Raw genomic sequence first — 72,089 nt, 5'->3', positions numbered from 1 at the left:
GGCATTCGACCGAAATCTAGAAAATTCTCAAATTCTAGCAATATTTATAATCTCCATTGGTGTTTTCTGGTGCCGAATCTTTGGCGCTGATGACACCTCATGTCCTTCGAAATTCTTTCCTCTCTTCTCCCCGAGCAGTAGTCTTAGGGATTCTCGTTTTTACCAATCTTTCTTCGGGCCAAGGCGTTAACAGCTTGGTTTGTTGTTTAGATGTTTGAGGAGCTCCACCAACTACACAAACAAAGGTTCTATGCCTTCGAGGCCGCGATTTTACAGATGGCTTGAGAAGCTAGGCAACACCCTAAGAAGGGGAAGCGAGTGGCTAGCAGTAGTCAAACCCTCGTGGTACGAGAGGACCCTGCCCCGGCAATGACAAGACCCATTCGAGTTGGCTTCTCGGAGGAAGCAGTCAATGAGGGTCTAATGCCAGCAGACAAACCCTGCATCGCAGCGGGATTCGTGACCGAGGCGATCCCCAGCAAGCTCCGATACCAGGGGGCCTTTGAGAAGATTCTTACCCACTACGAGGTGGACACCCGTGAGATGTTGGTGTGCTTGTCTCAAGAGGACGAGAGGGCGCATGAGAGCATTCATGGGCTTGGGTCCTGGAGTGCCTCTCATCTCTAGGCTGGTGCAACCCTGCATCTGCACAAGTACAATGTCGACTTCCTCAAGTTCATCGAGATAGCTCCTTTCCAGCTATCCTCGAATGGATATCAGGTGCTAGCCGGGCTCTACGTTCTATACAGGAGACAGAATTGGCATGCACCTTCTCCAACTGAGATATTGTACGTCTATAGCTTTCGACAGTGTCTGAGGAAGGGGGACAGGATGGGTACTACACCTTGATAAAGCACATGTTCCTAAGGGTGAGATACAAAGCTCCAGACGACAACGAGAACCATGCTTGGGACTACAAGGACCACTTCTTCTGGGCAAGTGGTTTCTTGACGAGGACCAATCCCACCTTGTTCCTGAACTTTGCTAGGGTTGGTAAATGCTTCCGTCCTCAAGGCGTTTCATCTAATAGTGTCCCGCCCGCAATTAATCCTTAGTCTTGAAACGTCTCATTTCAAGTCTCTTCCGTCGTACACCTTTCATTGATTCCTTCAATGAAAGGTTTAAGATAATGAACACCCTCTGCGACGAGGAGTTGAATCTTACCTTCCTCATCACTGATGCCCACCTCCAGCAATACGGGCTACTGTGGGAGGGGTGGATTATAAGCTTGGTGGTCCTCACCAACTTTTGGGAGTTGAAGCAATCACGCAACGAGGCTCGGATCCACATGGAATATGTGGTGGCTAAGGCATAATTTGAATATATGCAACGCCTTTGCGAGGAGTATGCAGAGAGCGTCCTCGCCATCAAGGCTGCCACGGAGGCAAAGTAAGATGAAGAGCTTGAGGTAGAGCTCCAGGCGGGGATCGATTCGTCCTCCATGCCTCACCCCAATCATTCTTCGCAATGCCGAGCACGTAGGGGAAGGAACTAGTTCTGACCATTTTTTATTTTTGCCCTCACTTCTCGAGTGTGGGAAAATCTCAAGACGTCGCTGGTTTGAAAAGGAGTACCAAGACTACCAAGACCTCATTGACGTATTCCTTCATAACACAAGGAGGAAGAGACATCCCCAAGATCTCATTCCTCTGGAAGAGGAGACATCTATGCACGTCATCTGGTTTAGGCAGTACGAGACCAATCTGACACAGGTGATGGGTCGAATCATCTGTGAATTCGCCCATTCTGTCCTTCATCTAGAGGAACCTAATCTTGGTGTGGCTCCTGAGGAGAATTTTTTTTTTTAGTCTTGCATGCATTTTTTGCTTGTTTTTATTGCTTTCCTTTCCTTCTGAAGACTTAACCAGTTTGTTTTTTTTGTGCAAAAAGCATGGGCCTACCCGAATTGGTTAGTTCGAAACATTAGAGGGTGTTAGGACCCTCTTAGATAGACCTCTCAACGACGTCAACAACGACGTCCATGCCCCCAGTTGCTACGCCTCCAAGCCCGGTGGCCCTAGCAACTCTTGCAACTGCTCCACTGGTCCTCACCCCAAGGATAGTGGCTCCTGGTGAGGTCATTGACCTCAAGGTCCCCCCCCCCCCCCTCAAGATGGGGGGTCCTCTATGAAGGGCAAGGAAACCCTTAAAAGGTGCCCGACTTTCCTCCGGCCAGGGCACCTCGATTGGTAGTCTTCCCATAGTACTATGACGAGAAAGACTTCGAGAAGCACAAATAGGTTTTTGAGTACTACAACGCCCATATTGACGAGGGCAGTGAGGACTTCAGACTCCATGCTGAGTTCAGGACCAGCTGCAGGATCCTGTTGCTTCTCCCATTTATGGGGAGCTGGAGCCTCTCCTAGTGGGGAGAGTAGGAGGGAAGACTGCTCTGGTCATTGCGGAGCTCCTCCAAGGGATAGCGGGGACCCTGTGCGAGATGCCTTCTCGCAGCTTCGCTCGTTATGGCAGCGACAATGAGGTTTCACTGATAGCTTCCAACCACCACTCCTCCATAAGGGTAAGCCTTCAAGTGCTTATCTCAGTCCATTATTTATTTCATCAGCTTCTTTTTACTATTATGATACTCTAACTTAGAACAGACTGCGACTTTCAACCAATGACTCGGGGACATCATACTGATGCAGTCCTTTGAGCTGAAGGAAACTCAGGAAGCACTAGCATGGTTCCAGGAATCCACACTCCCGCTGGAGGAGCACTCACGACTCTAGAAGGAGGTGGAGGACACGAGGGTCTGACAGTCAGAATTCCATGATCCGCAAGGGGAAAGACTGGGTAAAAATTGTGCAATCCCATATCGCCTAGGGAAGTTCAAGTGTGATGATTCTAAGACTGTGTAGGTATGGGACTATACAGTTGAAGAGAGCTTAAATGGATTGATGGGTACTACCTATGCCAACAAGATGCATCTTCTATTCAGTAGCCCATCACTTAAGAACTCCAAAGTTAAGTGTGCTTGACCTGGAGTAGTCTTATGATGGGTGACCTCTTGGGAATTTTTCCCAAGAAGCGTGCGAGTGAGGACAAAGCATGCTGGAAAGACTCATGTTGGTTTGTAGGGCCACTCGTCATTCCAAGAAGCAACGATAGTGACGTGGGTCATTACAAATGGTATCAGAGCCTTGACCCAGTTGAAAGTGTGGCCGACGGGGATGTCAGATCCCTAAGGGAAGGTGATTATGACAGTCAGAATCCTGTGATCCATAGGGGGAAAGACTGGGTAAAAACTATGCAATCCCACATCGTCTGGGGAAGGTCAAGTGTGATGATTCTAAGACTGTGTAGGTATGGGACTACATAGTTGAACTGGGTAAACACAAAGAGAAAATTCTAGAACACTTTAGAGAAGCCATCGGTCAGAAAATTCCCGACCAGGAAATCAGCAGTCAGGTAGTAAGCAAGCCCCACCTGGGAGCAACCAGACCAAGGCTCCTCAAGATAAGAAAACTCTCTGGTACAAATACGGACATGGTCGGGATGAGGCTGAAAGTCATCAGACCGTCTGATCAAAAGATCGATAGGGAAATGACCAACAGAAAGGAGGAGAAGACCGCCCAGTTCGCCCTGAAAAACAACCGCCACATCCCGGCCAGCAACGTAGTGGAAAAGAGCCGGTCCCACGCAATAAACCGTCTAATAAGTAAAAGTCGAAAAGTACAGTGTTCGACTGCCTAGAAGGACATGATGCCTAGAGATATTTGCAAGATGTCATCAGCAACAAAAAGAAGACCCCCTGGTCAAAGGGCAAGGCCCTGTCCGCCCTGACGATCAAGTAGAATTACTTGATGAAAGTACGTCAGTCAAGAATGCCCAATTAGGAGGTCAAGATGCTGGAACATCATAAGTGTCATCAGTTATTCAAGCTCATCTTGACACACTAGTGGATGCGGTGCAGATCTTGACAAATTGACCTACCAGGTTGGATGACATCGACCATAGGAATGTTAGCCCTTTTGATATACTCGAACAGTGTCCAATTGATCGGCAAAATTGGGCAGTGTTCAATTGGTCAGTAAAATCGAGCAGTTTTCAACTGGTCATTAAAATCGGGTAGTGTTCAACTGCTTGGTAAAATCGAACAGTGTTCAACTGGTCGGTAAAATTAGACAGTGTTCAACTGTTTGGTAATATAGGGCAGGGTTCAATTGGTCGGTAAAATCGAGTAGTGCTCAACTATTTCATATACTCGAACAATTTTGAACTGGTCGATAAAATCGGGCAGTGTTCAACTGGTCGGTAAAATCGGGCAGTGTTTAGCTGGTCGGTAAAATCAAGCAGTGTAACGCCCTGCTAATTAGGGACCATTACCAAGTGTGTTTAAAACCAGTGCTGGACATGCTAAACAAGTCATTTGGACTAAACATTTGATAAAGCCACTAAGGGTTTAGATATTAAAAATTTTGATCAACTCATAAACATTTCCATTAAGTTAAAAACATGTTCTTTACTTGGGATCCCAAAAACGTTAGTTTAAAAGCTTAGTACAAAACTCGGATTACACAATAAGCCGACCTAAGCGGCAAAAGCTGGGTTTAACCCTAGTCCCTCTGAGCATCTCGGTCGTGGTGGTCGAGCGGACTGCATATGTACATGCCACTGCTAATGCCCTCCGACTCATGGCTGGTTGAGCTTCTCTTTACCTTTACCTGCACCACAAAGCACCTGTGAGCCAAAAGACTCAGCAAGAAAACATAATCAACAGTTCATTGAATAACACAACCATTAAACAGTAATAAATGACGTCAGTACATTCGTCAAACCCAATTGGAGACCATAGAGTCTCACAAGTGCATGTTGCACTTCTTTTCAAGTTGTTGGCATCCGAGCCAGTCAAGTGCATGTCGCACTCCCAGGGTGGCCCAGCCATGGTGGCCTGCACTCCACGTGCATTATGCCAATCTTAGCTTATAAACTAAGTTCCTTAAGCCCTTGACTTATAAGTCAAGCCACCACGTGCCTCCAACTTATAAGTTGAAGCCTTGGGATCCTCAACTAATAAGGATCTCCTAGAGCACATCATATTCTCAACTAATAAGTTGATCCTCACTTAACATCCTAATAATACCCTAGTTTATAAACTAAGCTTCACAATCATAACAGAGAGTCACATGTTTCATATAGCATACTTATCAAATAGTCACACAATGCATTATAATACATTCACTCAACAGTCATAAGCATAATCATAATTATGCACGTTACAGCGTACCTAATCAGACATTCGCAACATAATTATAATCATGTTCATCACCTTAACTAAGCTCTAATAATGCATTCACATAACAGGTGCAGTTTTCTTACCTTTGGTCCATATGCGGGTTATTAGTGACGACCCTCTGAGTACGACCCCCGATTCAAGCCCTTAGCGAAAACCTAGTCACAATCGCGATAAGGAAGTTCCCATCAATAACAGGTAAATAACAACTTCCAGACCAACTCTTAGCCTCCGGGACATCGAATTCCACTTAACAAGGAAGTAGAACCGATCCCGAGCCCAAATGGTTAGGTTCCCAATCTAAAAATCTCATTTAAGCCAAAATTCCCCTTAAGAGTCGTGGCCCCTCACACCCGAGCCGCGACCCGCCTCTAATTCCAGAGGCTCAGCCTCCCTGGAAACCAACGCACGTCGCGGCGCACCCTTGAGGCACCGCGGCCCACCCCTGCCTCCGAGCCCTGCTGGCTCAAAAATCCCTTCGCAGGCCGCGGCTCACCACCACAAACACAGAAATTTCTGGGTTTTTCTTCAACCGAACCCAACCAAAACCCATCCAATTCCACCCTAACCTTCCAATTCAGTTCCCATAATTATCACAACCCTTTCCAAAAACAAAACCAGCCATATATCATAATAAAACTTATCAAAATCTACAAACCCAACCTTCCAACTATCTAACATGCATCAACACCATAATTCTAAATTATTCAGCACAATTAACCATAACAAATTTCAATTTAGAGCTCTTACCTCAGCTGAGTTGAACCACTTGAGCTAAACCTCTGCTTTCCCAAAGCCTAACACCTTGATTCCTAGACTTTACTCTTAAACTTCCCAAGAAAAATCCTCAAACCTCCATAGCACATAGAGAAAACGAGAGAGAGAAAGGGAGCTGCTAAGTTTTTTTTTTTTTCCTTTAGTTTCCCAAACCTTCTGATAATTTCCCAGCCTTCTAGGTCCTAAACTGAAGTGGAAATGACTGAATTTCCCCCTTGCCCTTAGCTTATTCCTCAAATGCTCACAAGGGCAATTTTTTCCTTTGCCTTAAATCCCGCTATCCACAATTTGCATCCTATAATTCCTGCTACTTCCAGTATTCTCACACGGTTACCAATACATTCCCATTACCCACTAATTCCCGGTAATGTACTAAATTACTAGAATACCCCTAAGCTCACTCCGAATCGGGTATTAAGACCCTATTGTGACTTTTCCGCTAACTTGCTCATCGGGACCGTCTCTCGTCGAGTAACCCAAATATATCCACATTATAATGTGGTCTCAATCACACAAGCACATATTCGCATTTATACCCCAAACGGGTGAAATTACTAATATACCCTTCTTATAAGAAACGGGCCCACATACACATATTTAATGTCTTTAACATACAAGCATAATTATATTATAATATAATTCACATATTAACTCAATTATTGCCTCCCGGCCCCCTAATCCAGGCACTAAGCCATATTAGGAAATTTGGGATGTTACAACTTTCCCTTCCTTATAGGAATTTCGTCCTCGAAATTTTACCTGAACAGCTCGGGATACTGATCCCGCATAGTTGACTCTAACTCCCAGGTCGCCTCCTCGACCTTGTTGTTCCTCCATAATACCTTCACCAAAGGTATAACTTTATTACTCAGGACCTTGTCCTTTCTGTCTAATATCTGGACTGGCTGCTCCTCAAAGGACAAATCTGACTGCAGCTCCAGATCATCATAACTCAACACATGAGTCTCATCAGAAACATACTTCCGTAGCATCAAGATATGAAACACATTGTGCACAGCTGACAACGCCGGAGGTAATGCCAACCTATAGGCTACCCGACCGATCCTTTCCAGGATCTCAAATGGTCCTACGAACCTAGGGCTCAACTTGCCCTTCTTTCCAAATCTTCTCACCCCTTTGAACGGTGAGACTCTAAGGAAGACCTAGTCTCCCACCTGGAACTCCACGTTCCTACGCTTTGGATTCGCATAACTCCTCTGCCTACTCTGCGATGTGAGCATCCGAGCTTTGATCTTCTCTATAGCTTCATTGGTTCTTTGAACTGCCTCAGGACCCAAGTATCTGCGCTCACCCAACTCATCCCAATGAATAGCTGATCTGCACTTCCTACCAAACAACATCTCATAAGGAGCCACTCCTATGGTCGCCTGATAGCTGTTGTTGTAGGAAAACTCTATCAGGGGTAAATACTTACTCTAAGACCCCTAAAAATCCAGTACACATGCCCTCAGCATGTCCTCCAGTATCTGGATAGTCCTCTCATCGGTCTGAGGATGATACGATGTACTGAACTTTAGTTGCGTGCCCATTGCCTTCTGGAAACTTCCCCAGAACTTGGAAGTAAAAGTAGGATCTCGATCTGACACGATCAACCTCGGAGCTCCATGAAGACGTACTATCTCTTTAACATAGAGATCTGCATACTGGTCAACGGTAAAAGTTGTCCTCACTGGTAGAAAGTGAGCTGATTTAGTGTATTTGTCCACTATCACCCATACTCAATCATGCTGACCCACTGTCTTAGGCAATCCCACCACAAAATCCATTGCGATGTCTTCCCACTTCCACTTTGGAATGTCTAAGGGTTGTAATAATCCTGCAGGTCTCTGATGTTCAGCTTTGATTTGCTGACACGTTAGACACTTAGCTACATATTCAGTTACATCACCCTTCATCCCCGGCCACCAGTACAAAGTTCTTAAGTCCTGATACATCTTGGTGGTATCGGGATGCAAGGAATACGGGGTGGTATGAGATTCATCCAAAATCTCTCGTCTAATAATGGAATCCATCGGAACACAAATCCGATCCTTGTATCTTAGCAGGCCCATATCATATATAGAATAATCCCTAGCTGCTCCAGCTAGAACATCCTCTCTAACCTTCACCAACTGTGGCTCTTGCAACTGACTCTCCTTTATCCTGTCTAGGAGAGTAGACTGGAGGGTAATGTTGGCTAACTGGCCCACTACTAATTCAATCCCTGCTCTGGTCATATCCTCAGCTAACTCCCTGGATATCTATCTCACACTATACAACTGCCATGGACCTCTCCGACTTAGGGCATCAGCCACCACATTGGCTTTACTTGGATGATAGAGAATATCGCAGTCATAGTCTTTCACCAGTTCCAACCACCGCCTCTGCCTCATATTCAAATCCTTTTGTGTAAAGAAGTACTTGAGGCTCTTGTGGTCTGTATATATCTCACACTTCTCCCCATAAAGGTAATGCCTCCATACCTTCAATGCAAAGACCACTGCTGCCAACTCCAAATCATGAGTTGGATACCTCTACTCATAATCCTTTAACTGTCGTGATGCATAGGCAATCACCTTCTCTGCCTGCATAAGGACACATCCTAGCCCTTGCCTTGAGGCATCACAGTAGACCATAAATTTCTCCTGACCAGTTGGAAGACTCAAGACTGGAGTGGTAATCAAGCGCCGCTTCAACTCCTGGAAGTTATTCTCACATTTATCTGACCATGCAAACTTCTGGTTCTTACGTGTTAATTCTGTCAATGGAGATGATATTCTGGATAATCCTTCCACAAATTTCCTGTAATAGCCTGCCAACCCAAGGAAGCTTCTAATCTCTGAGGCATTCCTTGGCCTTGGCCAATTCTTAACAGCTTCAATCTTAGATGGATCTACCTTGATCCCCTCTCTACTAACAATATGACCCAAGAATGTCACCTGCGGTAACCAGAACTCACACTTCTTAAACTTCGCAAATAACTTGTGTTCTCTCAGTCTCTACAAGACTAACCTGAGATGTTGCTCATGCTCCTCCTCTGACTGTGAATAAATCAGGATATCATCAATAAAGATGATCACAAACTGGTCCAGATAGTCCTTGAACACTCTGTTCATTAGGTCCATAAAAGCTGTTGGAGCGTTAGTCAAACCAAATGACATAACGAGAAACTCATAGTGCCCATATCTAGTACGGAAAGCTGTCTTGGGTATGTCTTCATCCTCAATTCTCAACTGGTGATAACCAGATCGAAGATCTATCTTTGAGAATACCATTTTACCTTGCAGTTGATCAAATAAATCATCTATCCTTGGTAGGGGATACTTGTTCTTGATGGTCAACTTATTCAGTTCCCTGTAGTCTATACACATCCTTAGTGAACCATCCTTCTTCTGCAAAAATAACACTGGCGCACCCCATGGTGAGAAACTGGGTCTAATAAAACCCAGATCCAACAACTCCTGTAACTGTACCTTGAGTTCCCTTAACTCAGCTGGGGGCATTCTGTAAGGTGACCTAGACACTGGCTCTGTCCTTGGTGCCAGCTCAATAACAAAATCAATCTCTTGGTACGGCGGCAATCCCGGTAGATCCTCTGGAAACACGTCCAGAAATTCACAGACCAACCTAGTTTTTGATGGTCCCACTGGCATGACATGTGTGGTATCCACCACACTGGTTAGGAATCCTATGCAGCCTTCCTGTAGTAGGTCCCTAGCCCTCAGTATCGAAATCATAGGCATTCGGGGTCCATGCACAGTGCCAACGAATACAAAAGGTTCCTCACCCTCAGGTTCAAAAGTTACCATCTTCTTTTTACAATCAATGGTTGCTCCATATCTAGTTAACCAGTCTATCCCCAAAATCATGTCAAAATCAGTCATGGCTAACTCTATCAAGTCAACTGATAGCTCCCTACCATCTACCATCACTGGTAAAGACCTAACCCACCTCCTGGAAACCACCAACTCCCCAGTGGGTAACAGTGTCCCGAATCCCACAGCATAAAACTCACAGGGCCTACACAAACTATCAACAATCCTACTAGATACATATGATTGTGTAGCACCAGAATCAATCAACACAGAATAAGATATGCCAGCACTAGAAAGCTGACATGTGACCACTGAAGGCCTAGCCTCAGCCTCAGCTTGTGTCAATGCAAATACTCGAGCCGGAGTCGCGCTATCTGGCTTCTTAAGTTCTTCTTTCTTCAGTCTTGGGCAATCCTTCTTAAGATGCTCCACAAGTCCACATACAAAACAGGCCTTCGCCCGACACTCACCCAGATGACGTTTCCTGCATCTGGCACACTCTGGATATGTCTTCTAGTTCTCATTGCCGCCCTGGCGGCCAATCTGCGCACCTTGTGGCCTCCTATCAGGCCTAGGAGCCACACTAGTATCCGGGCTCTTTCTTTTCTGGTCACTGGGGCCTCCACCCCTACTTACTCCTGAGAAGGGAGGTCCCGTCCTCCTTATATCTCTCCTGGTTGCATTATCACGCCAGATCTTATTCTCAGCACCCTCTGCAGTAAGGGCTCTCTCCACTACCTGAGCATAAGTTGTCACTCCAGGTATAGTGGTAATTCTGACATCCCAGGCTATCATAGGTTGTAGCCCCTGAAGGAATCTTTCCTTCCTTGTCCCATCAGTGGGCACCAAGTCTGGAGAAAACTTGGCTAATCTGTCGAATTTCAGGGCATACTCAGTCACTGACATATTCCCTTGCAAAAGTTTACTAAATCCCTCGGCCTTTGCAGCTTTGATGGCATCATTGTAATACTTTTCATTGAAGAGGGTTTTAAACTCTTCCCAACCCATTATGGTTACATTTCTATTTTGGGACACCACCTCCCACCAGATTCGGGCATCCTCCCGAAACATGTATGTGCCACAGGCCACCCTTTCATTGCCCACAACTCTCATGAAGTCCAAGATGGACGTAATCATAGCCATCCACTGCTCTGCCTTAAGTGGATCTGCGCCACCCTCGAATACCGGAGGGTGTTGCTTCCTGAACCGCTCATATACCAATTCCCAACTGTTCTCCAACTCTGTCTGCTGCTGTACGACCAGTATTGAAACAGCAGATGGGGCCCCTGAAGCAACGTTGCCAGCCGGAACCTGTTGTTGCCTCAATCGTAGTATCTCTTCATTCTGCCTCTATAGTTGAGCTTGCAAGTCTGCTAGCACCTGTTTCCAGTTCTCAGGGGCTGGCAGAGGGTTCTGACCCTGATCATTACTTTCGGCCTGATTTCCAGCGCTGGCTGGCTCATTGGATTGCCCTAGAAGCATACTTCCAAGTCTATCTATAATCAATGACTCGGCTTATCAGGCAGTAATAACGATACCTCACATCAACCCACGGTTCAAAACTGATCGAATAGGCATCCACATGCATCGACAATGCTAATAAGCATCCCAATAATTCACACTCAATAATCATGCTAATAAGCAGAGAAATTCATGGCATCATCTAAACAAAATGCTAATAAGCATATTCTTTGGCATGCATAACCACTTAGCAATGTTAATAAACATTTTCCTTAAGCATACTACGGTGCTAATAAGCATACTCTATCCAGGGTACACATACAACAGCGCTAATAAGCGTTTCTGACATTCATCAAGTTCAATGACGCTGATAAGCAGTCCTATAACATTTACAATTTTATATCGTGCTAATAAACACGTTCTCAACCTACATACAGTAGTCAAGGGCCAGACCCTATCAGAATAGCTCATGCTTCTTATTCAAACTAGCAGATAAAGCACATATGACTCATTTAAGCAAATATACACATAACTATATTAATAGTAACCCAACCCTGAGTCGAGCTTGTCTTTAGCAGTGAATGTACATGCCTAGTCCAACATCAGCAACCCTTAAACCTTGGCTGCTCTGATACCAAGTTGTAACGCCCTGCTAATTAGGGACCATTACCAAGTGTGTTTAAAACCAGTGCTGGACATGCTAAACAAGTCATTTGGACTAAACATGTGATAAAGCCACTAAGGGTTTAGATATTAAAAATTTTGATCAACTCATAAACATTTCCATTAAGTTAAAAACATGTTCTTTACTTGGGATCCCAAAAACGTTAGTTTAAAAGCTTATTACAAAACTCGGATTACACAACAAGCCGACCTAAGCGACAAACGCTGGGTTTAACCCTAGTCCCTCTGAGCATCTCTGCCGTGGTGGTCGAGCAGACTGCATATGTACATACCACTGCTAATGCCCTCTGACTCATGGCTGGTTGAGCTTCTCTTTACCTTTACCTGCACCACAAAGCATCTGTGAGCCAAAAGACTCAGCAAGAAAACATAATCAACAGTTCACTGAATAACACAACCATTAAACAGTAATAAATGATGCCAGTACATTCGTCAAACCCAATTGGAGACCATAGAGTCTCACAAGTGCATGTTGCACTTCTTTTCAAGTTGTTGGCATCCGAGCCAGTCAAGTGCATGTCGCACTACCAGGGTGGCCCAGCCATGGTGGCCTGCACTCCACATGCATTATGCTAATCTTAGCTTATAAACTAAGTTCCTTAAGCCCTTGACTTATAAGTCAAGCCACCACGTGCCTCCAACTTATAAGTTGAAGCCTTGGGATCCTCAACTAATAAGGATCTCCTAGAGCCCATCATATTCTCAACTAATAAGTTGATCCTCACTTAACATCCTAATAATACCCTAGTTTATAAACTAAGCTTCACAATCATAACAGACAGTCACATGTTTCATATAGCATACTTATCAAATAGTCACACAATGCATTATAATACATTCACTCAACAGTCATAAGCATAATCATAATTATGCACGTTACAGTGTACCTAATCAGACATTCGCAACATAATTATAATCATGTTCATCACCTTAACTAAGCTCTAATCTTGCATTCACATAATAGGTACAGTTTTCTTACCTTTGGTCCATATGCGGGTTATTAGCGACGACCCTCTGAGTACGACCCCCGATTCTAGCCCTTAGCGAAAACCTAGTGACAACCGCGATAAGGAAGTCCCCATCAATAACAGGTAAATAACAACTTCCAGACCAACTCTTAGCCCCCGGGACATCGAATTCCACTTAACAAGGAAGTATAACTGATCCCGAGCCCAAATGGTTAGGTTCCCAATCTAAAAATCTCATTTAAGCCAAAATTCCCCTTAAGAGTCGCGACCCCTCACACCCGAGCTGCGGCCCGCCTCTAATTCCAGAGGCTCGGCCTTCCTGGAAACCAACGCGCGCCGCAGCGCGCCCCTGAGGAGCTGCGGCCCGCCCCTGCCTCTGAGCCCTGCTGGCTCAAAAATCCCTTCGCAGGCCGCAGCTCACCACCACGAACCCAGAAATTTCTGGGTTTTTCTTCAACCGAACCCAACCAAAACCCATCCAATTCCACCCTAACCTTCCAATTCAGTTCCCATAATTATCACAACCCTTTCCAAAAACAAAACCCAGCCATATATCATAATAAAACTTATCAAAATCTACAAACTCAACCTTCCAACTATCTAACATGCATCAACACCATAATTCTAAATTATTCAGCATAATTAACCATAACAACTTTCAGTTTAGAGCTCTTACCTCAGCTGAGTTGAACCACTTGAGCTAAACCTCTGCTTTCCCAAAGCCTAACACCTTGATTCCTAGACTTTACTCTTCAACTTCCCAAGAAAAATCCTCAAACCTCCATAGCACATAGAGAAAACGAGAGAGAGAGAAAGGGAGCTGCTGAGTTCTTTTTTTTCCTTTAGTTTCCCAAACCTTCTGATAATTTCCCAGCCTTCTAGGTCCTAGACTAAAGTAGAAATGACTAAATTTCCCCCTTGCCCTTAGCTTATTCCTCAAATGCTCACAAGGGCAATTTTTTCCTTTGCCTTAAATCCCGCTATCCACAATTTGCATCCTATAATTTTTGCTACTTCCAATATTCTTACACGATTACCAATACATTCCCATTACCCACTAATTCCTGGTAATGTACTAAATTACTAGAATACCCCTAAGCTCACTCCGAACCGGGTATTAAGACCCTATTGTGACTTTTCCGCTAACTTGCTCATCGGGACCGTCTCTCGTCGAGTAACCCAAATATATCCATATAATAAGGTGGTCTCAATCACACAAGCACATATTCGCATTTATACCCTAAATGGGTCAAATTACTAATATACCCTTCTTATAAGAAACGGGCCTACATACACATTTAATATCTTTAACATACACGCATAATTATATTATAATATAATTCACATATTAACTCAATTATTGTCACTTTTATATTACGAGTAATACAAGAGACTATGCGCAGAGTGGTCGATTCTTGCTACAAATATGCATGTGTGTTAATTATTTGAACAATGTTCAACTAGTTGGTACATTCAAGCAGTGTTCAACTACTCGGATATTTTCCATATATTCTATGTTTCATGAGTAATTAACTACTCGAACAGATTCGGTCAAGTAGCAAGTGACCAAGGATCTTTCAACCCTCGATCACTTGGGGGGCACATGGGGTATACTGGTATATAATTTAACACAGGCAATAAGAGCACGAGTTAAGGTGTTTATTTTTAGGCTGACTTGTAAATTTTTGAAGATGAAAATGGCCATTAAGCTAACTTGTGTAACGAAGCTTAAGTAACTTTGAATTTTTCTATTTTTAGAAATATTGAAGTTAAAAACAAACATTCGTGTGAATATAATTATTCTACTCACAAATAGTTAGAGCAATAAGAGTGTGAGGAAGTATACTTAGTAAGAACTTGTGAAATGTATATAATTTCTAAGTTAAATAAAACTAAGTACTCATGGGAAAATATATAAGACACAAATCAGAGTGACTTTACTATTCACAAAAAACTTATAATGTTTAAAGTCTAAAAAGACTTACTATTCATGCTGCTACCTTCACCATTTTTCCTCTTCTGGGCAAAGGGAGTGTTGAATTTCCTGAACATATCTGGATCTACAAAAAAGTAAAGCAAAAACTCGGTCAGTGAAAACGAGAAATAAGTAAGTGAAAAGTGTTATTGTGATCACATGACTCTACAAAATCCTATCACATTCATTCTAAAAGTTATCTAGAACAAGATAAACTATGGTTACTGTTAGTAGAAAAACCTGAGTTTAGAATTTCATCGAAAATGTCATCCTTGTCCTCTGACGACTCATCCTCGTCCTTCGACGACAAGCTGTATTTTCTTAGGAGTTCAATGCTTTTTCCTTTCCCAGGCTTGGCAGGGAAAGCGGTTCGACGAAGGTCCTCGGAAAGATGTTCTCTAATGATAAGATCACCCAGCCGTCGTGGCTAGGGAGATGGTTTATGAGAGAACTGGTCAGTCACTACTTCGGTATCTGCATTTGACTGGTCACTCGTGTTTTCTTCATCAGTAGTATTGCCCACAGAAATGTCTTGGTTGTTCTGTAACAACCCCGCCAATCAAAGGTTATCCAAGTTGACCAGCTACTCAACATTCTTCTCTTCAATGGGCATGTTTGCAAGAAACTTTGCATGGGTGTGCATCTCACTGTTCGGTAGAGGTCGGTGAAAGGGTCCTGCATGCATAAAAGCCAAGTTTTTGGCATTAATATCTTATGTAAGAAAGTACTCCGTATAATACTTTCCAGGATTTGATTTATGGGCAATGCCATGAATGTACTTATTCCGTGGTTGCCTATGAAAGAGGTGGAAAAAACATGTGTTCTCATGACTAGGATTAGTCCTAAAGTCGAACAAGTAGTGTACCTCATAAGGAGTGGGTGGACCCCATTCGTGGAGATAATAGAGAATATAGAAAGCAGACAAGGCTTGTATCCCGTTCGGAGCTATCTGAAATGGAGAAACATTGAAATAATCTGCCATCGACTGAATGAAAGGATGCAGAGGGATTGTAGCTCCTACATAGATGTGGTATCTTGACCAGGCACAATAAATTCCTCCGGGGTTGTTGGCTCTCTGGTCAGGGCGAGGACATATCAAGCACACTCCTTCAAGGCCCAAAGTCTGGGAGTATCTCTTGAGAACTTTAGGATTCAATTTAGAGGCTTTGGCTACAAACAAAGAGGGCACCTGATCTTCTTCTTTCCTTGGTTTGAGTATAGCAGCACTTTGAATCTCTTTAGCAAAGGTCTGGGCATTCTTTTCCTTTTGTCTGTTGACTTTTCACACTGGGCGTAGAGGCCTTGAAGAAGCTTCTGTAACATCCTGAATTTTCAAGACTCGATAATGCGGAAATATAAACGTCTTCATTTAACAAAATGTCTCAAAAACCCGTATTAAAAAAAACTTTTTAAAAGTCGTATGGCCATACTTAACATTTAATACAAACATAGTTGATGAAGAGTAAAGTGAGCCTAGTTTATGAAAATAACACAACATTTCTAAAAAAAACAAAACGGCTTCCCAAAAGGTCGGTCCACATGTACATTCACAAGGTAGACTCCAGCGCTCACTGCTCTGCCTTGCCCTTGTTCTTACCTACAACAGGAAACAACTAGGTAAGACAAAACGCTTAGTAAGTTCAACTATAAAACAAAAGCATGCAGAGAAGACAGGTGGTCACTGACCAAGTTACTGTCCACAGATAACAATAGCTCACAAAAATTAGGGTTTCGGATCCATCCGAACCCTACGGAATCAATTTCAAGAACAATCAAGCATCCTGGCAAACTTATGGTTATGCCTGATAACCAATGGAAAACTATTTCATATAAACAGATAAATCCATGAACTCAGAAATTCCTAGAGCAAGCTGATGTAATATATCACAATATAATTCGAGACCAACGCTCGACAATTTCCAAAAATTCGGGCGTATCACGCCCTCCAGCATAATTGCTAATCTGTAAGAGAGAACCGAGTCTCAACACTACGATCTAGCCAATAAATATCCCCATCAAGGGTAACCATCGAGTTACCTAGGGCATCACTACTTATCCAAGAGTAAATCCCTCACAAGGGTAACCATCAAGTTACCTAGGGCATTGCTACTAATCTAAGAGTAAATCCCTCACAAGCGTAACCATCAAGTTACCTAGGGCATTGCTACTATTCAAGAGTGTAATCGAAGTTACACAGGTTTACAGAGACTTCTATGTTAATCAGTAGTGTTGGTGAGCAGTTGCCCCTAGGGTGTTTAGCCTCACTCAAACTTAGCAACCCCTAGTTTCTCTAGGCACTCTCATTGAATGGCCAATATTCACGGCTACTATCCAGGAATAACTTATCAGAGCACTTGCTCGGGTTCTAACTGTTCAATGATTAAGTAATCATGAGGCCCCTAGGTCCCATTCATTTTGGCGCCCTTAGGTTTGAGCCAGCAATCCTCACCTCTTGGCCACTCATCGCGGTAATGAACCAGACATAATAAAATCAAGCAGTGTGACGAGGATCAACCGTCTAGAATATGACGAATATCTACAGGTCATATTTTCTGAATCAGCACCTACTAGACTAACGTCTCTATGCAAACTTTCTACGACAGCGTATATATGTGTCTCTATACTAACATACAATACAATAGTCGTTTCATGTTGTAGCCACACAATAGAAGTTGACTTACTTGGAGTCCTTAGCTCTCAGCAGGATTTCACCCTCCAACATACAGTCCAGTTACGCTTAGCCAATACTGTAGTTATCTATATAGTATACTCAGATTAATTATGGCATCATAATTCATTATTATTATTTTAGGCAGTTTGGTCATTTTCAAAATCATTTGTAAGGATTAAATATCCTTATTTGGTTTTAAACCCATTCAAGAAATTCATACAAAAATATTTGAGACTAAACCCTAAGTCTCGGGGAGACCTATCCTATGGTCTCGATACCTACGCTCAGGTATCGCAATAGTATTTTCCCACAATCCGCTAAAAATCTTATTCTTTAAAAGTTCCGCTATTAACCCATACTTTTAACAGGCAGTTAAATATATAAAATATTTTAGCCGGTATTATATCCAGTAAATACTAATTAAATTCCTTAATTATTTTATAAAAAAGTAATCTCTTAATCTTCCTTTTATGTTTCTTAATGTTTTAATCTCTAAAAATCGTTTTAAGAAAATAGTCTAATTTTAACTTAATTAGGAAAACCACTAATAATTTATTATCTTGACTAGTTAATTTTGTGAAGTCAATTAATCAAGTTTACTTACTAGAAAAATAATTTACTTAATTATTTTATCAAAATATAGGGTTTTTAAACCCTCTTTTAATTTATCAAATTATAAATAAATTAAATCTTTTATTTTTAAAAAGAATAAAAATTCTTTAATAAAATAATTCTCACTTAAACTCAAAGTGGTATTTTAGGTCAAAATGTTTTTAAGACTTACCAAGTTTTTATCTTGCAATAAGCACAAATGTACTTTTTATCTTAAGTTCCAAAATCTCATTTTTATACTGTGTGAAAACCTCATTTTTCACATTTTTTAACTACATACTTTGTTAGGTTATAACTTGAAATTTACTTACCCAATTGCTACCAAAATTTCTCAATTCCATATTTTGTATTCCATTAAGGTTTTTGTGAAATCTTAGGTTAAAAGGAGCATTTTTTATTGGTGAAAATATTTTTCAAACATTGAGGTAAAAATGACCTTATTTTCAAGTCATTATTTTTTCCAAAATTTGAGACTTAATAACTCTCAAACTGTTCATTATTTTATTACAAAATTTTACAGTAGAATACTAGGTTATGCAAATAATATGTCCACTAAAATTTAGAAAAAACTGGATTCATTTGACCTATACAATGTCTGTCCAAACTTGGTCCTGAATTTAAGAATGCGAAAAAAACAGTTTTTACCTAAACTTTGAAATAGCATAACTCACTCATTTCTAAACGTTTTTGAGTGTTTCAAAAGCTCAATTTTATGCACTCCATCTCAAAAACATCATGGTAAAATTTAATTTACAAAATAAATATACAGTGGATGCTTGACCCCTTAGAAGTCACAGCTCAAAACTTGTATTTTTGTTTTAGGGTTTTCAACAAAACCCTTGGGGATTTCGGTCCCTATTTTCAAAAATCAACACACAAGCATCATAGAAATTATAAAGAAACTACCACAGCCTTATTACATCACTAATAAGAAACTTTAAGCATTAAATATACAAAATAATGCTTAAAAATAAAAATCATACAATAACAACCATAAAAAGTAAACTTTTTACCTCTTGTTGCTCTTGCTTTAGGTTTTGATGTTTCTACTAGCTTTGAATCCTTAAAAACTCTTTCAAAACCTTAACCAACTCCCCGAACAACATATATAGTTAGCTATTGAAAGATTTATGGTTAAAAACTTTACAAAATTCAAGTTTTTTTTAAACTTTACCTTAGGGAAACTCTTCCTAGACCAAAGCTTAAGCTTCCAAGCTTTCTTAGTGTTCTTGATGGTTGAAAATGGAGAAAAAACTTGAGAGAGAATTTTTTAACACGATGAGAGTGAAGAGGGGGTCGGTTATGGGAGGTTGGAAAAGCTTAGACAACTCTAAAATATCTAAAGCACTTGAGTATTTTTACTTTGACCACTTGATGTCATTAACCCTGATTTAAGTGGTGATTAAAACTAAAACAATTTGGTCCACCCAATTAATTTCCTTCACATGGCTAGCCACTATTTCTTTTATTTATGTTATTATTTTTTTTTTGTAAAGGTTAATAAATATTTCCTAAGAAGAAAAATCCAAAATGACTTTTTATAACATTTTTCACTCACATAAAGTTTTTTTTTTTAAAAATAAAACTTAACACATAATAATTAATTAAATGTCTCTTACATTTAATTTAATTAATCACATAATAAAATTTAACCTAAGGTCCATTCATGGAATAAAATTTCTCAATTCGGTAAAATTAAGCATTTTAACACAAAATGCCCTAAAATTTCCATTTCCTCTTCCGTTTATTATTTTTGACCAAACTTTAATTTTTATGAATGTGTTTTATGTCCAAAATATATTTGCCATAGTTTTTTATTTTATTTTCCGAGATTTTTACCCAATTAGGGTTTTTGTGTCGGTTCAAGACCGAAAGTCTTATCTTGACTTTTAATCACAAAATTCATAATTTGGCCAACAATAGCTCATGGAAATAAATTCCAAACAAATATAATATTATTTAAAAAAATATTCTTAACTCAGGAAAAAAAATCCCGACCTGAGTCATTTAAAGGTACCCGAAACACAAAGCGTTACAGCTTCAGTCTCGACTTCTTCTCCTAGGTGTTCTCCCACAAAAGGCTCTCACTCTACTACCTTTTGTAATGCCCGATGAGCTATTTGGGGGTCCTGTGCTTGGGGAAGTCGACTGGTCTTTTTCACCCTCATTGGATGGTGTTGATGTTATTGCTTCAGGAATTGCTCTTTGTGAAGGAAGTATAAAGCTAATCAGGGAAGGATTTTCTTGCGACGGCGAAGATGGTCTTCAGGAGTTCATTTGATCGGAGATTTGGAGGAAGAATCACTGCTCAGAGGGGTGTCACTTGGCTCAGGAGATGAAGTACTGGAGTCTATTTGGTTGTTACCTCCCCTGTAGTCGAAATTTTTCATCTACAAAAAATATGGGGGAGGTGAGTAAACCAAATAGAAAATGGGTGCAAAGTAAAAAAAAAAATACTGCCCAGTGAAAAACGTTTCCGAGCAGTGACACCCGTGATAAAAAAAAATTAGTTTTTCTGAGTGAGATATTTTTTAGATGACATGGGGACCATAGATCCATGAACTCAAGCTCCAATAAGTTACCGTGAGTTTATTTATAACAAATAATCTCACTACCATATTAATTCCTCGTGACTCCACTAGAGACTCAGAATTGCACTCTTTAATTTATAGAACGCTTTACACCAAATGTAAATACGCTATCCATTGTTATAACCATAACCGTCATTCAATCCTCTATAGATGATCTACTAATGAGACTGGTGCAAATTACCATTTTACCCCTCATTGGTATTTTATCATTAACTCCCACTAAGTTCTTTGTAAATGATATTTCTGTAAACTTAATTACTTAAATGAATACTCTATCATTTAACACTTGAACCAAGCTATAAGAAAATCATTGTTTCACTTCTTAAACAAAAGCTATAGATTTCATGTCTATGATAAATACTCTCACTCAATTATACTACAAAATCTTCAATATGTAAGTATGAGCTAGTCCATAGGGTAAACTGGTAACGAACAAATCAAAAGACTTGAATAATACAATTAGCAAAATATTAATCACTCATAATTAAGATTGAATTGACCTATGGTCAACATTGTGATATTATTAGATTAGATAATAATGATACTTACTTATCTTATCAAAATCAATATCGGTCCAGTCCAATGTAACAAAATACATCCGATCTTATCTACTTGGTAAATGTCTTGGATAAGACATCACACCCCGAATGTGTAAATAGATCATATCATAGATTACCATATCAGTGAAAATCCAATGCACTGACTTAATCTTAGGACTTGTTGTTTTGAACATATAATTGTAATTATTTTTATGTTTCGAGATTTTATAAATGTTTGTATTATTCCAATAATTATGTAATAAAACAAGCAAACAACATGATTGTCAAACTAAATGATTTCTACTTATTTTATTAACAATATAAAATCGCGTTACATGTCCGACATAATTTTATAAAGGCATAAAACCCAACATTATGTTTATCTTTAAGATTTGTTTATAGATTGTTAGCTAATATATGTTATTACATTGAATTTTCTAATAAGCCGGTTTAACCGAAGGGGCTTCTGTCCCTTAGGTTCTATTAGCCAATATAGTTTATAAACAGTATATATATACCATATATAGATGGATTATTTTTAAGTTCTCTCTATAAATGTGTCTAATAAACTTTCCTTATAATTATTTTTCCTAATGTTAGTTTGTTTCTTTGATATTTTTTTGTTCCGTAGGATGTTTCTCAGTTAACCAAGTTGGATGTGTGGTTTTGATGGTGACACTGGATTGACTACTCTCGCTGGGACTTTCAGTGAATATTGTTGAGACAGATTGTCTAGTAGTTGTATCTGCATTTAACAAGAGACATACCTTCTACAATGACATTGGATCTTTGTAAGAAGATATAGCAAGTATGTTATCCAGATTTCCAACCCTAATTAATGTTTGTCGTACGGCCAATGTAGCTCCTCATGAATTAGCTTTGTATGCTCTTAGAATGGAACAACAACTTGTTTGGTTAGATGACATCCGTAATTTCCTTCCGGATGTTTAGTCTATTAGTTGTATGACATTATATTATTTTTATCAATGGAGTTCATTATTTAAAAATAATTTGCGTGTTTGAATAAAATAAACTAATTCCATAAAAAATGAAAGAAGAAGAAAAAAAACCATATTTGTGTAAAGGTATAATTTCCACAATAATTAATAATAATTTTTAGGTCTACCTTGTCTCCTAGTCTCTTTTGTCATAAAGTATTTGCTTTAATTCTTCAAGTCTTATTTTGAAAAAGGTAGAGAGAATTCAATATTCATAGCTTTGTTTATTCTTTCAATAAGATATGATGTTAGTTAACATAATCCCACTCGTGGCCTCAGCTACCTTGGAAGACACTGCAGTAACATCATCAATTATTTTTTTAGTAAAAGTTGGAGCATTTGTCAAAGCCTCAATACCAAACCAAGATTCCCAACTGCACCAAAGAATTTTCGCTAAGAAGACCTTTATAAAAACAAAACAAAAACAAACAAAAGAGACCGAGTTGGATCAGTTCGAGTATCGTTAGACTTTATATGGTTAAAAATGTTAAAGACGTCTTTATTAATGAGTTGAAAAGGGATAAGAAGACTAAGCTTATTTAGATTTTTTTTTCATCTAAACAATCGATTGTGGAAATGAGTTGTGTTTTGAATTTCAACTACAATTTCTCTATTAAAACATTAGAAATTAACTAAGTTTAATCTTAGATTTCTAAAAAAAAAAGTTTTTTAAGCATATTTTTAGTCAAAGTTTTCTCGTGAAATACAAAAATACACCTATTTTAAAATACATTATTATATATATTTACAAATAATCTATAAAATAAATAAAATCCAAAATTAGAACAAATAACTATATTTTTTAGTTATAAAATTTGTTTATTTAATTTTAGGTTTTATTGATCAATTTTATAATTATTTGCAAAAAATTTAAAATATATTAATTCTCAAAAATGAAAAATATAGTTTTTTTTTATTAATTTTGTTTTTAATTTATTTTAAATTTTAGATATTGTTAATCAATTTTATAAATTATATTTATTAAAAAAAATCAATATAATATTTTAAATGAATATATTTTTGTCTTTTCATATAAAACTTTGACTTAAAACATAGAGGTTAATTTTATTATTAAAATAATATAAGATTATTTTTAACCTATTGGAGATTTGAAATTGAAGTTGAAAATTAATTTACTCAAAAAAAAAATATTTGATAATTTCCATTAAAAGTGAACATTAATGTTAGTAAACTAAAGTTATGTTCCGAAAGATTATAAAGCGGTGGGTATGTAACTTTGTAGGTTGGACTCATTTTTGCAAAATAGTCAAGAGATAGCAACCCCATTACTAATGCAATCACACTTGTTAAAATTATATTGTTTCCATTTCCAAGAAATATAAGTAAGATATTTTATCTGCTCAAATCAATTCAAACCTCATCTCGTTTAACTAAATTTAAGCTGGGAACCAACCCATATCTCAAATTCTGGCTTTTGTGCACTCTTAAAATATGATAATGACTCTCTCTCTCTCTCTCTCTCACAACTAATAAAACAAACACGAAAAGAGCTCCTCCAATCAATAGAATAATACTTGAAGTTAAAGAATCACTTTCTACTTAGCTTGAGTTCTCTTTCTAACATAACATGTATATAAATATTTTCGTTCACTGGATTCCTGGAAACGTGTGCATCTTCTTTTGTGCTTTTTTGATTTCACCCTCTTTTTTTAACTGTCGTATCCTTGTATTTTTTTTTCATTGTTTTTTAGTTTCTATACCAAAAAAAAATGACATATAAAATAAAATTCTTGGTAGAAAAAAAGAGAGAATTGTTGACAATTAACAAGAGAATATCCGACATTGCGAGGTGGGGGAGGGAAATTCCGGATAGATGCCTGCATAGCTCGAGGCCCTCTGTTTGTCTTGTCTTCACCTTTTATCACAATCCCTACGTTTTCAATTTCTCCCTCCTTCCTTTCTTTCTTTTTTTTTTTCTTCTTCTCTTTTTTAACCTGTAACCACTAACAAAAAAGCCATGGAATTTCCATTTTTTTTATAAATTACCAACAGTTTGTGTGGCTTTTCTGTTTTTAAGGCCAAACCTATTAAAAATACAGTTCCTATTAGGCTATCATTTTCTGGTAGCCTCTTGATGATGGAAATGACAAGCATCAATCACTACATGCAAAACTTCTAACCCATTATTACACTCATGATTCAAACTAAATATCTCCACGTACAATATAAAATAAACAATTATGGAAAAATGATTTTTTTTTTTTTTTTCCAGGTTCACATGTTTTCTTCAAATCCAAAATAACAGATAAACCACCCAATTATCTTAGGATGAAAATTGGAGCATCATTTTAAGCTTGATTTTTTTCTACTATTCACATCTCTCATCCACCATATGATTGGTATGTGACGCATAGATATGGAACACAATACCCCCAAACTTTTGTTTACTCTTATCTCACATTACCACATAAGCCACTGAAGATATTGGATTAACATAATGATGGGACAAAAAACTCTTCCTCAAAGCCAGAAAAGGAAGCACAAGCAAATCATAGCCAGAATTTTGATCCACCCATATGACCCACATCCCAGAAAATCAGGAATTATCTATTTTCTTTAAGCATTTACAGGTCTACATGTTGAAATTGGAAAGTGGAGTGCTACCTTTGCTGGCTATCCTACCGGCACCAGCCAAAATGTGCGTTGCAAAGCAGCTGAACAGTTCAAGGCAACAATCCTCTGTAGTCGTTTTAAAAAAAATGGCCTCTGAAGAGATTTTGGGTGGAAGAGTACCCACCCACTAGCTTATGTGCCCTTTATGCTAATATAGGAGGCCCTGCATAATGATGATGTTGTTCTAAAGAAGAGACAAAATTGAACTTCCATGTATGGAATAACTTTGTATGACATAAAACATAAAGAGAAACATCAAACCCCACATCCTCCCCAAGGTTCCCTCATTTCCTAGTGTGTGTTAGAATCAAGGGTCCTTTCAAATGGCACCAGGTGGGCCCCCATTAACAGTAAGGGAAGCAATTGAGACCACATTCTAACCCACATGTGCACTATCAGCTAATTGGCGTGTTTCAAAGATTTAAGTGGTCCAAGAAACTGTGTTCAACATTTGCAATCAGACAGTACTTTACATATATTTGTCTTGGATATCTTACTTTACAACATTCATATTTGAGAGAATTTACAGAAGAATGAACAAATTGATGATCCAAATCGTTACAAGTTTACACAAAAGCTTGTGACATTCGGCTTTAGGGAGGTAAGATAGAGTTTAACATTATCATAAAATATATCTTGTTTCGTTTATTGAATGTGAACAAGGGTTTACATATTTGAACCATGCTTAATCTCCAGATCTTAATTCCCGTTCAAGTTCATCAAACTCCCAGCCACCAATCTCCTCAGTCGTGTAGTCTTGATCCACCTTTCCAAACTCTGACTCGAGCTTTGCTAATTCTGCCTCAGGGTCTAACATCTGCTCTGCCTTTGCTGAAGGTGATTTGATATGCTCATCCTGCTCAGTTTTATGTGCCCCTGCATCCTTTTTTGGAGATTGAGGTTTACTACTTTTAATAATTTCAGAAGTAGATAAAGTTTCTACTTTCTGAGTAGGATTTTCCATTTCAAGACTTGGTCTCTCAATAGATTCAAACTCCCCTCTTAACTTCTCAATTTCATCAAAGAGCTTCTTAATGTTTGGGTCGTCTTTCCTAGAATATGGCAAACCATGTATTTGTCTTCAGGAATTGCTAATAAAATAGCATAAAACAATATATGACATGAAAATAAGTGTCCAATATTTGTCTCCATGTCATTACCTGGAAATTTTAGCTTGTTGAGCATAAAATTGCTCTCTCATGTTATCCACAACACTAAAAGTGGTAATAATCTGAAAAAAGGAGAATTAATGTGCTGTGAGTGAGAATAATAAAACCTTTCTTCATTTCAGGCTATTCACATAATTATAAAATCTAAGTTGTTGCCAAATTTGGAGTTCGAGCAGCATCAGGACCAGCAAAGATGTACTTGTATGTAATGCAAGTTATAACTCACAAACAAGCATCAACTCATAATTAATCTTAAAACTCTCTTCTTCAAAACAAACCGAACTACACTAAAGAAGGATCATTTTTAGAGGGAAAAAGGATACTTTTAAGAAATAACTTTGAATTCCTAAATCAGTAAAAATGATGCAGCTTTGTGGTGAGAAATATTTAACTTTCCAGATGGCATAATAAAACAATAATTAAAGTGACAAGAACTGTGATTAGTGATTGCATTTGAGCCCAAGTTGCAACACAAACTAGTGTACCTTGGCTTCATAGTCCAAATATTCCTCCTCGAGATTTTTCCTTGGGTTTAATACTATGGAGTCCTCATCAGCAGTAGATGCAGTCTGTGAGCTATATTATCATGTCCAAAAATGCTTAAAAACAAAGTCAAAGAAGATCAAGAATACAAAGCAAAGCCAAAGAAGATCAAGAAAACCATCCCAACATCACAAAAGAACATTACCCATCACTCAATTTATTTAGGTTCTCCACAAATTTTGAAATACGGCTGATAGAAGGCTCCAACTCTTTCTGCATAGAAAGTAAAAGATATGTCCCAAGAACCAGTACAGCACCAATCCATAACATTAGTGCAAAGTTTGCAATTTCTTTCATTTAAAGGAAAAAGATAATCAAATACCTTGTATGCAGAGAGAAGATGGATGACCAAGTTCACAAAATAGACCTCGTGTTTCTCTAATTCATCACTTGAAAATACAAACAAGCAAGACATAAATGTGTTGATGAGAAAAAATAGTAACTAATTAGGAACCATAACAAAGACTAACAAAAAAATTAAAGGAAATATTATCACAAACATCTATGCCAAGTACATACTTGACCTCCTTCTCCTTCATTTCTGCATATGAGCGATGGAGAACCCAGGTATCTTCCAAAAAATTAAGCCATGTACTTAGAACATCAGCTTCTATTCTACATGAGGCAACAGATTTCGATAGCTCATCCTCCTGTCAACAAATTCCAAAAAATGTTTAGAAATGAGCTCTAAGTACTCAACACATCATCAATTTCCTAACTAGATTCAGATATTAACTGTCCATTTCTAAGCCACATTCAGATATTAAATCTTGAATTACTCTACCACTTGAGGCAGCACACGAATACAGACCTTTGTTTTCAAATGTGCAACAATCTGATCATTTGCTTCCTCAAACTGATCTCTCTCTTCCCTAGCATTTCGAAGTCGGGCATTAGCTGCTGCTAACGAGATATTAACCTACACACCAGTTCATATTTGAACATGTACAATCAATAAGGGTAAAATGCTTAATAAAATTAAGAGGTAGACATGATCTTGTAAGACTGAAAAGAAAGAGGAATAATCATAAATTGGTGTACGACTTGTCATAAAAATCGTCATTAAAAAAGTTGGTTCTCCTTCTCAACGTTTTATTTTTTTATTTATTTAACTGGGAGGTTGGGGGTTGTTATATAGAGCATTTTAAGTCAACGACACTAATACTTATAATGACAAAAATATAGAGTGAAAAACCTTCTTCAATTGAGCCTCAAGATCATCTCTTTGCCTTTCAAGCTCTGAAATCTCAGATGCTAGTTCCTGAAAATAAGCCAGTAAGACAAAGACCTTAGATCTCTGCACAAAATAAATGGCACAGAATATGAAGGCACCAGACACAAACATAGTGAGCATGCCCTTCTACCCTCAGCTATTGCTTCAGTTATTAAATAATAATAAAAAAATTAATAAAATAAGGATCTGATCAGCCCCCAATTATATCTACCTATGCTAGGTGCAGAAATAAAGGGTAAAAATAGAATTAGATATGCTTGGCTAAAGTGGCAGTCAAAACTAGAGCGCACGAACAAGCGCCACATGAGTCAAGGACTGAAGAAGGCAGCAGAGGCTGAGAAGGCAGGTTCGGTCCTCTTTTAACTGGACTTGTTTACTCTCATTTACTTTATTGTTTACCTAGTATTTTGAAATAAGGAATCTTAAATGGTTTTGTTTAAAAATATAAAATAGTGACATGAAAAAGCAGCTGCAGCAGCAACGGATGATACTGGCTGCTAACAAACATCGCAAAAATATCAAATTTGCTGAAAGAGACTTTGTGCATCTGAAGTTGCAACCATACAGGCAGAAGTCTAGCTACAAATGTAACAAAAAACTAGCACTTGTTTCTACGAACCCTATAAAGTTCAAAAGAGAGTGGGCACAGTTGCATACAAACCAGAGCTTCTTGCCACAACAAGAATACACCCTGTGATTCATATATTGTAGTTAAAAAGGTTTATTGTTGCTGATGCTACTGCAACTGACATTCCTGCTGGTCTGACCAAGGAGCTTGAGCTTTTGGTGGAACCAGTGCAAGTGATTGGCGAACAGTTATCTACCAACCAGTCACACAATGGACTAGAAAATTCAAAAAGATGGAAAGACCTTCCAGCTCACAAGGACACATGGGAAAACTTTGATGTAATTAAACACCAATTTCCTCATTTAAACATTGAGGACAACGTTGGCGGGTAATGATAGACCCCCAATTATATTCACATATGCTACGTGAAGAAAAAAAGGGTAAAAATAGTATTGGATAGGCTAGGCTAATGTGGCAGTCCAAAGGAGACAGCTAGGAAAGAAAGGGGTTGGGGAGTAGAGTATATAAATAAGACAGATTGCAAGGGAAGTTATCTTTTGGCCGGGAAATCGGGTTGTGAAGAGACTAGTTGGGGAGAACCAGGGGTCTCTTAAATAACCTTCCAAATTGTATTTGTTCATCATTTTTAATAAGAATAATTTCAGTTAGTTTTTGCTCTTGTTTTCTTCTCAAGTGTTTGGGATCTTAGAGAATACCCACTAGGATCACAATTTCACCAGTAAAAATCTCCAAGCACAACAATCTCTTCATGAAAGACAATGCAGGCATAATATATCATTGGCAATTATTAAAGCTATCTTCCAATTATAGTTCATTGTACCCAAATTCCCATTGCATTGCTAATGCCTTATCTACTGCCGTAGAAACTAAGAACTGCTTATCTGCTGCAGTATCTAATGCGTTGCAAACAAAAATGCACTTGCTAGGAAAACAAGCGCTCACCTTCTCTCTTTCACTTGCCTCACTTGCTTTGGTAACGCGAACTTTTAGTGCCTCTTCCTTTTGAGATCTACCAAATTTTACAGAAACAAACATTTTTTTACACATCCACATTAGATGCTAGTTCTGACAATAATAATGATAATAGCAATTAAAAACTTTTAAATTTGGTTTTATACCTGTGCTCCGAAATACGCTTTTCAGATTTCACAGAGGAGCTAGTGAGAGATTCTGATAAGACCTTCAACTTATCAACCTACTTATACAACAAAAATAATATTAATATAGCAATTTCAGGGTCCTAAAGTAGCTTAACACTTTCTATAATTAAACTGAAAATTCTAAAAACACCACTCATTCAGACAAATAAACCAGCACTTAATGTGTGCACTTCCATATAGAAACACAAAGACCTCCATCATGAAACAGGAAGCCAGAAAGAACAAACCTTTTGTGCATGAATCTCGGGAGAATCTCCATTGTTGAGAGATTTCTTCTTTAGTAGAAGCGCTTCCAATTTGGAACAAGCTCGAATTTGTGCAAGTGCTTCTTTCAATGACTGACACAAAAGTAGAACATTAAACTTCACATTATAAAAAAGTTATAACCGCAAAATTCTGAATGTTAAATGCATTCACAAAAACTTGTGAACCTAAGTTTTTATAATTCTATTTTGCATCAAGAAAAATATAGCAAGTTTAAAACCTCTACATGACTAAATTCTACCGCTTGTATATTGGTAAAGCATTAACGTATGTCTCTTGTATGGAATACTTCACTTTCTGGACTCTATTAGGGAGTTACTTTGCAAGCAATTTCACTCTTTTTGGAATAATTAAAGTGAACAAATTTTCTAAGCAATAATGTATGATAAAAATACATATATATCAATATAATGTGTGTATTAAGTATCAGTTACATTACAAGCATTTGGTGTTCTTACAGTCATGCAAAACATATAAGAAACATTTGCGCTTTCGTCAAGACGTCAAGGCACCCAATTAATCATATAGAACCATGTGATGATATTGAACACAAGGATCATCAGAAGTAAACAGCCCACCTCTATTGTTTCTGACGTTGTTCCTTCACGAACTTCAGACAACTTTTGGGAAGCAGCCATCTCATCAAGCTTTCCCTTTAGCCTAGATGCTTCTGTGTCTATTCTGTAACCAGAAATCAATATAAGTTAAAAATACATAAAATATACTGGAACATAATTTGTCTCCAGCCTTCCTGTTTTCTTGTGTGTGTCCTCTACAACCTAGCACAAAAATCTCATTAAATTTTGAACAATGCAGACCACAAGAGAGGGGGGACTGCCACTAGTCACCAGAGACCAGAAAAACACAGGAACAGCTTGGTTTGTTATTACTAGACTGTGCAAAGTAGCCTCATTCTATGGGGTGAAGGAGTGAGGCATCACTAAGTCATCGCAGGCGATGCAAGTAATTATAAGAAGTTTTTTTAAGTGTTTGGATAATTAATAAAAAAGATCTTTTATGAGTAAATTAGAAAATATAAAAATTATTATAATTTACTAGCTTCTCCAAAAAGATTTTTTAAATTAAAAAATGACTTTTTGTCTTACACACAAACACTTTCAAAAGTACTTTTTTAATTCTAAATGCTAAAAGCGGCATAAAAAAGCTTAGCCAAACAGCACCATACACAACATGCCAAATCAATAGCAAGTGACAACCTGTATAGAAAACTTATGTTGATGCCTGGCTCAAACCATTAGAGTATTAACAACAAATTAATGATAAAAAGCTATTGTTTTCCCACCTTCCAATATCAGCATTAATCTTGAGCCCTGAAATGGCCCCTTGAGCAAATTGAAGCAGTTCCTCTCGTTTCACCTAGATACAGAATTCGGAAATGAATAAACAAACACAATTTGACTGTAAGCACAAAAAGAATGAACAAGTCCCTACATTCATATAGAAACATAAATGAGAGGATGCTGTACTACATATTAATGTGGCCTTAGTGGCAGTTTTAGAGTATTAATGGTTTTTCAATAAGGTTTTATTTTGGTTGATTCTAGAAGAAAAGAAGATTGGTTACCTATTTAGCAGAAAAGACATTAGTATATTTAAATATATATATATATATATATATATATAAAATGAATACCCCCAACTTATACAGTTTCTTATGTCACTAGGTTCCTTTTTCAAAAGAGCAATGATATGTGTTCCTGTGATATGTTACACCCAAACATGTATAATGACGTAACACTACTTTTTAAAACAACGAGTCTCAGTTTAAATTGATGTGATTGGTTGACAAAAACTGTCAGGTCACCGTGTGTATATGTTTAGATGCATATCATTATAAATATGCATTCAAACATTACACAGTGACGTGGCCAAATGAAGATTCATTTTCCTAAAGGAAACTAATAGAGAAGAGAAGAGAAGGTATGAAACAAATTAATTACACTAGTATTTAAAATGAAATTACACATGATAAAGATAGTAGATGTTACAAAAGGATCTGCTGCTACACGTCATCCACTGTTAAAATATATAAAGCAAAACACATCACTAAACAAAATTCCTATCACAAGAGGGTAAAAAAATTTATTTTTTTTGTTAAACATATCTTTCTAACAATAATTTTCTCGAAGTTTTATTTATATATAAAAAAAAAGGTATACACGTGAATATATTTGAAAAAAAAACTTTTAATTTTCCCGAAATTCAGAAGTATAACCATGTTCTTCATTTATTTACCAATACTTCATCTTCATAGCTGGATAAAGCTTTTGCCAGATCCTGTATACTGCTAACTACTGCATTGTGAACTTCCTTCCCACCTGTAAGGCAGAGCCTGCAAGCAACGAGTTAGTTAGACTCCATTCCCCTCTATCCTATCTGCCCTATGCACAAGTTATTTGTGTATATTTACCAGTCAGAAGAACAAATATTAGGAAGCCCAAAGAATATGATAAAGAATCTGAGGGTATGAAAATAAGTAGAACCCGCTTTACATTTATTTGAGGGGAAAATATATTAGTCACCCGGTATAACCTAAATGTTGGCACTATACAGATCATACTGAGGCCTAAATCACTAATATGGTTAAAAGCAGACTCACCCAAACATCTCCAGGAGAAGAGAAACTTCTTCCTCAGTTGGTGCTTCAAGAATCTGAGCCCAAAAAAAAGAGTGAGTTGATATGAAGTTAAGCTCAATATTCGTAACTTTTTTTGGTTAACGCTGATATTAGAGGCATTTATTTATCATCAGTATTTTCCAAAAAATCATATAGTCCAGCTGGAACAACCAAGCACAGACAGAAGTACTGTTTTTTGGGATCAAGTCTTGTGTAAACTTACAACAACGTCAAAGAAACCCTAATCAAGTTTTTTTTATTTATTTACTTAAAAAATAAATGACATTGTAGACACTAATACATACTTCACTATGTTTATCAGAAGAATTGTTATTTAATTAGGATTCTTTATCATGTATTATTGTTATACATTCTCGACTGCCTGTGATTGATGAATTCATCTAAATAAAGCTATCTGCAAGTTGGAGTTCAGCAATAAAATACTTTGCTTCACAGAAATTCATGTAGAAACACTATTAAGAATTGCTTAGCATGCTCCCAAAGGCAACTCACAGAGTATCATATTAAAAAATTATAAAGTTGTAAGACCAACTCCTAATACTACTCACAGTAAAGATACACATATTGCTAAAGTGAGTGTAACATACCATAGACAATGTTATGCCCTCTAAAGCTTGGCTTTGAAGGAAGACATCATGAAAATTCATTGGTTCACCACCCAAATCCAAGTCATAATACAAAACCTACATAGAACAGAATGTCAGGACCAAGCAGCACAACAAAATGACAAACTTCAGCAATCATTGGAAGAATGGATTATCAACTGATGACTTCTGCAAATAGTTTCAGAGGTTTAAAAATCATGAAATGGAGCTAGCTACAAAGATATAATAAGTACTGAATTTATGATGAGTTCTGGTCCTTTACCTAAGTTATGAGATAAATCATTTCTACAAAATGGAATAAAATTACAATAACTGCCTGCTTGAAGTTGAAAGCAAGTCAACAAAGTGTTTGAAGTCATAGAAACATATATAATGATTATTTCAATGATAAAAGTGATGTCCACAATTTTTCTCTACTCTATGGATGCTCATTGCCCCACCATTCCCTGAATTGGTTGCCTAAGCCTAAGAACTTTAACTACAAACATTGGCTTTAGGGACGTTTTCAGTTCATGTCAATGTGTTGACAGTTATGGAAATCAAAGGCTGTGACTTTCTAGTTCCCTCATTTATAGGGATTGTTTAGTATTCTGTAATTAAAGTTGTGATTAGAGTATAGCCTATATAATACTAGCCCTAGGTTGTAAATTTGAATCACAAAAGTAAAATTAGAAAGAAAGGTGATCTTTTCCTCACCATTTTTACATGGTATCAGAACTTTAAGGCTCCTTCGGTCCTCTTTGTTTCCTTTTGTTCCCAGCCGCATCTTTCTATGACATCCTGTCATTCTCTCAGCAATCTAAGACATCTCGCCAGTTCCAGTCCGACCAGTCCGACCACCGTCATCCAGTCACATGGCCTCCTACGATTCTCTCTGAATCTCTCGGCCAAACCCCATCACACCACTCCAGCGTCCTCTCCAGTCGTACGGCGCCTAGAAGTTCTCAGCATCCTCTCCAACTCAGGAGCTCTCAGCCACCATCTCCGACATCACTCTCGCCTAAGCTCTTGACTCCAGGTCTCTTGCCGCAGCCATCTCGTCCCCAGTCTCGGTCATGCACAGTCCTTAGACGCTCGGACTTCTCAAAAGCTCAATCCGTCCCTGGGTCGCATAAGTGACCATGTCTACACGTAAAGAAAATTCACCTCAAAAGATTGGACCTTACTTGGCCCAAACACAACCCACTGACACCCCTAATTCTAATCCCAATTCGGCCCATCATAAACCCATCATTCCACCTATAAAGTTCAGGCCCACAATTAGTTTTTCTCATAACAGTGGGCCTACCCAAAATCCAAGCCCAATCTCAGGCCCATAATCAGTTCACCTTTGCTTCTATCAAAACTAGTAATTTTTCTTCAACTTTCCAAACACCATGGATAATAGATTCCAGCGCAACTGATCACATGACAGGTTTCCCTCACTTGTTTGATTTATATTATCCGTACTCCACTAAATCTATTGTCAAAATTGCAGATGGCTCTTATTCTCCTATTGTAGGAATTGGCACTATTACATTGTCTGTTGATTTACATCTTAAATCAGTTCTTTATGTACCTTCTATGAAATGCAATTTAATCTCTATCCATAAGTTAACTGTTGATAATCACTGCCTTACTAAATTTGTGTCAAGTTCTTGTCACACTCAAAATCTATCATCGGGAGGACGATTGGCAGTGCTAGGATTCGTGACGGACTTTATTTCTTTGATGGACAAAGAAGAGAGCAACCTTCTCAACTCCGTTTGGATTCAAGTTCTATTTCTAATTCCTATGTTTCAAAATCTGTTTTTGATTCAATTTCTCAAAAAATTATGTTACGGCACTATCGACTTGGGCATCCAAGTTTTTTATATTTAAAACAATTATTTCCCTCTTTGTTTATTCATAAAAAGGTTGCTGATTTTCAATGTGATATTTGTCAATTTGCCAAACACACACGGGTCTTCTTCCCTCCAAAAATGTATGCACCTACCCGTCCTATCTCTCTTATTCATAGTGACATTTGGGGTCCCTCAAAAGTTACTACTTCTCATGGTAAGCGTTGGTTCATTACATTCATTGATGATCACACACAGATCACTTGGGTTTATCTGCTTAAACATAAGTCTAAAGTTGGTCCTATTTTTCAAAACTTTCATCTTATGATTCAAACGCAGATTCAAACATCCATTCGGACACTTCATACTGACAATGGTATTGAATATTTCAATACTAGTCTTAGTCCCTTTCTCCTTCATCATGAATTATTATTCATCAAAGCTCCTGTGTGGATACACCACAACAAAATGGGGTGGCTAAGTGAAAAAATGGTCACCTATTAGAAATTGCCCGTGCTCTCATGTTTACCATGCATATTCCAAAATATCTTTGGGGTGATGTTGTCCTCACTGCTACTTATCTCATTAATCGCCTTTCCAGTTGACTCCTTCAGTTCAAAACACCATTGTCTGTGTTTCAAACTCGGTATCCTCGTGTGTCCACCAATTCTCTGTCAGTCAAAGCTTTTGGTTGCACTTTGGGAGTAAACTTGATCCTAAATCCATTAAGACAGTGTTTTTGGGTTATTCTCCAACATAGAAAGGTTATCGATGCTATTGTCCTCTCACCAAAAAATCTTATACCTCACGTGATGTCACCTTCGAAAATACTCCTTACTTCACTCCCACCTCACTTCAGGGGGAGAATCATAATCATCTCGAGCGAGAAGCTCAATGGTTGTGGGGATTAGAATTATCTCTATCCCCTCCTCTCTCTTCAGAGCCTAAAATTACTCTCGTTTCTTCTCTAGAGCCTGAAATCACTCATTTATCTTCTTCTGAGCCTAAACATCAACCCTCTCACAAAGATGGATCTTCTTCTCCTCAAGACCAACAGAAAGAACTACAGGTATACTCCAGAAGGAATAAACAAATCACGAATCCTCATCACAGTTAAAAGCCCAATCCAAAGGTATATTCACTGCTTTCAAAAGATCCAGGTACTCTACCCTCTAAACCTCCATTTGATCTAGATATTCCTATTGCATTGAGAAAGGGAACTAGATCTTGCACTCAACACCCTATTTCACAATTTATTTCTTTTTCAAAATTGTCATCACCATTTAAAGCTCTTACCTCTAGTCTGTCGGATATTGTGATTCCCAAGAATATTGATGAAGCACTTGGTACTCCTCAATGGAAATCAGCAGTCCTTGAAGAGATGAGAGCACTCGAACAAAATGAAACTTGGAAATTAGTGGAATTGCCGCCTGGAAAGAAGGTGATAAGGTGCAAATGGGCGTTTACCATCAAATATTATGCTAATGGATCTATTGAGAGGTACAAAGCTCGGTTAGTTGCTAAGGGTTTTTCTCAAACCTACTGAATTGATTACACAGAAACTTTCGCTCAAGTTGCCAAACTCAACACTATTAGAGTATTACTCTCGCTTGTAGTGAACCTGGATTGGGAGTTGCATCAGCTTGATGTGAAGAATGCATTCTTGAATGGTGATTTAGAAGAAGTGTATATGAGTCAGCTCCCGGGTTTCGAAAATCCTCCCAATACAACTAAAGTCTGTAAGTTGAACAAGTCTCTATATGGCTTGAAACAATCCCCTCGAGCACGGTTCAACCGTTTCCTAAAAGTAGTCAAGGGACTTGGATACACGCAAGGTCAAATTGATCCGACTCTGTTTATTAAACGCCTCCGAAAGGGGAAAATGTCAATGTTAATTATGTATGTTGATGACATAATTGTCACTGGTAACAACACTGAAGAAATGAATTCGATCAAAGAAATGTCGGCAAAAGAGTTTGAAGTCAAGAATCTCAGTTCACTCGGGTATTTTCTAGGGATGGAATTTGCTAGAAGCAAGAAGGGTATTTTTGTGCCCCAAAGAAAATATACTCTTGATCTTCCAAAAGAGACAGTCATGCTTGGAAGTAAGCCAAGCAAAACTCCAATTGAGTTCGGAGACAAAAAGAGAATGTTTGAAAGAAATCCAGTTGATAAAAGAATGTATCAACAGCTAGTAGGAAAGCTAATCTACCTCTCACACACCAGACCAGATATTGCCTTCGGAGTAAGTTTTGTCAGTCGATATATGCATGATCCGTGTCAAGGACATCTCAATGCAGTATATAGAATTCTGAAGTATCTTAAGCAAACTCCAGGGAAAGGTCTTTTCTTCCAAAAGACAATTGAAAGGAAAGTTGAAGTGTTCACAGATGCAAACTGGGCTGGCTCAATTGATGATAGAAAGTTGAAATCTCGATATTGCACAATAGTATGGGGGAATGTGGTAACATGGCGAAGTAAGAAGCAAACAGTGGTTGCTAGAAGCAGTGCAGAAGCAGAATAGAGCCATGGCTCATGGAGTGTGTGAAGCAATACGGAGCCCATATTAAGCTTTATTGTGATAACCAATCTACCATTAGTATTGCTCATAACCCTATACATCATGACAGAACTAAACACGTTGAAGTGGATCATTATTTTATTAAAGAGAAGATTAGAGAAATTATCAGCATTAAATATGTCCAAACAAATCATCAGCTGGTTTATATTCTCACAAAAGGGTTATCTGAACGGGTATTTTATTTCCTAGTTGTGGGAAAATCAGACTGTTTTTAGGAACAATCCTAACTTAGAATGATTCTTGTAAGGCTGTCAAATATTCAAAGAATTGACAGCTATTATTATTCTAGGAAACTTATTAATTTGCTAATTTATTTTCTATATATTTGTAATTCATTTCACAACTATCATATACTTGTATAAATATATGTTCACTGAATAGAAATAATATACACAAAAATTTTCCCCAATATTTGTGACTCGGTATCAGAGCCAAACCAACCCTTTCTCTCTCTGCCTTCTTCATTTCCCTCAGCCACCATGTCAGATGTACCCAAGAATCCACTCCATCCATTCCTAACACTATTGAATCCTCTAAAATTACCCCTGAATCTCACCCAGTTCTGATCACCACCATTCAACTTAATGGTGATAATTTTTGAGATGGTCTCAGTCAATCCGGATGTACATGCGAGGACATGGGAAGATGGGCTACCTAACGAGAGAGAAGAAGACTCCCAAGGAGGACGATCCGACGTACGCTGCCTGGGACGCAGAGAACTCTATGGTGATGACTTGGCTTGTCATCTCTATGGAAGAAGACATCAGCTCCAACTACATGTGTTATCCAACTGCTAAGGAACTCTGGGACAATGTAAATCAGATGTATTCTGACTTGGAGAATCAATCTCAGATTTTTTACTTAAATCTCAAACTCGGTGACATAAAGCAAGGTGAGGATACTATTACTAAATATTTTACTTCTCTTAAAAGAATATGGCAGAATCTTAATCTCTTTAATACTTATGAATGGAAATCTACTGAGGATGGACGACATCATAAGAAAACTGGAGAATAATCAGAACTACAAGTTCTCAGCTGGCCTTAATGTTGAGTTTGATGAGGTAAGGGGGAGAATTATTGGTAGACCACCGCTACCTTCTATTAGTGAGGTGTTCGCTGAGGTGAGAAGGAAAGAAAGTCAAAGGAACATTATGTTGGGAAAGAAGGCTGCTGGAACTATTGTTGAGGGATCAGCCTAGGATTCCAATATGGGAGGAAGCTCTAAACGCCTGGAACAAATATGATGTGAAACCACAGATGTGGTGCAACTTCTGTAACAAACCTCGCCATACTCGTGAGACTTGCTTGCAGATTCATGGAATACCAGCAAACTGGAAGAGCAAATCTGGGCATGGACGTGGAGCACCTACAGCAAATGAAGTTGAAACCAGCCCCTTTACTAAAGAGCAAATGGAGCATCTTCAAACACTACTAGGATCCACTCTGCAACCCTATGGTATTTCTGTTGCTTTTGTGGCACATACAAGTAATGAAAAACATGCTCTCCATTCTTTTCTTTCAACATCTACTCCATGGATAATTGATTCCGAAGCCTCTGACCATATGACCAATTCCTCACATATATTTAAATCATATAAACTTTATTCAGGTACTAGTAAAGTTAGGATAGCTAATGGTAGTTTATCACCAATTGCAGGGAAAGGTTTAATTAAAATATGAGAGAATAGATCTTAAATCTGTTCTCCATGTTCCCCCACTTCATAGTAATCTCCTATCTGTTAGTAAATTATCCAGAGATTCTAATTGTTGTGTTATTTTCTATGAATCTCATTGTATTTTTCAGGACCAGAACTCAAGGAAGATGATTGGTAGTGCTAGGATGAGTAATGGTCTCTACTATTTTGAAGATATTCTATCTAATAATAAAATTGCTCAAGGACCTAGTAGTATCAGCTCTTTTTTTGTTTATAATCAAATAATGATTTCGCACTATAGATTGGGCCATCCTAGTTTCTTTTATTTAAAACGTTTGTTTCTTGGTTTATTTAAGAATTAAATTCATTATCCTTTCATTGTGATAGTTGTTTACCGGCCAAAAGTCAACGTAAATCTTATATCCAAAAATCTTATTGTCTTTCTAAACCATTTTACCTTTTTCATAGTGATGTTTGGGAACCTTCTAAGGTCACCACACTTTCTGGTAAAATATAGTTTATGTTTATAGACGACCATACTCGTCTTTGTTGGGTTTATCTAATGAAAGAAAAATCTGAAGTTGCAAAAAATTTTATCGATTTTTATTCTATGATTGAATCCCAATTTCAAACTAAAATCAACATTTTAAGATCTGATAATGGTACAGAATATTTAATAAATTCTAAGCAGTTTTTTAAGTGGAAAATGCATATTACATTAATCTTCATATCCCAACACCCCTGAACAAAATGGCTTAGCCGAACGCAAAAATAAACATTTGTTATAAGTTGCTAGGGCTATGATGTTTTACATGAATATGCCTAAATACTTGTGGGGAGATGTTGTACTTACTGCCTCTTATTTGATTAACAGGATGCCTACTCGTATTTTACTGTACACAACTCCTTTATCTTGTTTCCAAAAAAAATTTCCTAGTTCTTGGATTTATTCTGAATTACCCTTAGAAAATTTTGGTTGTACTGCTTATGTACACATTCCTAAAAGGTCTAGGTCTAAATTTGAACCAAGAGCTGAAAAATGTATTTTTCTTGGGTATCCCTCTAATAAAAAAGGATACTAGTGTTTCTATCCTCTTACAAAAATAATTTATATTTCAATGAATGTTTCTTTCCTGGAAACTACTCCATATTTTTAGAAAAATTTAATTCAAGTGGAGAATTTAGAAGAATCAAATTTTTGGGAACTTGTTCCTTTACCGAATATTATATTGGATGCTTCTCCTTCTCTTAAAGATGTTCAAACTATTGAAATTGAATCTGAAATTGGTCTGTCAGATAAAGAAATACTACTATTGATTAAAAATTGTCAAAATCTTGAGCTGTGGTTTATACTAGAAAGAATGTCATTGAAAAAAATAAAGACCAGCAACTCATCTCAGAACCTGATCAATCTAAAGCCCTGAGTGATGGTCATCTGAATACTCCAGGTAACAATTCTCATTCTATTCATCCTTTGCCTCCAAGTGTTACTAATCCTGAATCCGAGCCTTCTATAGAAATAGCACTAAGAAGCATTAACTCAGATCTGCACCTTCCTATTGCCATTAGAATAAGGACCCGAGCCTGTACTAAATGTCCTATTGTCAAATATATTTCATATAACCAACTGTCTGAAACTCAGAGCATTTAAACTCAGAGCATTTACCACAAAGATTTCAGACCTTATTGTGTCTAGAAACATATAGGAAGCACTAGAGGAATCATCTTGGAAATTAGCAGTGTTTGAAGAAATGAATGTCTTAAAAAAGAATGATACTTGGGAGATGGTTGAGTTACCTGAGAAGAAAAAAGTTGTAGGCTGCAAGTGGGTTTTTACAGTAAAAACCAAAGTTGATGGGAGTATTGAGAGACATAAAGCTAGGCTTGTTGCAAAAGGCTTCACTCAAACCTATGGGATAGATTATCAAGAAATGTTTGCTCCTGTAACAAAAATAAACTCTATCCGAGTGCTTCTTTCCCCGAGTGCTTCTTTCCCTTGCAGTGAACTCTAATTGGCTGTTACATCAATTAGATGTAAAAAATGCATATCTTAATGGAGATCTGGAAGAAGAGGTATTTATGAGTCCTCCTGGCTTTGAGAAGAGTTTTGAAGGGGGAAAAGTGTGCAAACTGAAGAAGTCCTTGTACGGACTTAAACAAAGTCCTTGTACGGTCTTAAATAGTCTCCAAGAGCATGGTTCGAGCGTTTTGGAAAGGTGATAAAACACAATGGATACACTTAAAGTCAAGCTAATCATACTATGTTTTATAAACATTCAAAGGAAGGTAAAGTTGCTATCTTAATTGTTTACGTAGATAATATTGTGCTAACAGGGAGTGATCATTGTGAACTAAAAGCTCTAAGGAAGAAGTTGGCTGAAGGATTTGAAATCTGTGCATTAAAATACTTTCTTGGAATGGAGTTTGCTAGGTCCAAAGAAGGTATCTTTGTATATCGGCGAAAATATGCCCTTGATCTTCTTAATGAGACTGGTTTGTTGGGGTGTAAGCCTGTTGAAACACCAGTTGAACCACACGAAAAATTGCAACCCGCTCAAATAGAGAATGTAAAGGACAGAGAGTGCTATCAAAGGCTGGTTGGAAGACTGATTTATCTATCTCACACGCATCCAGATAGCATTCGCAGTTAGTATGGTGAGTCAGTTCATGCACTCACCTGGACCAAAACACTTCAAAGCCGTTTACAGAATTTTGAGATACTTAAAGGGAATACCTGGGAAAGGACTCATGTTCAAACCACGAGGCCATCTACAAATTGAGACTTATACAAATGCGGATTGGGCTGGTAGTGTAGTGGATAGAAGGTCTACCTTAGGCTATTGTTCCTTTGTTGGAGGTAACTTAGTTACATGGAGAAGTAAAAAGCAGAGTGTGGTTGCCAGAAGTAGTGCTGAAGCAGAATTTAGAGTTCTCAAGGTATTTGTGAGATCTTGTGGATAAGAAGGCTACTTGAAGAATTGAAGGTATCACAGTCATCTCCTATGAAGTTGTACTGTGATAACAAGGCTGCTAGGGGTGTTCGTGGTGCGGGTGGTGCAGTTTTTCTCTAATTTTTTGGACCGCACCACATATGCGGTTTGAACAATTTTCCAAACCGCAACTCGCACCACATAAATCTCAAACCGCACCGAAAAATGCGGTGTGGTGCGGTGCGGTGTAGGCGGTTTATACCTATCGCCAAATAATTTAACAATTAAATATTATAATTAAGAGAGATTCATAATAAATCTCATAACCATAGTGTTTAACAAAATAATTAAATGTACAACAAACTAATAAATTTTAAGCAAAATAATAAAAATATAACAAACTATTAACAAAAAAAAATGTAATATAAAAGTAAATATTATTTTAATTAAGGAGGCATATCTTTAGATTGAAGTAGAATATGTGTTAGCATCCCATGAAACATTATATATTTTTTTCTAGATAGTGTATATTATATTATACTATATATATATATATTTATGCATTAACTTTAAATGTAGTAAAATTAAAAAAATTAATATATATAATGATGTGGTGAGATGTGGTTTGAACCGCATTTATAAAATTTAAAACCGCAAACAGAACCGCGCAGTTTGGCAAAAATACAAACCGCAACCACACCGCGAAGGGTTCTAAATCGCAAATTGCGATGCGGTGTAGGCGATTTGTGCAGTATGGGTGGTTTTATGAACACCTCTAAAGGCTGCTATCTCAATTTCACACAATCAGTTTTGCATGATCGTACAAAACATGTGGAAGTGGGCAAGCAATTTATTAAGGAGAAAATAGAGGATGATTCAGTGTGTATGACTTATATTCTTACTGAACAACAAGTAGCTGATATATTCACAAAAGGATTGTTTAAAAAACAGTTTGATTTTTTCAATAGCAAGCTGACTATGGAGGATATTTTTAAACCGGCTTGAGGAGGAGGTGGGAAAATCAAATTGTTTTTAGGAACATTCCTAACTTGGAATGATTCTTGTAAGGCTGTCAAATATTCAAAGATTTGACAGTTATTCTTATTCTAGGAAACTTATTAATTTGCTAATTTATTTTTTGTATATTTGTGATTCGGTTCATACCTATCATATACTTGTATAAATATATGTTCACTGAATAGAAATAATATACATAAAAATATTCAAAGATTAATGGAGAAATTATCAGCGTTAAATATGTCCAAATAGATTTGATATTCTCACAAAAGGGTTATCTGAACGGGTATTTTATTTCCTAGTAAACATGCTGAGACTCATCAATATCTATAATCCAGCTTAATAAGGGAGAGTGTTGACAGCTATGGAAATCAAAGGTGTGACTTTCTAGTTCCCTCATTTATAGGGGTTGTTTAGTATTCTATAATTAAAGTTGTGATTAGTGTATAGCCTATATAATACTAGCCCTAGGTTGTAAACTTGAATCACAAAAATAAAATATAGAAAGAAATGTGATCTTTTCCTCACCATTTTTACACAATGTAGCTCTCAACCCAACTAATTTCGTACAATGAAAAAAAAAAAACACTTTTCTCACCATGGATGGTTTTCTTGGACTATCCTTCAAGTCATCAGACGCTGTATCTTGCTCAAGAGTGCTTTGCTTATCCTCAGAAGAACCTTCAGACAACTTTTCAATCTCTTTAAGCACAGCTAACCATCTTTTCAGTAAATGAGCTCTTTCATTGCCCCTACAAGAGACAGCCGCTTCTTCCAATCTTTTTATAGTCTGCTTGACACTTCTAAAATTTCGAGCACTCTGGATATGCATGGCATTCAAGGGAAATTAGAAAATAAAATAACGGTAATAATAATTGGAAAATAAATATTGGAATTTGTCCCAGTTAATGTAAGTTGTAAATTATTGAAAAATGATAAAGAGACAACTACAGCTCTAGTTACCTCTATATCAAATAAATCCTTTAGATTGGTGGGTTCCCAGTTTTATAGCAACGAAATAAATTTGATTTCCTAACAAATAATTTATGACCATCTCATATATAAAGTTACAAAAGTGGTTCATAAATAAGGGTTAGATTTGCCCAACTATAAGTCTCCCTTGACAAAAAAGTAGACAGGTTTTCCGATTACACATTCTTTCACTTCCATCTAAGCTGATCCTTTACTAATTGATATATAATATTAAATTATACGTATCAAGTATCAACAACTAACAAGCTCACAATGCAATTGTTCTTTAATTCTTTTATATAATTTTCTGTGAGAGAGAGACAGAGGCCCAACCGTTTGGGGATCTACTAATTTCAATACTAGTATATCCCCAAATTCATAGATAATTTATGTTCTCTCTCTTCTCTTTAAATGCAAAAGGATAAGTTACACTTGATAAATTCATGAGCCACAAATGTGAAATATTTATTGGCAAATTCCATATCCAATGCAGAAATACTGTACAATTTCCAAAAATACACTAATCAAGAAACTTGCCAAATCTGGCACTCTTTACTGGTAACAAAAAACAAAGCTACTCAAACCAAAAAGCACATTCTTGTAAGGTAGTCTTCCTGATGCTATGACCATTGGAACTACAAATTCTTACACTTTAGTCTTCTCACATGAAGGCGTATTTCTGGCATTTTGTGATTACAAGTACGACACAAAAAAATGGTTTTAGAAACGAATTAGTTTCATACAGCCACACCAACAGTGAATTGTCTATCTTGAAAGTAACTGGCAAAATCTGAGTCAGCCCGATAAGGTTAGACTCAAAGAAGGTCAATCGCTATATTTTTTTTCTATAATTGTTTTGCTTTTGGATTCGCTTGTTAAGCAAACACTTCACTGAAACTTTTATCTTTACAAGTAGCATTTAAGAAGTTCTATAACACATTCATATCTCAAGCAAAATCCCTAAACGCAACAGATTAGAAGAAAAATTTCAGCTAAACCTTTGCTCAACATGCTAAACCGAGTGAAACAATGCCAAAAACAGATACAAACCAAAATCTAAAAAAAAAATGGACACCAAAACTCAATAACGCATTTTAAGACAAATAATCAGAGCAATCAGAACTGGGGGAAAATTCGAGAAATTGTGAAAATTACTATGCGCTCTTGAAGGATTTTAGCACCGCCGGCAACAGCTTGGCCGGCCTGATGAACGACGGAGTCGGCGTAGTTCTTGACGGTTCGAGTGAGGTTGTTCTTGTTCCCAACCTCCACGGCTTTGCTCACGGCTGACCTCAGCCACGACATTTTTTAAAATTCAGCTTCGAAGAAACAATCGAAGTTGAGGAAGAAAAAGAAGAAAAATTCAGAGCGAGAGAGGAAGAGATGTTGAATGTGTTTTCGGAGGGTTCAGCAGAAATGGAGCAAGTCTGTTTCGTAGGGTCATTGACAAACAGGAATGACGATGAAGCAGTCAAGCGTGGATCGGCCAACTTTTTGCCTTAAACGACGTCGTACTTTAATTTTCATTCTGGTTTTTTTTTTAAATTGCGCTCACTGTTCATTCAATTAATTTTGCTTAAAATGAAATTACTATACAAGGAAAAAACTGCTGTTACCAATTTTCGATCCCTCTTAATTATTGTAAAACACATTATCTATTTATATATTAATATAATTGAAAAAAGAGAAAATTATAAATAATTTAAATATATATTAAATAAATAAATAAAGTATCTTAAGCTAATTGGTGGGACATGGAAAGGATAGAAAATTAAAGACAGCAGATTTTTTTCTAAGATGTACTTTGTGAAAAAATAAAAGGTTAATTAGGGGTATAAATACTGAATATTTTTTACTTTATATTTATATATTGAATCATTTTTTTTTAAGATAAATCCACCTAACATTATATTTTTCTTACATATGTCACTACAAAAATCACCACAAAGATCGTGAGGTGCTTATTAGATTAACTAAGGTGACCCGTATTATTCTATCAATAGTCTATATCATAATATAAGAAAAAATCTTATTAAATAATTTTAAAATAAAAAATAATAATTAAAATATATTTTAGCTGATGTAAACAATAATAAAATAAATAAATAAAAACAAAATTAATTTTTTCTCTCTCACCGATCTCCCTCTGTTTCTATTCCAATCTCGATCTCTTTCTTTCCCTCACCTTCTTCCCTCTTTTACACGACCAACCTGAGGTGGAGAACTAGCCTCTCCGAAACTAAACAAGCTGATGCAGGGCAAAGCCTTCGATCAAGGTTTTTGGGTTAGTGGAAAAAAGAAGAACAGAATTGGAAGAGAAGATTTTCGGCCTTGGAGTGTTGGAACATCCACCCAGTCTATTTGGTGTCCGGTGTGTAGGAACTGAAATATTTTTGTCTAGATGCATGTTTCCTATTTTCATATACATAATATAAAATAGAAAATACCAAAACATGCTCACATATATGAATAAACATATAAATACATAAATTACTTACAAGGTGCGTAGCAAAACAATGTCTCATTCCTTTAGATGCTCAAAACCACTTTCCCAGGATGAAGAGGCACAGTCCAAGACTGCCTCCTCCATGACTAAGAAGAATAACACTCCATCTAGGAGTAGGAGTATTACCAACCCGAAGGCCCCCTCCCAGGGGGACCGACGAAGCAACGCTGGAGATGAGGGTCAAACATCTGAGAGGCGTGACAGGAATGGAAATGGCCGCTCCAAATCTCAAAGTCATGTAGGAGGAGAGGCTCGAGGGCAGGGTCGCACCGACAAGGGCAAGGTGGACCTACCGCCCCTACACCCTCAGTCTCGCGAGGGAAAGGAACCAATGAATAACACAAGTATTGTGTTCGATAGGCTAGGGAAAGATGCACGACCTCAGGATTTGAGGGAGGTCATCAACAGGAGGACCAGTTCTCAGGAGGAGGTACCAAGGATATCCACCCCACCTGGAGCAGCGATCCCACCAGCAGTGCAGGCTCAAATAGATGCACTCGTTATGGTTGTTCAGGGTCTAACCAAGAAACCTTCAGATATCGAGTTGGCTCATAGAAGTGGGAGCCCTTTCAATGCCAAGATCCAAGCTGCCCAACCACCACCGAAATACAAGACCCCAAAACTTCCTACATACACTGGGAAGGAGGACCCAGTACGACATATTGGGAAGTTCGAGGATAATATGGAATTACTCGGTGTGGAACATGATTATAGGTGCAGGGTATTCCCTACCACTCTCTCTGACTCAGCTTAGGAATGGTATTGGAAGTTCAAACCTGGATCCATCACTTCCTGGGAATAGTTCAGGAAGAGATGAAGGAAAGTTCGTTGCCATCTCGGCTGGAATAATTTATCGTAGTCCTTTGTGGGATAGTATACACAGGAACCCTATCAACACCTTACAAAAGTTCCTAGACCGAGCCAAAAAATACATGAAGCTAGATGATGCTATCATGAAGGAAGAAAAAAGCATAAACCATCCGGCCACTGTCAAGACGGATAAAAATGGCGCAAACCCTCAGGGCGACAGTGGAGGCAACTGTAAGAAGAGGAATACCTCAAGGGTCGAGCAGGGTGGAGAGAAGAAAGCTAAGTTGGCACCCACTGACAAACAAGCTAAGCATCAACCCTACCAGCCCAGGTTCACCAATCATACCATCCTGACAACATCAAGGGCTGAGATTTACTTAGCAACATACTAGGAGGTACTGTATCGAAAGCCACTCCCCTTGCACTCAGAAAGAAAGAAGGACAAGAACAAGTTTTTTCATTTCCACAATGATTATGGGCACGACACAAACGAGTGCAAACAATTGAAGGATGAGATAGAGTTTCTTCTCCGATCAGGAAAACTCTCAAGGTACCGAGGCAAGACCAAGACCCCAAGAAGGAATCCAGAATTCCGAAGGCAGAGGAGTCCACCACTTGAGCCGACATCTGTAGACTTCACACTGGATACCATATGTGGGGGGACCCCACATAGCAGGCAACAGTAGCAATGCTCGTGATCGATATGCAAGGACCCTCAGGCATGAGGTAGGGGAGTCTTCTCGGTGTATGGCAGTCGAGGAGCGGTCTCCAAAGAATCCAAAGTATGAAAGTGAATCTCTCACTTTTACAGAAGATGATGCTAGACACGTGGGTACCCCCACAATGACCCTTTAGTCCTTACAATCAGGTCCGAGTGAAGAGATGCTTGGTGGATACGGGAAGCTCAGTAAATATCATCTACAAATCATCCCTTGAAAAGATGAAGCTCACAGTCAAGGACCTGACACCGTGTTCCCAAGTGATATATGGGTTCATAAGAGAATGCCTAGCACCAACAGGAACTATCAAACTACCGGTCACAGTGGGGGATGCCCCCAGGCATGAGACTATGATGACAGAGTTCCTGGTGGTAGATTGTTCATTGGCTTACAATGTGGTACTCGAGAGACCCCTCCTGATGGCATTACACGCAACAGTATCTATATGGCATCTATCTTTGATGTTCCCCACTAGCGCAGGGCAATGATGCGTGCAGGGTAACCCAAGGGAGGCACGAGAATGCTATAATGCGTCAGTAGCCAAGTCAAACAAAGGACCATGCGTAAACAACATGATAGTAACCTACTGCGAAGAGGGTGAAGGAACCGATGAGGTTGTCAACATGGAAGTTGACATTGACAGAAACATTCTACTAGAGTCGAAGGCTCCTTTTAACAAATATTTGTCGTTATATCAAGTTTCCCAAAGCAAGGGAAACAACATCGATCCTCATTTTGGGGATGACATCATGGGGGTAGGACCAGTCGAAGATCTTGACGAAGTCCTACTAGATGAGGAGGACCCAAATAGAGTAATCAAAGTCGGGAAAAAATTAAAGGTGGAAATTAAAGCACGATTGGTGGAGTTCTTGAAGAAAAACCAGGATGTCTTTGTCTGGTCACATAAGGACATGGTTGGAATTTCTCCATCCGTAATAAGTCATGTCCTCAATATAGACAAGAACTACCCACCAGTGCAACAAAATAGGAGACTGCTTGACAAAGACCGATCTCAAGCCCTGAAGGAGGAGGTCGAGCAACTCAGGGAAAATGGTTTTATAAGGGAGGCCTACTACCCTGATTGGGTATCAAACCCCGTGTTGGTCCCAAAACCAAACGAGAAGTGGAGGACCTGCGTGGACTTCACAGATCTGAACAAGGTCTGCCCCAAAGACTGCTTCCCATTACCCAGAATAGACCAACTGGTCGATGCAATGGCAGGACATGAAATACTCTCATTCATGGATGCGTATTCCGGGTATAATCAAATAAGTATGCACCCTCCCGATGAGGAACATACCAGCTTCCGAACAGACAAGGGATTGCACTGTTATAAGGTGATGCCATTCGGCTTGAAGAACGCAGGAGCCACCTACTAGCGTTTAGTGAATGGCATGTTCTGAGACTTTATCGGAAAAAATATGGAGGTATACATCGATGAAATGTTGGTCAAGTCCAAAGAAGCTGGAGGGCATGTTCAAGACTTGGAAGGATGCTTTGTTATACTTAGAAAGTATCGCATGAAGTTAAATCCTTTCATGTGCTCATTTGGAGTTGGTTCTGGTAAGTTTCTCGGATACATAGTCAATTCACGTGGAATCGAGGCTAACCCCGAGAAGATCAAAGCATTGATCGACATGAAGCCACCTACCATAATCAAAGAAGTGCAAAGCTTAACCAGGAGAGTAGCTACCCTCAGTAGGTTCATATCAAAGTCTACGGACAAGTGTGTCCCTTTCTTTAACTTACTAAGAGGTAGCAAGAAGATCCAATGGACTGAAGAGTGTCGAGAGGCTTTCCAAGCCCTGAGGGAACATCTCGCCCAACCTCCCGTCCTAGCGAAGCTAATATATGGTGAAGTATTATTCATCTATTTGGCAATCACCGAGCATGCAATCAGTGCTGCTTTGATAAAGGAAGAGAACAGGGTACAACACCCTATATACTATATCAGTAAAAGGCTAGTAGGTGTGGAGTCTAGATATCCCCCTCTTGAGAAACTAGCTTATTGTTTAGTGATCACCTCTCGAAAGTTGCATCCATATTTCCAAGCTCACTCGGTCCGAGTCCTGACCGGTCAACCACTGAGACAGGTTCTTCAGAAACCAGAGGCGTAGGGACGATTACTCAAGTGGGCAGTGGAACTAGGACAGTTTGATATCACTTATCATTCGAGGACGACGATAAAAGGACAAACATTGGCCAATTTCATAGTCGAAGGCACCAACCTTGAAGACCCTTCCGACCAATCGGAGAGTGGAGATACCGAGAAGGGAGGAGATACTCCTATATGGAAGCTATATGTTGATGGAGCATCCAATGAACACAACTCAGGCGCAGGAATCATACTGATCACTCCGGAGAATCATTGAATCCATTGCGCTCTCATATTTGGATTCAACGCTTCAAACAATGAGGCCGAGTATGAGGCATTATTAGCTGGATTACGCTTGTCTCAGGATGTACATGCACAGTCCCTAGAGATATTCAGCGATTCCCAGCTAGAGGTGTACCAAGTGCTCCGGGAGTATCATGCCAAGGGACTTAGGATGGTGCAGTACCTAAACAAGGTGAAGGACATGTTGGCACAGTTCAAGAGATACTCAATTACACAAGTCCCAAGAGAGAAGAACGCCAATGCCGATGCCTTAGCCAAACTTGCCAGTGCCAAAGACGCAGACACCTTAAATGTTGTTCCCGTCAAATACTTGGCAAAAAGGAGCATAACCGAGCAGGAGGCATTACCTATTGAGGTAGGAGATACATGGATGACCCCTATTATTAACTATCTCAACCAAGGAGTAGTACCCAGTGATCAGAACAAAGCAAGGAAGTTGGTGAGACAAGCTGCACGGTATATGATAGTCGAAGGGGTACTGTACCGACGAGGGTACTCCCTACCACCGCTAAGGTGCGTTACACCCGACCAGTAAAAACTGTTGATGATCGAGGTACACGAAGGGTTTTGTGGAGATCACGCTGGGGGGCAGAGCCTATCAAAGAAAATCCTAAGACAAGGATACTTTTGGCCGACGATGAATGAAGACTCAATGGAGTATGTCAGAAGATGCCACAAGTGTCAGATGTTCTCCAAGATACCCCGAGCAACACCTAACAAATTAACACAGATGCAGAGCCCTTGGCCCTTTGCTGTATGGGGGTTCGACCTAATCGAAAAGCTACCCACAGGAAAGGGAGGAGTCCAATTTGATGTTGTAGCTATAGACTACTTCACCAAATGGACCGAAGCAGAACCACTCACCACCATAACCTCGAAGAAGTCTTAGACTTTGTGGTGAAAAATATCATATGTCGATTTAGCCTACCGAGGAAGAAAGTCTCGAATAATGGGACTCAATTCGACAGTGATATGTTCACCGATTTTTGTACGAGACATGGAATCACAAAGAGCTTTTTCCTCGTAGCACACCCCCAAGCTAATGGCCAAGTAGAAGCAGTGAACAAGACTATCAAAGACACTCTAAAGAAACGCCTTGAACAAGCCAAAGGAGCTTGGCCAGAATTACTTCCTGAGGTCCTATGGTCACATCAAACGACGACGCAAATGGTGATAGGACATACGCCATTCTTTTTGTCGTTTGGATATGAAGCCATGTTTCCAGTTGAACTCACTCCTCCATCGCATAGACGAGAGACATGCGATCAAGGGAGGAACCATCAACTAATAGAAGAGTCGCTCGATTTAATCGAAGAAATACGAGAAAAGGTAAGTCTTAGAGTAGCAGCACATCAACAAAAAGTGGCCAAATACTTCAACTCTAGAGTGAAAGATCGAAAATTTCTAGTTGGGGACTTAATACTCAGGAGGGTGTTCCTGAACACTAAGGACACTACGACAGGGGTACTAGGACCTAACTGTGAAGGGTCATACCTTGTGGAGGAGGTGATCCCACCAAGGACGTACAAGATAGCTCGACTAAATGGAGAACCAATAAAAAACTACTAGAATGGTGAACACCTCCGCCGGTTCTATCAGTAAAGAATGTTCAGCAGCAACACAAGTTTTAATTTGCAAATGTAGTATTTACGAATTATCTATGTAACAGCCATTGTGCTTCAATGAATGAATTTAATTTATAAAGTTTCTATAGTTCTTTAAATTTCTTTCAATAAGGAACTTGTCCTCAGGACCTGTCAACCCCATCGGATCATGTTCGATTCTGGTCCTTGAGGGACCTATCGGTCTATAAGATCCAAACAAGAGACAGGTCCTAGGACCTTGTCAACCACATCAGATCATGTTTGATTCTAGTCCTTGAGGGACCTATCGGCCCATAAGATCTAAACAAGTGATAGGTCCTAGGACCTTGTCGCCCAAATTAATGGATCATGTTCGATCTTGGTTCTTGAGGAGCCTATCGACCCATAAGATACAAACAAGAGACAAGTCCTAGGACCTTGTCGCCCAAATTAATGGATCATGTTTGATCTTGGTTCTTGAGGAGAAACGAGAGACAGGTCCTAGGACCTTGTCGCCCAAATTAATGGATCATGTTCAATCTTGGTTCTTGAGGAGCCTATCGACCCATATGATCCAAACAAGAGACGGTCTGAGGACCTTGTCGCCAAATATTGGATCATGTTCGATTCTAGTCCTTGAGGGACCTATCGACCCATACAATCCAAACGAGAGATAGGTCCTAGGACCTTGTTGCCCAAATATTGGATCATGTTCGATTCTGGTCCTTGAGGAACCTATCGACCCATACAATCCAAACATGAGTATAGTCTGAGGACCTTGTCGCCAACTATTTGATCACGTTCGATCTTGGTTCTTGAGGAACCTATCGACCTATACGATCAACAAAAGAGACTGGTCTGAGGACCAGTCACCATTATCGGATCATCATCGAATCCGGTCCTTGAGGGACCAATTGATAATTTGATCTAAGACTCGTTACAGGCTCGATTAGCCCACCTAGACTCGGTTGGTCCAACTTAGACATTTCTGTCTACAATCATTATAATGAGTACATGAGAGATTACGTAGATCGTGATCGACACTTGCTACACAATCTGCATCTGTGTATAGGTATCATTACTACTGAGTATGAAACCATCACCTGACTACCAATGAGGAACAAGTATTTGTTGCTTACATCATTGGGTGAAAAGGATAGTATTATGTGTCTAAATGCTCGAAGCAAGGCATGGTCAAGTAGCAAGTGACCAAGGCTTTTAAACCCATGATCACTTGGGGGGCATATAGTACATACCGATCGGGGTATACACGAGCAATGAGGGTGTGACCTTAAGTACTAAGCAAGCTCAAGTTTTTCTAGGACATTTGTTCAACATATGTTCCGAAAATGCAAAAAACAAAAATAAAAATGGCATTGGCAGGAAGACTCCTAGCCATGTCCCTTGTACGGTGGTCGGCCTATCAGCCATGGAGTGGTTGACTTGACCGTTTTGTTCATGGTACTTGGTGAAGTAATATACTACTCACATTACCATGGTTGTTAGCATGAAAAACGTAAAAGAGTAAGGTTAGTATGACACGCAAATACATGTGGTCAGAGTATACTGATACCTGAACCAATAAGGGTTGTGAGTTGATATACTTAGTAAGCATTAGAAATAAAAAAAATTCAACCAATACACTGAGTACTCATAACAAAAAGGCATAAAATGTCATATGTAAATACTGTCAAGTACAAAGTGCCCCAACAATGGCATGAGAGGAAAAACAAAATAAAAGAACAAGAAGACTAACTAGGGTGAGGTGTAACATCTGAAAGACTACTCTGAGCCTCGGTAGCCTCACGAGCCAGACACTTCCTAAGCTCCTTTGCTCGCGTCTTCTCAGGAAGGAAATCCAAGGTCAGATCTTTGTTGGACTTCCAAATCAAGTAGAAGCAAGAGAAGGTTGTCTCTGAATACTCCACTCGAGCCTTGTCCTATGCAGCTTTGACCCCTTGCTCCTTCTCAACAAGAGAATCCTTCTGCAATTGGTCCATGTCGGCAATTAGCTTCTCTTTCTCTAATTCAAACTGTTGGCGATGATCAGCAAGGTCCCCCTCCATCTGGGTTATCCTGAGAACCAACTCGGTCAATTCCTTCTATTTGAGCTCCACAGTACTGCGGAGGGTGTTGATTTCTTCATCCTTTGAGGCAATGTTAGCATCCCTAGAGCCAAGAAGGCGCCTAAGGTCTAGTACCTCTTGGCGGATGACTTCAAGCTCAGAACAAAGGTTGGAGACATAGAAGTACACTCTATAGACCTATCACGAACATGAGAGACCAGCATCAATGCCTACAAAAAACATACAAGTGTTAGATAAACAACAGAACACAAGCTAAATGGACAAGAAGGGAACAGTAAAGGACTCACACTCTGAATGTCTAAGAGTGACTTCGTAAGAATGGTGTTTAAGCCCTCATTCTTGATCCCATTAATGGCTATTGTTGTTTGCTCCAGATTCGATGCTCGGTCCATGAGGACACTTAAGTTCCTTATAGCTGACTGATGTGGCTCAAATAAAGGGGCAGGAGTAGAGCAAGAGGCACCTACATCATTGACAGTGGAAGGAAATGGTGTAGACTAAGATGGCTCAACCTCTGTGACAGGGCTAGACACTGAAGGAGACAGAGGAGACACCTCAAGAGGAACTTCCATGACCGACTCAGCCTCAACCCTGGCCCTTTTTGCTACTCGAATAGAAGGACTGGCCTCGGCGAGAGTCGACCTCTACTGGGTATGGACAAAACCAAACATGTCTAAGCCTGCAAAAAGAGATCAATTGTTAGAAGGATATTAAGTACCGGTGAACCATAAAATAAAAGTGATAAAGTGTTGAACCTTCTGAATGTGATTCGAGTTCGAACGCAACCTCATCAAAGTCATCTGAAGTAAGCGATGAGTACGTAGCATATGCACCCACCTCATCATCCTCATGTACAACTAATACTGGCAAAGAGGATACCTCCTCAACATGAATGGGTCCCAGGGAGTCTATGGCTATCACGGGCTCAGAACCATCGTCATTCGGAACATTTGATATGGTAGGAGGAAATAAACCCACCTTCCTAAGGTTCTCCAGAGTAACAAGGGTCTTAACATTCTTCTCCTCATAGGTCATGGCAATCAGTGCCTTGGCCCTAAAGATCATGTCCTGGGTCAGGAATGGTCTATAAAAGGGCCCAGCGTGCTTAAACTTGGAGAAGTTGGCCTCTACATCCTTGGTAAAGAAATAGTTATCAGCATATCTAAATGTCTTGCTATTTACAGAGATCTCTTCCAAAAAGGAGTTGGTACCATCGCTCATATAATGGTGGAAATGGAAATATCCCGAGTTGCGCTGAGAAGGGTTTGTATTCAGGTCAAATAGATAGTGGATCTCATGAGGCACTGAGCCAGCCCATTTTTTGCGATGATAGATGATGTACAATGTAGACAAGGCCAAGATTGCATTAGGAGCCAGTTGAGAAGGACTAATACCAAAATAGTCTGCTGCACTTTGAAAATATGGATGAAGAGGAAGCAGAGCCCCAGACATGATGGCAGAGCGTGTCCAAGCGCACATACCTAGATGGGGGTCCTCAGCTCAGTCATCTGGACCAGGGATGGTTATGGAAACCCCAGAGAGGTCAAATGTCTTCCTCAAATTCTTTACCTTCCCCTCAGTCATGTCAGAGGCCGCCCCCTTGAACCAAACAACCTCATAATCAACAGGGAGAGGCTTCTCAACCGGTTTCCATATGATCTCATTAGCAAAGGTGGCTCCAGCATCTGATGAATGGAACTCCTTTTGTCATCTCTTCTTCTACTGCTCAGTTGGTGAGACTATTTTGCTCTTGGAAGGAGGGTGAACTACTTTAGGATGGAATCTATGATTGGGACGCTCCTGAGGATGAGCAGTATGGCGACGTGAGCCCTCGGTACAATCTTGTCGAGAAGAAGATCGATGGGGAACCCGACTAGTATCTCGGTGCGAAGGGCGTTACAATGGTTCTCGCTGACCTGACCTATCCCGCTAAGAAGAATGACTCCGTTGAGGTGTGCTTTGAGTGCCTTGGGAGCCACGAGGCGTACTGTGCTGAGAGGTAATCTGAGAAGAGACCGGCGAGGAGCCTTGAGTGATATGCCTGACAATCTGAGGATCATCTTCAGAGGGTTTCCAGGTTGTCTGTTTCACTCTCGCCATTGGACAATACCTCTTTAAAAAATCTTCCTCACTGAATAAGTATAAAGCGGAATGAGGAAGAATCCTTTTCAACCTTTCCAAAAACTCTTGAGGATTACGCTCACCTACTGACTTATCTGGTGAAGAAGAGTTGGACATCTGCAACAGAGGAAAAATAAAGATTAAAATTAGTCAATGAGCATAATGAAGCCAACAGCTGAGGGTAGGTTCATGAACTAAAAAGTCAAAACGAGGGAATCAAGAGCAAGACAGGGGGTCGGCCCAGTGAGCTTAAGCATAGGCCGACCACCCCAAAGAAGTAAGCTTCAGAAAGGTGCCTAAGGACCGCTCAATTCTCCAAAATATTTTTTGGGATTCCAGGTGGCCAGCTTATGCTTGGGCCAACCACCCTGAATCCTAGAAAATCGTTTAAGGCAAGGGGTACTCGCCCTAGGGACCCCTAGGGTGGTCGGCCCAGCCATAATTCTATCCCTGGAAATCACCCAAGGGGAGGAAAGGGAATGATCGGCCCATGCCAAGGAGGTCCTCGGCCCATGGACCCCTAAGGTGGTCGGCCCAACCCTAATTCGATCCCTGGAAATCGCCTAAGGGAAGGAAATGGACTACTCGGCCCATGAGCCCCTAAAGTGGTTGGCCTAGCCCTAATTCTAGCCTGGAAATTGCCTAGGGGAAGGAAAGGAGTACTCAGCCTATGATCTATGAGTGGTTGGCCTAGCCCTAATTCTAGGTCTGGAAATCGCCTAAGGGAAGGGAAGGAAGTACTTAGCCCACTAAGCTCTAGAGGTGCTCGACCCAACCCAGTTCTTATGCTTGAAAATCGTACAAGGAGAAGTAGGAGGTGCTCGGCCTATGGAATGCTCGGCCCATGCCAAGGAGTACTCGGCCCATGCCAAAGAGGTACTCGACCCATGCCAAGGAGGTGCTCGGCCCAAACTAGGCCCATCCCTATAAATCGCAGGCACTAGGGTATGGAGTCCCAAAAATTGCCAAAACTGATGAAGTGGTCGGCCTAGGATCATGCTTCCCTGGAAATCACCCAGGCTAAGAAATTTTACAGAGAAATCTTTCAAGAAGGTCCATTATTTTGGATCAAGATACAACAAAAAAGATTCAGACAAAAATTCCTCAAAAAGGCAAAGTGTTTTTTATGAATCTAAGCACATTTAAATTAAATGATGTGATGATTAGAAGAGAATACTTACCAAAAATCTGAGTTTGATGAGGACCTGGAAAAATTAGACTCAGATCCTTTTGAAAGTGGCGCATGGAGCAGATGAGAAGATGAAAGTGGCGCATGGAGCAGTAATGAAAGAAAGATCTATTTATAACCTCTCAGCAAACAAGATATTTTTAGGAATTCAAATTTCCTTGAAAAATATCTAATATGGTTTAAATTCCTTGAAAAATATCTATATTTTTAGGAAATCAAATTCCTTGAAAAATATTTATTATTTTTAGGAATTAATATCCCTGAAAAATATTTTATATTTTTAGGACCTTAAAAACTCCTTGAAAAATATATTATAATTTTAGGATGTCAAATTTCCTTGAAAAATATATTGGATTTTTAGGAAATTAATTTTCCTTGAAAAACCTAATTATTTTTAGGAATTGCTAATTATCCCTGAAAAATTCATACCAAGCAAAGTATCGGTAATAAAAAAGTACTATGTAATGTCCCAAGGGACTTGACTATCTAAGTACTGCTACGGTATGTTTCTCGGGCCTAGATCAAGTTTACCGTAATGTTGAGTACATTACAATAAACTTGGGGGGCAAATGTTATCCCAAAAAATACAAGGATGACGTGGTGAATGAGAATGTGACACGTGACATCACAAATCAGGGAAAAATGGCAAAGTATTGTGAAAAGACCGACGGGGAAAAAGGATAGGTCTAGGATCTATAGGAAAATCGACCAAGCTAGTATCCCTAGGGGTGGTCGGCCTAAGCAGGCCCTATACCCTTAGGGGTAGTCGGCCTAAGCAGGCCCTATACCCCTAGGGGTGGTTGGCCCAATATGCCCAAGGACATTAGGGGTGGTCGGCCTGACCCTATCCTCCATAGGGTGGTTGGTCTAAACCCCCAAGTACACTTCACTGAGAAGTAATTCCTCTTGTTCAAACTGAGATTAACAGGCCTAGCACCCAGAAGGTCACAGGTCCAGAACCTAAGCTTTGGTCGTCGGGCCTAGCACCTAAGTTTGACATACCAATAGAGACTTAGCATTTCCCAGAAGTTTCTATCGTGCATTATCCACCACGATCTACAGAAACAAGAGAAGACCCACGATCTCATAATCGTGGGAAGGTGGACACGTATCTCCACTCACCATGATCATGTACCAAACCACGATCTCCAATAATACTGATCGTGTAACAGCCCCTAGGTACTATAAATAAAGGACCCAAGGCTTCAGAAAAAGGACTTCTTTTTGGGAACCCTTTTTTGGACTGGAAAAACTCTTCTGAGAAGTGAATTTATGAGTTCGTACTTGTAATTGTCGGTAACTCAATACTAAAGACTAAAGTGGATTAGGTTATTACTGTTCATCAGAACCGGGCTGAACCACTATAAATTTCTGTGTGTTTACTTAAGATGATTGTATTCTGTCATTTATATTACTTATTCCATTCAAAAGGTGTCGTATATTGTACATACGAGCGTTGGCCAATTTCACAGGTTATCTAGCCTACCCTTGAAATCATTGTCCCTTGTCAACCAATTTGAGCTAATTGGCTTACTCTTTGTTGAATTACATTTAAAGCATTTAGCCATATCCCTTTTCATTTTACATTTCCAATATTGTTTTCCCTATTCCATCTCTAACTTAGTTTGTTTTAGATATATTTTTGTTTAAGTTTTGGGTGGGATTTTTTTTTGTTCATAAAATAAGAATGTATTAGTTGTTGCATAAATCGATGTATATATATGTCTGTTATCCCCATTTCCTGCATGGGCTCGGGGCCTTCGTCCAGGCCCATTGTCAGGGGCCATGTAAGCATGCGGGCCTAGCCCAAGACCTCTTGGTACGGAAAGTGTCCGAGAGGGGTATGGGCCGGGGGTGCATGTCTGGGCCCATTTGAGGGGTCCGGCATGGCCCTCCGGGTCCCGTCTTCTGGGACGGTTGTCCGGGTGATGTACAGATCATTCGGATCCCCCCACGACCTACACGTCCAGGTCCCGGACCTGTGGTAAATGAAGGGGGACAAAGGTAAATGGACCCGGATCACCTCATCCCCGGTTGGAGGGGTCAAGCGTCCTGGAACCTGAAGCCGCCCCCCTCCGCGTGGGCGTTGTCCCCACTTTTCACCTGCAGAAAAGGCCACCTCGGGATTGCACGCCGTTGTTTCAGGTCTGCGCTGCCAAGTACTCTGGCTGGTCTTGTCTCCTGAATCTTCCTCGTAACTCGAAATGTCCAGACCAAAAGCACCGTTTTGTCGGGCGAGATATAGCTCTTGAGTCAACTTATTGGGCCTTAGCTGGACTGGAATTCATGTATTTTGTATCTTTTGTATTGGGCTTCCACTAAAAAGGCCAAGAATATCCATATCTCCGATGGGCCCGGGTCGTACCCGGCCCAGACCAAGTGTTCCCATAAGCCTATAAATATAAGCTACAGAACACCGTAAAGGCTCTCTCATCATCTAAGATACAGTAACCCTGTCGAAATACATAGAAAAACTCCATTGTAAAAGGTTGTTCAAGCTCTAATATTACAGACTCGTGGACTAAGGCTAGTTAACGCCCCAACCACGTAAAAACCCTGTGTTAATCTTCAGCTTTCATTACAATTATCCTTAAATAACATATATAAATATAGTTACCGAAAATCTCGGTTAACAATGTCCAAGTTGCTTTTCATTATTAAAAAAATGAATGAAAAAAACAAAAAAAGAAAAAGAAAAAAGAATATATAGTAGCATGTAATGTATTGGACATATATATTATAAAAAATGAATAAAGGGATGAGAAAATGGGGGATTGTAATTTGGGGTGCATTAAGCTAGAAAAAGAGGGTAGAATTCATTTGTAAAAAAGGTCCTAAGAAAAATTGTAATGCGCTAGTTAGCCAAGACCGTTACATTGTGTATTTTAAATAGTACTTAACTCGTTAAACGAGTAATTAGGCCATAAACGTGCATCTAAATGTGATTAATGGTCCAGGGATAAAAATTTCGGTAAAAAAAGGAATGGATAAATTAACAAAATGCTAAGCTGTACACGGGATCCAATAATTATCATTTACAAAGTTGTTTACAGTTCCAAAAAAGTCAATACAACTCAAAAGTTACAATCTTCTCACCTAAGCGGCAAAAATAGGGTTTAACCCTCTGAGAAACCTTGTCCGTGGTGGTCAAGTGGCCACATATGTACACGCCACCACCTAAGCTCTCCAGCTCATGGTTGGTCCAACTTTCCTTTCCCTTTACCTGCACCACATAGCACCCATGAGCCAAGGCCCAGCAAGAAAACTTAAACATGCTCACAAGTAGTGAATAACACATTCCCAAATCATAATAACACATGCCCAGTAGTAATAACCCTACTCATGCATGCATACCATTCATATAAATGACTACAATGTCATATGGGGTCAGATTCCCTAATTAAATGATTAACTAAATCATATCGGGGCTCACTGCCCAAGTTACATGATTAATAAACCACACTGGGGCCCAACCCTAGAATATGAGACTAATAAGTCACCCCGGGGCCCATTACCTTATCCTCTATATAACCAGCCTCAGAGCTGGCCCAACGTACCTGACACTTTAGTATTCCACGACCATTGGGTCGAACAAGCGTATGATGCGCTCATGATTAGGTCTAACTATATCGACCAACACTCAGTGCTATTGCCGCCCTTGACTCATAAGTCAATGATTTTCCACCAACGCTCATCGCTATTGCCATCCTTGACTGATAAGTCAATGATTTTCGACCAGTGCTATTGCCTTCCTTGACTGATAAGTCAATGCTTTTCGACCAACGCTCAACACTATTGTCGTCCTTGACAGATAAGTCAAGCCTTTCTCAATTATATAATGTTAAAAGACATTTATCATATAGTAAATATCCATATACAGAGCATTCATAATGCTTAATCAATCATTCATAGGCACAATCATAATTATGCACATTTACAGGGGCCCACGCCCAATTAAGATTACATTCAACTTTCAGGCCAAGCTCTAATTATGTATATCACATATTGGGTGTAGTTTTCTTACCTAAGGTCCATGTGTAATATAAAATAAGAATGACCCTCGAGCACGATCCTAATCCTGATCCCCTAACAATAACCTAGTCACAACCAAGTATCGAATCTCATCAATAACGAGTAAATAAAGGCTTCCAAACTGAGTCCTATCCTCCGAGATGTTGAATCCTACTAAACCGAGTAAAAAGATCGATCATGAGCCCTTAGCTTTGAGTTTCAGTCACTAAAAACCTGTTTTGGCCAAATTTCCTATTTTGAGTTGGGACCTCAGGCTTTTGAGCTATGGCCCGCTCAAGTTAGGGGCCAAAAGCCCTCTCTAACTGCACCCTGTGCCGCGGGGTGCCTAACAGGCACCGCGGCCCAAATAGCCCAACAGCTAGTTTCTTCTCCTTCATCAAGCTTAAGCCGCGGTGCCCAAGAACAAGGTCGCGACTCGACCTGGAACTCGGCCTTTTTCCTCCATTTTTCTCATATCCAATCCCTCCATAAACCTAACCAAACATATCCAAATCCTAAAAACACATTTCCCAATCAACTCAATGGCCCAAAACCATCAAAACCCAAGTTTCAAATAATTCAAAAACTCATCAAAACCATAAAATGCAATTCAAAACTTAAGAAACTTAAGGAAACAGAAACTCGAAAATTCAAAGCTTAAATTACCTCAGATTATGTCATTTTTTTGCTAAATCCCCTGGCTATCAAGCTTCTAATCTTTCCTAGAATCATTATGACTCTAATCTTGCTTGAATCCGAGCCCTAAAACTCGAGTTTCCTTTTAAAATACTAACAGTAAAAAAGAGAACGGGAGAAAGAGAAAAAGTGCTTTGAACGTATTTTTTTTTTGTCAGGTTACTTCGAGCTCAAGTAACGTTAAGTAAAACCCAAGGCTTGGGGTCCCAAAAACACCCCCAGTGCGAGATGGGCGGGAAATTTTTTTGCACCCAAGTGCCTCGGTTAACAAGAACCGTCGGGAACAGCCCCGCCGCGAGGAACGTCATGCCCTCAGTTCAGGGGATGACACTTCCCCGATAGACTTGCGCGATGGACTGAACGCTCAGAAGGAGCGGGCCCGCAAGGAAAAGATCCTCCCCCGAGATGGCGACCTCAGGAACAACATCAACGACAGGAGGAACGAGAGAATCCCTCTGGAGGATGGCACAGCCAGACAGCTCATGGAGCAGATGGCCGCATTGAAAAAGGTCATAAATCGCCTAGTCCGCAAGCAAGAAGGCGCGGACACCGACTTTGACGAAGAGGATAAAGAGCCCTGCATAAGGCACATCCTGGACGCCGTACTCCCCAAGGGGTTCAAGATGCCAAGCCTCACTGCCTATACTGGAAATACCGACCCCAGGGACCATTTGTCCCGATACAACCGACTCATGACAGTGGCCCATGTCAGCAACGACGGCAAGTGCCTCTGCTTCTCGATCACTTTGGGCGGTCCCGCCGAAGAGTGGTGGAAGAGACTTAAGCCGGGGTCCATCCAATCTTGGTCTGGGCTGCAGTCAGCGTTTCGAAAGCAGTTCGTGGCCGCCATGAGGATGGATATGCAAATCAGCGCTCTCGCAAATATTAAACAACTCCCCGTGGAGACACTGAGGGCCTACATCCAGCGCTTTACTGAATAAGCCTCCAAGACGAAAGTAGACGACGGACAGCGCCTGGTGGCACTGTAGTCCGGAATCCAGGCCGGATCCCCCCTTTGGGATGACATGCAGCGTAGCAAAGCCGCCACCTTGGAAGAGTTCATCAGGAGGGCCCAAGGATTCATCAACTGGGAGGAAGCCCAGATCCTGGCCTTTGGGTGGCCCCCGGCTCCGCATCCCGTCCCCTAGACGTTCCCGGGATATGCGGGACAGCTCCCAACGCAGTCCTACGCCGCACCCCCCATTGCCCCGGGACCGGCCGTCGCGCCCGGAGTCAGTTACACCCCTACGGTGTACGGCCCTGCCACTTCGGGATACACCCCGGCCCAATCCACCCACTTCTCCGGTTATGGCGTCGCGCCGGCAGGACACAACATGGCCCCTGTCGGGGCCCAGCAGTCACAAACAGGAGTAACTGAGGCAAGCGTGAATCCCTCCCGGGGGAAGCGGTCGGGCAAAGGCCAGAACCGGCCCGAGCCGGTCAAGAAGGGGAAAAGGGGCTACGAGCCCCAATATTCAGAATACACCAACCTGGTGGACACCAGGGAAAACATCTATCTGGCGACCAAAAGGGCGGTTCACTACTGGAAGCCTAGCCCCATGTTTAAAGGAGGGAGGAATCCACGAGACGCCAGCAAAAGGTGCGCCTATCACAAGGATGTGGGCCACACCACCGATGAATGCCGGCAGCTCAAGGATGAGATTGAAAATCTCATCAAGCTAGGGCACCTCCACTAGTGGGTAAGGATGCCCGTGGGAGTCCCGGGCCTGTCACCAAGCCCCGGACAACCCGTGGCCCCGGGAACGACTCGGGCATACCCCCCCAGGGAGGGTATGCACAGGGACCCCCGGCGCAGGCCCCTCAGGGGGCCCCCACCGCGTAGGTTCCCGGCCCCGGGATGCCTTACCCCTCCGGGGCAGCACCCTCTCGAGTTGACGAACATGTGGCCACCATCTCGGGTGGACCTCACCTGGGAGGGCCATCCAGAAATGACCAAAAGCGCTACCTAAGCGAGCTGGACCACGACCAGGAAGTTTGCGCCCTTGTCCAGGCTCCGACTCAGCGCCCTAAGTTGATAAACCTCCCCATCACCTTCACGGAGGACGACGCCCGCAACGTCCACTTTCCGCACCACGACCCACTGGTCATAGATGCTCAAATCGCCAACAAGTTGGTATCCCGCGTGTTGGTGGATGACGGAAGCTCCGTCATCCTGTTGTTCAAGCCCACTTTCGCCGCCATTGGCTTGACAGAAGCAGATCTGGCATCGTGCCCAACCCAGATTTACGGCTTCAACGGAGACGCACTTCTCCCCATGGGAAAGATCCAGCTGCCTGTTACGCTGGGGAGTGAATTGCAGCACTCGTTCAAGTTCTGCACCTTTGTAGTGGTGGACTGCCCCACCGCTTACAACATCATATTTGGCCGGCCCGCACTGGTCGAGTTCGGGGCCATCACCTCCATCCGCCATCTTTGCATGAAGTTCCCATGGGACAACGGAGGGGTAGGGACCGTCCGGGGAGACCAAAAGAGCGCCCGGAAATGCTACCATGTGTCAGCCCGGCCCATATACATGCTCCGGGAAGAGCCCGTCGAACCAAATCCCCTCCCGCCTGCTGAGAGGGTGGTCCAGGAAGAGGATGACCTGGACCCGCGGATAGGAGACGACCGCGTCCTGAAACCAATGGACGAGGTAGAAGAGGTGTGCATCAGCGAAACCGATCTGACCCGGATCATCCAAGTCGGAAAAAGCCTGCCGGCAGACATTCGGGCCGCCATCATCGCCCAAGTCAAGGGAAACCAGGACCTTCTGGCCTGGTCCCACTCCGACATGACCGGGATCGACCACAATATCATTTTCCACGCACTAAGTATTGACCCAAACGCGACCCCGGTCTGCCAGAAACGCAGGCCTTTGGGGACAGAGAGGGCCGAGGCCCTTAAACTGGAGGTTGAGAAGCTGTCTTCTATCAACTTCATACGCGAGGCTGTGTACCCCGTGTGGCTGGCCAATCCCGTCTTGGTGCCGAAACCGAACGGGACCTGGAGAACGTGCATTGACTTCACGGACCTCAACAAAGCCTGTCCGAAGGACTGTTTCCCGCTCCCCCGGATCGACCAAATGGTGGATGCTACATCTGGATACGAGATCTTGAGCTTCATGGATGCCTACTCCGGCTACAATCAGATCTCCATGCACGTGGCAGATCAGGAGCACACCAGTTTCCAAACCGACAAGGGAATCTACTGCTACATAGTCATGCCTTTCGGACTGAAGAATGCCGGAGCAACTTACCAAAGGCTCGTCAATCGGATGTTTCGGGCCCAGTTAGGGCGAAACATGGAGGTATACATCGATGACATGCTGGTGAAGTCCAAGACATCCCGGAACCATTCGGCCGACTTGGCAGAGGCTTTCGCAGTCATCCGGAAGTACGGGATGAAGCTGAATCCCAAAAAGTGCACTTTCGGCGTGGCCTCCGGGAAGTTCTTGGGCTTCATAGTGAGTTTGCGGGGAATAGAAGCCAATCCAGATAAGATCAAGGCACTGATCGACATGGCCTCTCCCCGGAAGCACAAGGACGTGCAAAGTCTGACGAGGCGAGTGGCCGCTTTGAGCCGTTTCGTTTCTAAAGCCACGGACAAGTGCGTCCCGTTCTTCAACGTCCTTCGGGGAAGCCAGCGTTTCGAGTGGTACCCCGAATGCGAAGAGGCCTTTCGAAAGCTGAAAGAACACTTGGCCAAAGCCCCAATCCTGGAAAAACCGGTAGAGGGGGAGCCCCTGTAACTATACCTGGCCGTGACCGAGCACGCGGTCAGCGCCGCGTTGGTGCAGGAGGAAGAAAGGACACAACTCCAAGTATACTATGTAAGCAAGCGATTGCTGGATGCTGAGTCTCGGTACCCATTGATCGAAAAGCTGACTTTCTGCCTGCTGATGGCATCCCGGAAGCTTCGACCTTGCTTTCAGGCCCACGCCATAAAGGTCCTAACCAACCATCCCCTGCTGCAGGTGTTACAGAAGCCCGAGTCATCGGGAAGACTCCTGAAGTGGACCATGGAGCTGAGCCAGTTCGATATATCCTACGTCCCCAGGGTGTCCATCAAGGGACAGGCCCTGGCCGATTTCATCGTTGAATGTTCTGGGATTTCTCCGGAAGACAATATTCCCGAAGCCCCCGCGGCGCCCGTATGGAAAGTCTTCGTGGATGGAGCCTCAAATGAGAATGGGGCCGGGGCCGGGATCATCTTGGTGTCACCGCAGGGGCACCAGTTAAAAAATTCCCTCCGTTTCCAGTTCAAAGCATCAAACAACGAAGCGGAGCATGAAGCTGTCCTAACCGGCTTGCGCTTGGCCCAGGAGGTAGGGGCAGCAAACCTGGAAATTTACAGCGACTCCCAGCTAGTTGTCAGACAAATCTCGGGAGAATACCAGACTAAAGGCGAGAGAATGGCGGCCTACGTGACTCAAACGAGGGAAATGCTACAGGCATTTGCAGCACATTCCATCTGCCAAATCCCCCGGGAGCAGAATGTCTTCGCGGATACACTAGCAAAGTTGGCCACCAACGCCAAGGCCGAGCTGGCCGGACTGGTCCCCGTCAACCATCTCCCCATCCCGAGCATCAGGGCCCCCGCCGTCCACACCGTCGACCACTCCCTTTCCTGGATGGGACCGCTCATCCGCTACCTGTCTACTGGGGAAGTTCCAAACGACCGGGCCGCAGCCAGGAGACTCCAGTACCAAGTCCACCGATACGTCATGATGGACGGAAAGCTATACTGCCGGGGTCTGTCCATGCCTTACCTCAGGTGCATGTCCGGGATTGAGCTGAGCGCCATCATGCATGAGGTGTATGAAGGTTTTTGCGGAGATCACACTGCCGGGCCCAGCCTATCCAAGAAGATCCTGCTCCAAGGATACTTCTGGCCAACCATGAAAAAAGACTGTATTGATTACGTCCGCAAGTGCGAACAGTGCTAGAGGTATGCGAAGGTCCCACGGGCCCCCCCGACAGAGATAACCTTGATGAATAGCCCCTAGCCCTTCGCAGTGTGGGGGATCGATCTCGTCGGATCTCTCCCGACCGGAAAGGGAGGGGTAAAGTATGCCATCGTGCTGTGGACTATTACACGAAGTGCGTTGAGGCGGAGCCCATGAACACAATCACTTCCAAAAAGGCCTTAGATTTCATCATCAATAACATAGTGTGTCGGTATGGCCTCCCCTACAAAATCGTGTCCGACAACGGGAAGCAATTCGACAGCGCCCACTTCACGGATTTTTGCGAAAGACACGGTATAGTGAAGAGCTTCTCCGCGGTTGCCAGGCCCCAGGAAAACGACCAGGCAAAAGCTGTGAACAAAATCCTAAAGGGGACACTGAAGAAAAAGCTCTAGGCCTGTAAGAGCAAATGGCCCGAGGAACTGCCCCGCGTACTATGGGCTTACCGGACTACCGAGCGGACGTCAACCAGACACACCCCCTACTTTATGGTCTATGGATGTGAAGTCGTCATCCCAATCGAGACGACTGTCCCGTCCCACCGATGTGACACGTACGATCCCACCCAGAACCACGCCTTACTCCAAGAATCACTAGATCTCATCGAAGAGATCCGGGAAGAGTCGCAGGTGCAGTTGAAAATGTACCAAGGCAAGATCGCGCGGCACTTCAACTCCAAAGTCAAGAGCCGTAAGTTTGGAACCGGCGACTTGGTCTTGCGGAGAGTCTTCCCTGTTACTCAAGATCCGGGAGTGGGGGTTCTGGGCCCAAATTGGGAGGGGCCGTATGAGATCCAACACGAGGTGTGCCCCGAAACGTACCGCTTAAAGCGACTCGATGGCTCGGAAGTCCCGCGAGCCTGGAATGCGGAGCATCTCCGTAAATACTATCAATAGTCAGGGAGCCTTTCCCAGTTTAACGTTTTCGTTGTAAACAATGTATGCCTCAGGGCGAACCTTTTTCAAACAATGAAAATGACGTGTGCAAAATGTCATAAAGAAATATTGTGAAAATCCATGCTAATCTTTCTCAAGTGACCCCAGACCCGTCTCCACTCACTTGCGGGGGGTATCCCGGGTGTAAGCAAACACCTGGCGGGGAGCAAGCTTAGGCTAGTCCCGGCTCGGACCACCAAGGTCCGGGCGACGCAAACCCCATGGTCCCACCCCGGACGAACGACGTCCGGGGGTATAAAATAAAGAGGATCGGCCCAAGGCTGGTCCCACCTCGGACGAACCATGTCGGGGGAAATAAAACGAAGGACCGAGCCCAAGGCCGGTCCCACCCTGAACGAACGATGTCCGGGGGTATAAAAACGAAGGACCGAGCCCGAGGCCGGTCCCACCCCGAACGAACGACGTCCGGGGGTATAAAACAGAGGACCGAGCCCAAAGTCAGTCCCACCCCGGACGAACGATGTCCGGGGGTATAAAATAAAGAGGATCGGCCCAAGGCCGGTCCCACCCCGGATGAACGATGTCCGGGGAAATAAAACGGGGGACCGAGCCCAAGGCCGGTCCCACCCCGGACGAACGATGTCCGGGGGTATAAAAACGAAGGACCGAGCCCGAGGCCGGTCCCACCCCAGACGAATGACGTCCAGGGGTATAAAACAGAGGACCGAGCCCAAAGCCGGTCCCACCCCGGACGAACGACATCCGGGGGTATAAAAAAAGAGGATCGGCCCAAGGCCGGTCCCACCCCGGACGAACGATGTCCAGGGATATAAAACGAAGGACCGAGCCCAAGGCTCGTCCAGTTTGGACAATTGATGTCCGGGAGATAGAAGCATCCGGTTTGCCCTGGGGCAAAGCCATGGCCTAAAACTGATAAAAGGAGAATCAAAGCTCCAAATTAAACCAAGCGCGAGGGCCCTGGACTTGGTGCCAGGATTAAAAACTTGGAGGGTTAAGTCGTTGGGTCCAGTCCAGGCCGTTGGAACCAGAACTGAACCCTCACAATCAATTAATCGCGGCAACATAATGAAATTTCTACTTGGAATAACGAAAGGAAGCCTACATAAAAACCAAAAAAGGTAGCAGTGTTCTAAATTTAATTACAAGCCAAAAACACTAATAAAATTACAAGGTCGGGGTTCGGGCCTACAGCTCATCCGCCCGGAGGTCCGCATCCTCCCTCTCCTTGGCCTCGAACTCGGCCCACTTTGACTCCGGATCAGGGAAGACAAGGAGGTTCATACTCTTGTCCTTGCACCAGGCCATGCAGATGGCCTTGTCAAAGGTGACATCCAGCAGGCCCTCGGCCTCCTCCTTTTCGCGACGGGTTGTTTCATGCGCCGCCTTCTCCTGAAGCAGAGAATCACCCAGTTCGCAGACACAGGCCTTCAAGGCCTGGATCTCCTCCTTATCCAAGATGGACTAAGCCGTGGCCGTCTCCAAAAGCGTCGCCTGTTCATCAGCCTCCTTTGATTTCCGGGACAACTCCTCCTCCAACCCGGCCTTGGCACGGTCGAGCTCCTCGCGCTCTGTCTTTGCGCGGGCCACCTCTGCCTGGACACGGACCAACTCCCGGCCAAGAGCCTCCTTGGCGGCCTCCCTCTGGTTCACGGCCGCCTCCAACTCCAGCTTGGCCGTCTCCATCTTTATGGCCAGGGCGGCCACCAGATCGGCACTCCTTTGGGACAACAGGTCAACCTGGAGCAAAGAAAAGTTAGAAAATAAAACCCTCATCGACAAGTAAGAGAAGGAATGTGAGAGAAGTGAAAGTTACTGCGGTGGCCTGGTGGCGGAGAGCCTGGGAGATGAATAGTACGTCCGGGTTGGCTATCGTGGCGTACCTCTTGAGCTGGAGGTTGGACATGGTGCTCCCAACATGGTCTAGCAGGTCAGCCGCCAGAGGGGCCGTGTCCTGGCCGAGTTTAGGGCGGAAGCCCGCTTCGGCGGCTGGCCGATCCACGATCGGCTGAGGAGCGCTGAACTCGGCAGGACGCTCCGTGAATTCAACTTGACGACGGATCGTCAGGGCCTTGTAAGTCTCGTCCCTCCAGCACTGGCCGTTTTCCCAGGTCCGGTTGATCAGCCGGGACTACTCATCCCGCAGGGCTGACTCCCCCTCCTCGAGAAGAGTCGGGCGTAGGGGGAGAACAGGCGGTGCAGGGATTTCCTTCGCGGCCAGCTGGCTTTCACCATGTGACTCTTCAGCCGAGCCAGCTCCCCATGTCTGGGGCCTCTTCCCGGTGTTTTCCTCTATGGCGCCAGCATCCGGGCCCCTCTTCCCCGAGCTCCGGCTGACCGTCGCGCCCGCCTCCAAGTCAATCACCGGGGGCTGGGCGGGGATTGCTTCAGGCTCCACGGCCTGGAGGGGAACCGCGGCCAGAAATCCTTCGCCGAGACGGAGCTCCGTCCCAGACGGTTCCTTGGTAAGGTGGGGCTCCGGGCCCGTCACCTTGCTGTTCTTCCTGGTCGCCTTCTTGGCCGCCCTGTCCTTGATGAGCTGCCTCATTTCGCTGGCAGGGGTTGACATATTGGAGTCCCCTGCAAAAGTACAGAAAAAGGAGTTAGGACGATAAACCAAACAGATGAAAACACGCAAATCAAAGTTAGAAATGACCCGAGACGAACCCTCATCTAGGCCCCGGGCGTGACTCAATTCCTCTAAAGCAAATGAATGGACCTGATCCCCTGTGTCGTCCGGGTTCAGGAAGCCCCCGTACTGGAGGAACCCAGATAAGAACATGAGGACCTCCGAGCCTACGGGGACGGGAATTGAAGGTCTCATCTCCCCGTCGGCCCCAAACGCAGAGCCCGGGGGTACTAGCCTATCCCTAGCTAAGTCCCCGACTCGGGGAGCATAAGTTAAGATTAAAGGGGAGTTACCTCGCCTCGATATGCTAGCCCCAGGAGTCTCGGCGTTTGGTAGGGCATCTTCGAAGAGCTCCTCCATCTCCTCTGAGGTGGCCGCTTCTGCCGAGGCCTGGTCCTTCTTGCGCCGGGCCGCGTCGGCTCGCGCTACTCTTTCCACACTGGCGATGTGATCCAGGGCCATCTGCTCCCGGATGACGACGTTCTTCTCACAGGGGATGCCCCGAAGGTTCGGGATAACAATGGTCTGGGTGGCTGCGAGCATCCCGACCAATCAGAGATTTTCGTTCGTGACGTAGCCCCCCACATCCAGATCCTCCGCGCTCAGCTCGGAATAAAACCTCCTCCTTTCCAGAATGAACTCGGTAAGGGGAGTTTGAGGGAAAGGCCCTGCCACCCGGAAGATACAATATGGGACGACTAAAAAGGATAAGGGATAAAAGAGAGGACCAGGAAAATACTTACCCACTCGCTGGAAGTCCAGCAGCAGTGTGGGGTTCTTGTCCACGAGGAACCCGGACATCAGGAACCAGTAATGCCTGATGTCCGGGGGATGCCTCTAGGAGCTGGTAGGAGCGGGATAGCTACTCTGCGGCTTCAGTCTATAGAAGTCGTCCAGGGTCTTGTCCTTGACGTTAACCTGCGGCTCCAGCTTGTAGAAGTACAGGATCTCCGCAGGGGTTGGCTCTGCGACCTCCTTCGCGATGCAAAACACCCGCCATCCAGCGAGTAGCCGGTACGCTTGGGGCAGAAGCTGGAACGGTGCGATTCCCACGTATGTCAAGAACCGCACGAAATAGTCATGAAGCGGGAGCGTAGCTCCCGCGCTGATGTGACCAGCGCTCCAAGCCCCGAATCCTTCCACGGACGTATGCGCCCGCTCCTCGACCCTGGCCAGGTGGTTGTGAAAGAGTCCGGGAGTTGATTCGATGCCCAGACGCTGCTCCAGGAGCAGCATCATCCGGTAATTCTGGAACAAGTTGGGTGTCACGTCCATTTCCCACCTGTTGCCCTTAGGCGT

General features: G+C 41.5%; 1 protein-coding gene across 1 annotated transcript; it reads right to left on the bottom strand.

The window, feature by feature from the left end:
• Nucleotides 1-25,387: 25,387 nt before the first annotated feature.
• On the bottom strand, nucleotides 25,388-45,623 carry LOC133798475 (nuclear-pore anchor-like). Its single transcript, XM_062236758.1, has 18 exons — nucleotides 45,317-45,623; nucleotides 43,788-44,009; nucleotides 33,167-33,262; nucleotides 32,541-32,593; nucleotides 32,177-32,273; nucleotides 31,224-31,297; nucleotides 30,499-30,601; nucleotides 29,884-29,994; nucleotides 29,615-29,691; nucleotides 29,439-29,505; nucleotides 27,869-27,934; nucleotides 27,485-27,592; nucleotides 27,193-27,323; nucleotides 26,996-27,062; nucleotides 26,819-26,886; nucleotides 26,616-26,706; nucleotides 26,122-26,192; nucleotides 25,388-26,013 (listed from the first exon to the last, which is right to left on the bottom strand). The coding sequence occupies exons 1-18, from the start codon at nucleotides 45,464-45,466 to the stop codon at nucleotides 25,647-25,649; spliced, it is 2,019 nt and encodes a 672-aa protein (XP_062092742.1). The 5' UTR covers nucleotides 45,467-45,623; the 3' UTR covers nucleotides 25,388-25,646.
• Between the last annotated feature and the right edge of the window lie 26,466 nt (nucleotides 45,624-72,089).

The sequence above is a fragment of the Humulus lupulus genome, chromosome 8, assembly GCF_963169125.1.
Source record: "Humulus lupulus chromosome 8, drHumLupu1.1, whole genome shotgun sequence".
NCBI lineage: Eukaryota > Viridiplantae > Streptophyta > Magnoliopsida > Rosales > Cannabaceae > Humulus > Humulus lupulus.
This window is presented reverse-complemented; position numbering and strand designations above follow the sequence as displayed.

What these genes read in the sequence shown, in the direction of transcription:
- LOC133798475 (XM_062236758.1), bottom strand. Translation starts at nt 45,466, where the DNA reads ATGTCGTGGCTGAGGTCAGCCGTGAGCAAAGCCGTGGAGGTTGGGAAC. An exon ending in AAATCCTTCAAGAGCGCATA is followed by an intron (nt 44,010 to 45,316) that starts GTAATTTTCACA and finishes ATGCATATCCAG; the next exon opens with AGTGCTCGAAATTTTAGAAG. An exon ending in GTCCAAGAAAACCATCCATG is followed by an intron (nt 33,263 to 43,787) that starts GTGAGAAAAGTG and finishes TGTTCTATGTAG; the next exon opens with GTTTTGTATTATGACTTGGA.